The sequence below is a fragment of the Dysidea avara genome, chromosome 14 (assembly GCF_963678975.1).
Source record: "Dysidea avara chromosome 14, odDysAvar1.4, whole genome shotgun sequence".
In the NCBI taxonomy this organism is placed as follows: domain Eukaryota; kingdom Metazoa; phylum Porifera; class Demospongiae; order Dictyoceratida; family Dysideidae; genus Dysidea; species Dysidea avara.
In genome coordinates, this window is record NC_089285.1 from 4,531,961 (window position 1) to 4,593,129 (window position 61,169).

General features: G+C 38.5%; 1 pseudogene; it reads right to left on the reverse strand.

Moving 5' to 3' along the window:
* Positions 1-7,488: 7,488 nt before the first annotated feature.
* Positions 7,489-60,629, reverse strand: LOC136243967 (notchless protein homolog 1-like; annotated as a pseudogene).
* Between the last annotated feature and the right edge of the window lie 540 nt (positions 60,630-61,169).

Sequence of the window (61,169 nt, forward strand, 5' to 3'; positions counted from 1 at the left end):
CAGCCTCAGCTAATAGTAGTACCCCCTGTAAGCGAAGTAGCTTCTCTTTCTAGTCTCGTGCGCCCGACCATAGATATTACACATAATATGGTCTGCGCACGAGACTACGAGTTCAGTGGACGAAATAATTAGAATAAAGATGACTTCACGTGTACAATTTATAAGACTGCTACATTCATGTAGACCATTCATGAGGACGAAGAAACCTGCAGATAAACCATACAGAGAAGAACTAGCTAAAATTACTCCACTATCACAATGGGGTAAGGCGCCACTACAGGAGGGATGCTCCGAGTGGCACTATAACAGGAACCCGCGTAGCTTTGGAGTAGTTGAAAAGCCTAAGGGGTTTCACCGACAGCGAAAACGAGTTGGAAGAATAGATTACTATCACAAGTGAGTAATTATCAAATCTTGTACGATCAATACAGGATTAAAGAGATTTGTATGAATGGAACAAATAACTGATCTCTTGCAGATTTTTAACGTAAAAATTGGCATCTTCAAAATAATTTGCTAACTGCTGTTACTTGGTGGACTGACGCTCACTTGAACAGTGGCAGTAAATTCTATTGCCTTCTTGGGGTGGAAATCGATTGAAATATCTTCTGATCACAAGATTACGAGCTCTAACTCCCGGAAATTATGACCTTTTATCACAATACTGTACTTCAACCTCTGTGAGCAAACTTTTACCAAAAAGTATTGGTAGTTTGATTGGTGAAGCATGATTTCCGCCATTGCATCGTTTAGACAAGATTTTGGGATCCAAAAACGGATTTTCGTCCACAAAGACCAAACGAATGATAGCCAAAACTTCCTCACATCACAGTATTCACCCATCAGCAAAGAAGTCAAGTGCCAATTTCTGAGGTTGTTAACTATCTGGGTGAGTACCGCTGTTAGAAACTGCAAAAATATACTAATAGGTATATATCCAAATAACTTAAAGGCTCGCGTGATTTCCATCCTTACAGTGATTTAACATTTGATCCTGTATTTGATGTCTTGTCTAGTAGTTGTAGCAGCCATAACTCGACATGAATTTGGTACTAGTAGCCATACTCAATCATGTGAGTTTGAAGAAACACCTATTAGTTTATTTCTACAGTTTCTAACACCGAAACTCTGGGTGCTAGTGATATGTTGTGGATCTTGAAGTTGTTTACACCAAGAATTATGGTTTTAAGCTGTTGAGAGAGCAAGTGATGAGAAAAAGATGCCATTTTGGGTGATTTTTGCCTGATACCAGGCTCACCCAGATAGTTAACAATCTCAGAAATTAGTCATACTTGGTATGTGACTTCTTTGCTGATGGATGACTACTGTGGGGTGAAGAAGTTTTGGCTATTGTTCATTTGGTCTTTGTGGACAAAAACCCGTTTTTGGATCCCAAAATCTTGTCTAATGATGCAGCAACGGCAATAATGCTTCACCAATTAAACCACCAATACTTTTTGGTAAAGGTTTGCTCACAGAGCAAGGTCAAAGACTGAAGTGCAGTATTGTAATAAAAGATCATCATTTCAGGGAGTTAGAGCTCGTAATCTTGTGATTTGCAGATATTTCCAATCCAAGAAAGCAACTGCTACTGCAGCTGTATTTTTAGTCCAACATGTAACAGCAGTTAGCGACTTATTTTGAAAATGCCAATTTTTTTTTACACTGCATGGTAACCCTAAATACACCAACAGATGAGTAGTAGTTTGTTTTAATGCTTTTAACCCTTAAACGCGCATGAAACTTTTAAGGAATTGAGCTGTGAAGGCACATGTAACTTTTAAGGAATACATGTTTAGACAAAGCAAACTTATATGGTGAGGCAAGATAGCCTTTCCTAACTCTATTAGCCTAAAATGAGATATCAATAGAAAGCTTATTCATTGGCCTACTTGGGGAAGGCTAAATAACCACTGTAACAACAAAGGCTTACTTGTTATAAAGCGAAGAAGAATAACGTCTCACTTTATCGCAACAGAACATTCTTTGTCTTGCCTGTCATATTGATTGTGGGTTTAATCACGTGAGCTGTATATGGCCTGATTCGCCATTGATGGCGATTCGACTAATACTTGTTTGCAGCGATTTGGACAAACTGGCAAGGAGATATGGATCATTTTCTAAAGGTATGTAGCACATTTTTGTAGTTCTTTGTTAAGAATTATTTTTACAGCGAGTTTTAGTTCCTATACTTTGGTCGTAGGGTAAACCCCTAGGTATCATTTTAATCCTTATTACATCACGAGTAGAATGGCACAAATTACAAAGCCATATGATGAACGCTTCGAAAGTTACAGTGCTTTGTTTACAGCCATGCGTAAAAGCCTATATATAGGCTCATGCGTTTTCCAGGGGCATGCGTAATCTGCCTATATATAGGCTTATGCGCATTTAAGGGTTAAAAAGTGCCTGGAAAATACCTTACCCAGCTTGTTAATCTGTTTACTGCACAACATACAGTATCTCTAGTGTTAACTACAGTAATCACTAACACTGGCTGTGTGAACTCCTTCAAGTCCTCTGAGTCATTAGTTAGTCCAATAATATCCTTTAGTAACCATACCATTACTTCTGACATGGCCTTCTCATCAACTGCTTTAGCACCAATATTGGCACATATTTAATATTCAATTTCCATCCTGCATCATATGAAATAACTTTAATAGCAGTTTTTGTGAATGAATGAATCTTTAGTTTTATGAGAAAGCATTTCTATTGTGTTTATAAACTGCCTTCATTGTAAGCCGATATTGTTAAGGTTATGGTATAGTCACGGGCAATCATTCAAAATTTTGAATGCCTATCGATACTTTTTGAGAAGCCCATAAAAAGCGTGAAAAGTTTTAAATGAAGGTGAAGCTCTTCATATTTAATGTTTTTATGTAGCTACAGTGTAGTTTGAGGCAGGTGGAACACTACAATTTGTTGTAGTAACACAAGTAAGCCAGCCCGTACATCGCTCAGCTCCAGCTGTCACTACCATGTTCAGCTCCAGCTGTCACTACCATGTTTTTCCGCTGCCAAATACAGCAAAAGCTGTAGGCTCTATTGGCTTTTCTGGGGCATAGTGATACTGTATATTAAATTTATTAGATCCTGTGGAAGCGTTTTTGGTGTGTTTCTCCCCAGTGACTCAGATACAAGCCTTCAAAGAGCTTGTTTCACTCGAAAAAACTACTAAAAGTTCAATAAAACGTCTATACTACCAGTAACCTAAAAAATCGCTTCCACAGGACCTAGATATTTTAGTTGTTTAGCCACTTGTGTTGAAATTATAAGGATTCGGTAATCTGTTAGTCTGGTTTTTGGTGCGATAATCTTGTTCTGTAGTAAAAACAAACAAGCACAATTAATTGTATTGCTAACACAACACAGTTGTTGAAATTATTTATCCCTGCTTGGTTTAAAGCAGGTTTTGTAATTTGTTCCGTCTATGCATTTTAAACTATTCCGTAACCTTGAGGAGACTTTTAGAAACATTTCAGCTACTGTACACCATTGAGACTTATCGCTAGTGTACTCTTTATGTGGGTGACTTTCATGCCAATGGTCATTCACCCACTAACCTACATGAAATGCAAAAATCACCTGTATAAAATGTTCATAGAGCTGATTCCTATAAAAGAAAAAATGGTGTTTTTGGGTTGTTTTTTTTTATTATTAAAATGAGAGACAACACTTTAGCCACCCAGATGGTTAGTGATGATGATAAGTAGACTAGGAAAAATAACTTGCATTTGTATGGCTTACAAGTATATATATAGACAAGTACACAAAAAAATTGGAATTTTCAACTAGAGTAGGGACCATAACACATCGATAAAAAGTACTGAAACAAGTTGAAATAGTCCATGATATTAAATCACAGTAAATGTTATATCCCTACTGTGCATTTCCATTGTGGTATCTTGAGCACAGTAGGGATATAACACTTCTTTTTGTTTTATTGTGATTTAATATGCACTACTTCAGCTTGTTTCAGTACTTTTTATCAATGTGCTATGGTCCCTACTCTAGTTGAAATTTTTTTGCGTACTTGTTTGTTAACTTTTTTCGTAAAATAAAATTATTATGACTGGTAAACCCATGTATACCACATCAAAAGAAAGAAATGGTGCCGCGTCCCAGCTATCAATTATTGTCTGAAAAGTGAAGTATCCATTATGCTTCATTGTCAACTATGTTCAACCCGTTACACAGCATTATGAATCAACTTCAATCAAGAACTTTTTGAAAAGCATCTCTGCAATCAAAGTAGCCCCTATGAAAAATATGGACAATTTCAGAAGCCATCATGTGCTACTGTCAAATTGACACTTTTTGTTGTCAACAAAGATAAATGGTACACAAAGGAGGACACTGGTACAGTAAGTCCAGCATTGTACGTACTGCGGTATGCCAAAAGGTACTTCTCAGGCCAAAGCGACGTCGAACAGTGAAAAATCTAGCCCGTAGCCTTAGCCGTTATTGAGTTACGCTTGCCTGAAGGCATCAGTCAGTCACTAGAAAATTCCATTTAATAATTTCTTTTAAAATTCCGTAGCAACTTGTTGAAAGTGTTTCAGGTCGATCTGAAGGCTTGCTAACCAACACTGCTTCATCATCATCAGGAAAAAGTGAGGCTGGTTTTTGGGTGATGTTTTTCATGAGCCACGCCCACACCTTTGTGGTCCCTACTAAACTGTATGATTACAGATGCTTACAACAGCAGTTGTAACTTACAAACACAATGATATACAGAGTTGCAACTTGTACCATCATGTTTATCATGAATGGGGGAATCCTATGATATCCATGAAGAAAGATTGATCATGTACGATCACTCTGACATGATGCAAACAATGCCCATAACTCATGTATCACATCAGTCTACTGCAACAAAACAAAGTTTCAAACACCCTTGAGTAGGCAAATAAGATATCAAAGCTTTTACTGTTAGACTCTTTCTTCACAAAGAAAAAAGCATTTTAAAACTTTAATACACAAGTATTCTACTTGTTGCACCATTATGCCAGGTTTTTGCAGATCCAGTCACAAATGATTCTGAATGAAACTTGAAATTTTTAAGCAGTATTACAAATGAACCAAATCCCAAAATTTTCTTATTTTACTAAAATGTTTTTGGGGAATCAGCTCAACACACGAGCATACTTAATCCAATATCTGAATGTGTTACTGTATAATACTCTCAATAGCAGCTTGACATATTATATTGAAATACGTCAAGCGATTAACCAATAGAATTAGTATTACACTTGTTTGTCAAGGTCCCTTGACAAAAATCTATAATACTAATTTGATTGGCTAAATTAGTGTGGTGTGTTTATATTAGAAGTGAATGTCTGATTTGACAACTATTGTTACCATAGTGATAGATGCCCCAAAGGTATGACACAATATAGTTACTTAGCAACGGTTGCTAGGTAACCATTGCTAAGGTAAAAGTCGTTTTGAGACCATAGCAACGGTTGCTAAGTGTGATTGATTTTTTGCAGTGGTTATTTTTTGAATTTCTGTAACAGTTGCTATGGTTGTCGGATTAATTTGTAATAGGACGGATGGCTGTGGTATTCGGGATTAATAATTTTCGCATTGTAAACAGGAAGGAAATAGTGCTCGGCTTTGCCTCGCACTATTTTACTCCTTCCTGTTTACAATGCTCGCACTATTAATCCCGAATACCACAGCCATCCATCCTATTACATATACATATAGTCAGCTAGTAATCTTATTGTTTTATAAATCCCTACATTCAGTTGAGAGCCATATTCTACTTTTTTTAAATTAGGACATTTGCTCAGTGGGTCACATATTATAATGTGTATGGCAACACGTCATCAAAACTGACAAACCACAGCCCATGAAGTGATGCCAATAAACATCGTAGCTAAAAGAACATTAAACAATTCATTGTACAGTTCCAGTGGAAGTTGTGGTAGTTCATATTTTAGCTACATATCTGTAAAATTCAAGACCACCTGTATGTGACATAATTCCTTCATATGTTGTCTGCTGCTAATACATATTTCATTTATTTCAAATTATCCACAGACTACAGCTGGAGATCACCAACTATCACATCACAGGTTCAGTCACTCATAATAATGGTACTACAGTGGTGGAGGCATCAACCAGAGAGTTCTGTATAGCAAGACACTTGTACAAGACAACTGATGTGTCAGCCAGTCACAATATTGGTAGGGTACTAGCTCATTGATGTTTTGAGACTGGAGTGTATCGAGTGTTGTGGGAAGAAGACTGGACCATCAAGAATAATCCTAAGGTACTGTACATGTGTGTGTTGGTGTACACACTAGGGCTGGAATGAAGGTCAAACTTTAACCTCCCATGCCAAGCTTCTTTCTAGAAAGCTACCAAAGATTATGTCATGTTAGTAATTAATGATCATAGTCGGTGTACACCCATATGGTGTCACGTAGGGCTGCACCGATTCTAGTATCATCGGGCCGATACTGCTGTTTTCATGAAGTATCGGAATTGGCCGTTATATTGTTGCAGATACCGATTCTTATCACGTGCGGGAACAAAATAACTTTCGTTTGTACATGTACTTGCTTGTTTTACTACCACAGTGGAATCCTAAAAGCATCAAGTGTAGCACTAACAACTACCAGAAAAATTACTGATCTATGCTGAAACCTACGTGTGAATATGCTTTACTGAGAAAAAGATCGATATACTCTAATAGAACAGTCAATAACTCTAATAGAGCAATCAGGTAGAAGTGACTGTTTCAGTATTAGAATATTATGAGTGCCATTATATTATCTACTTCTCCAGAAGAATACTAGAATATCCACTGGTTTGCATTTCAGTGACTTCCTTCTTTGCAAATTTTGATTGGCTACTTCATTATAAATATGAACCATACTGAAAATGTGTACAAGAATACCATGAAATGCACTATATAATAAATCTGTGCACTATGAAGTAGCTACTTTAAGGTACTTGGTATCGGTACTTGTACTTGCAGATACTTCCCAGCTGGGTACTTGGTATTTGAAGTATCGGTAAAAAGTGGAATCGGTGCAGCCCTAGTGTCACGCTTTGTTGTAGCTATAGTACAGTTTCTAGTAGATTGCAAATGTGCCACAAATTTGTCAATAATAGTTGTATGCCCATGGCTTTTGGACTGATTAGTCATACCAGTATCCATGGTTACTAAGCTTTGGAGGCACCTTTGAAGGTGCCTCCTAGTACATACGGGTAAGGGGGAGTGTCTAATACGATATTAAATTATCAGTTGTGTTCTATCTCACTAGGTAGTGTCATTCATCAGTGGTGTGAGAAGTGAGGGACTACTATTGAATGAACCAAAATTTAGTGAAAAAGAAATGCTGTAAATACATCAAGATTTTATAATACATGTCATCAAAAGTATTTATATGAAATTACAAACACTTTATTTACTAGTACAGTAAAACCTCACTTAGCAGTGACCTCTCAAATAAGACCATCCTTCAATGATTATATTAAAGATGGTCTCTGTTAATGAGGTTTCACTGTACTTCGTACTCAATTAATAGTTAAAATATTCATTATCATCTTCTCCATCTACACAAGAAGACAACATGGTCACACAATATCCACACATGATAATTGCTCACATTTTAATATGTCTATCTCGTCCACCACTAGCCACTTGTTCCCCATTAGTACTCCAGTCAACACTAAACACTTCATCAACATGACCTGGTAGATCCATCAGTAACTTCCTGTTCTTAATATCCCACACCTGTAGGGAAGGATGGGTAATGAGTGGGTGGGGCTGATGATGCAGGTCACCTTTAGTGTACTATCTGAACTACCACTACACAATAACCTGCTGTCTGCTGACCAGGAGATCTGTATGGTAGGGAAATGAAGAGTAGCTAAGAGTTAAGTGAAATATATGCACACATGTTTAGTACAATGTTTATGCTAGGTAATCATCACTCGCAGCTGTTCTAGACTGAAGGGACTTTTATTGTGCTAGTACCTGTATATGACACTTGTAAACCTTGTAAGTTGACATCTTCAAATATGCACACATACAGTGGAACCTCTCTTAACTAACTCCCCAAATTAAGGACACAATAGAAAAACCTCCATAATAAGTCTGGTTAATACATTTTTTACCTTTGAAAGAGGAAAACCTCTATATTACAGCAAAAAGTGGCCCGAGTCCCAAATTGTCCGTAATAAAGAGGATCACAATTAGGGCTGAGCAATAGTATCGATAGTGCGATATATCGCGATAGTGATATGATAGTTATGATAAGCTCAGGTCTGCATTAAAATGGTATTAACAACCCTTCTATACTGTTTTACAGTTAGTATTACCAGCTTTTTTATAAAAGGAGTGGCCTGTAAAAGCTATACCAAAAGTCCATATTCATCAGCCACCCACGCAGTTAATTAACAAATGTGACCAGATCTGTGAAAACAGGACATAATCACATATTTTTCGAATTGCTCTTTATTAAATATTTATAATCTACTTAGCCAAATGTACCCACTGGCAAAGTTTCAGCTCCACATGCCAATAACTTTGGGAGTTACAGCCCTACAAAGTAGCAACAACAGAAAAATCGATTTGTACAGCAAGTATAGGGAAAATAAATTACAGGCGCTTACAAAAACGGTTGTAACTTATCAACGGATTGAGGTACGGAGCTACAATTTTCACCATCGTGTTCGCCATGAACAGGGGAATCAATTACTGGGTACGTTTATCCTTTACTCACTCTTCTTCACTGCATACAAAGACAAAATTCGTGAAGAAAAATCGATCGCGTATGATTGCTTCAACGTGATGTAAACAAACACTCATAACTTCCGTACCCTTGGGTCTACTGCAACGAAACAAAGATTTTCCAACTCCTCTTGAGCAGGCAAATAAAATGATATCCAGGATTTTATTGTTGGTCCCTTCCCTCAATAAAAAACAGGCGTTCAAAAAAATTTACGGAATTTTTTTCAATAAAACGTAAGTATTTCACCCAATGTATTCAATGCTTTATACTGTAAATTTAGGCTTGTGTGATTATGTCCTGTTTTCACAGATCCGGTCACAAATGTCCTGTGCATGCAAAATAACTTTCTATATGACTGCAAATCATAGCTATACAACTAAGACTTTGTTAAGAGCAAAGTGTTTCATAAACTATCGGGATAGTATTCACTATCGCGATATTTAATGAGGAACTATTGTGATAGTAAAATTTACTATTGCTCGATCAGCACTAACCACCATACTAGTCCAGCTCACCTGATATACAGCACTGACATGACCCCTCAAACTGGTGATGTACCTGTATGGTGTATATACTAGTAACATTACTAGTGTAACTATCTCCTCACTGACTTGCCCGTCCTGCCATCCCATAACTTCACTGACTTGTCAAATGAAGCACTAGCAATGAGACAAGCATCAGGAGAGAAACTGACTTCATTAATAAGTTGTTGATGACCTAAACAATATCATAATAGTATCTGATGTTAGTGAGCACTCAGAGGCCATCATGTGATGATATACTGCTACATGTGAAATGCCAAACATGGCAACTAGTGTATGGCACACTTTTGTGTTGGGAGAAGGCTTGTGATGGATACAGCACGGAACTGCAATGCACACTTTAAAACACCCGACATCATTACTGAGGTCATGTGTGATGAATTTTCTTACTAGTTGCACTGACATGTGACCACACATACTTTTATGGCCAACTGTGACCCTCCAAATGGGAAATTTTAGGTTAGTGTATATAATAAGGTCAACTACATGTTCTCCAGTAAGTGCTGTTTAAATAATATTGTATTTCACTGTACTGTACCTAACTGTCATTCTAGCCAATGATTTCTTGCCGATGGATGGTTGCCTTAGGAACAGTGTAAAGTCATCAGATCCTGACACAAGTAGCTCTTCACTGATCACTTCCTAATATGGTAATAACCAATGTACCATCAGTACCTATTACTGGTGCTCACCTTCAACTTGTCATACCTTGTTAATGACAACTGGTGGAGGTCACCTGTGTAGTGTAGAGATGTAAATTATGTAATGCTAAATAAGATCATTACATATCAATCAAGGGAGTCTTCTGCATTCATTGACACATACAGTAGTACTGTTAACATCATGACAAACCAAAATGGCTTCAAGACATTTTACCGATAAGCACAGATATGTATGAGGTCTATAATAGGTCATACAACAGAGAACTACCACACAATACCTTCTGGTTTAGATAGTCTGTCATTAGCTGGTTCATATGGTCCAGTCCTTAACACATAGTCAGTGTTGAGACATAGTGTGTTCACCTGACAGGAGCTCATATGATCCAGTTACTACTACATGTACACCACTAACCCAGTGACCACATCCTGATAGTGACCATGTCCTGATAGTGACCATGTCCTGATAGTGACCATGTCCTGATAGTGTCCTACATAATATTCCCTACGGAAGGGGAAATATGTCAACTCTGTAATGTGGGTATGGATAATTAATACATGCACACACACTCTACACATGCATACACTACACACACATGCGAGTGCGCAAACACACATACGCACAAACATACACACACAAATACACACACTCACATCACGGTCTCTCCACACTTTCACAGTCCTATCTTGTGATGAGGTATATATCAGTCCCTCTCCTCCCCATTGTACACAAGTCACTGACTGACTGACTGTGACCAGTTAATATCATCACTGAATGAGCTAGCCTTGTACTATCCTATAGTGTGGAGTACATACACTACTATCCTATAGTGTGGAGTACATACACTACTATCCTATAGTGTGGAGTACATGCACTACTATCCTATAGTGTGGAGTACATACACTACTATCCTATAGTGTGGAGTACATACACTACTATCATATAGTGTGGAGTACATACACTACTATCCTATAGTGTGGAGTACATACACTACTATCCTATAGTGTGGAGTACATACACTACTATCCTATAGTGTGGAGTGCATACACTACTATCCTATAGTGTGGAGTGCATACACTACTATCCTATAGTGTGGAGTACATACTCTACTATCCTATAGTGTGGAGTACATACACTACTATCCTATAGTGTGGAGTACATACACTACTATCCTATAGTGTGGAGTACATACACTACTATCCTATAGTGTGGAGTACATACACTACTATCCTATAGTGTGGAGTACATACACTACTATCCTATAGTGTGGAGTACATACACTACTATCCTATAGTGTGGAGTACATACACTACCATCCTATAGTGTGGAGTACATACACTACCATCCTATAGTGTGGAGTACATACACTACCATCCTATAGTGTGGAGTACATACACTACCATCCTATAGTGTGGAGTACATACACTACTAATAATACATACAGTATACTATTCATTGTGTACTATACAATCTTGAGTTATTGTGTTCTGACACTGACCTTAGATGAGTTGGCCAACAAACGACAGTCAGGATCCCTACCAGGAATTATGTACCATAAAATATTATGTAATTATCAATGCACAATATAGTGTATACACAATAAACAGGTTGTTATGTTTGCTGTACACAAAGTGCAAATGTTACAGTAGTTGTTAGACCTATTATATTATAGTAGTTTTTCACAAGTAACTAATTCACTATACTTTCCGTTGGCATCAACAGAACGGTAGAACAGAACAGAGCATCGACAGATCCATTGAAGACACAACGTCTGCATATGAGCTTACTTACTTACTTACTGATGCATTGGTCTTCATGACAACCATGTTATCCACTGTCTGTGGCCACTTTGGGATTCCCTAATTGCTTGCCAGTTACTGGGTCCCATATACACACCTGTAGATATAAACTGATAACAATTGTATCATGGTGTGTAGAAGAGGGTCATATTTTTCACATAAGGATTGGATATGTCTCACACTGTGTATGTAGTAGAGTATGTAATACTGTGTATAACTGTGTAGTAGTAAGAGTATTATTAAGGGTGGTAGAGGGAAATGAGGTGGACAACTTCACACATTTCACTTACCTTGCTAGCTTTACATCCTGATGCAATCTTCTTACCATCTGGTGACCAGGCAACACTGAGGATCCAATAGAAGCGAGCTGTGTGTGTGTGTGTAGGATGAGAGAGGGAGATAACCAACTCTTTGGTATGTACATTATATGTATAAATAACAACTAAGGTAGCGCCAAATTATGCTAGCTGTGCAGTGACTATTCTGAGCATTACGGGAATAATTGTGAACCACAGAAAATTTGACAAGGACAGAGGAGTATTGACAAGATAGAACGTTGCATCTAAAAGCTACATGATACACACAAATGCTAGGATCTGTGGAAATATATACTCAATGCCACTGCATGTTTGCAATTGATAGTGACCTCCAACAGGCAATACCTTCCAATGTCAAATACAGACCTTGATATACTCATTGACTATCCATCTTTTAATTGACTTTGTCCTACTGGAACACAGCACCATCTTCAGAAACAGACACACCAGTGTGACTGAACATGTGATTGACACAGTGCCTGTTAAAGTGCATGTCAAACTCATTCTATTTCATCAAATGTGTGCATATCCAACTACAGGTAATAGTAGCTGTACCTAGTAATAGCACTTGGTGTACTCCTGGTATCTTTGTGCCAAAGGTAAATGGTGAAGTGTGCATTATGCTGATTTCATCAGCTGAACAAGACCACAAAGAAAGACTGTATACAGTGCCAAGAGTGGATAGACTTTTAGAAGCAGAAGTTTCATATAGAGAGTACAGGATTCTGCCCACACTGGTCGGCAGTGGTTAAGTACCTCTAAAAACCAACCAGTACCTTCTTAAATCTGACCAGTACAATTCTTACATATATCACTGATACACATACAATATATGGTACCACCCAAGCGCAATGTCGCACACACAACCTTGCTTGAGATTTTTAAAATTGCTAATTAAGGGGTGTGGTAACTGTTTCGCTCGCAAGACAACATGGTAGCTATTTCGTTCATGAGATTGTGAGTGAAACAGTTGCCACATCTCTTAATCAGTGATTTTTAAAATCTCAAGCAAAGTTGCATATTCATTTGAAAAGAAGGGTACTCAAACATGAGCAAACGTGTTAAATGTGGTTGGCTTTTTCACTGAAAAAGCATTATCAAAAGGGTATCTTGTGGGAGAAATATTTACAATTGCCATAATAGCTCTTTAGTGTACCATTAAAATACCTGCCAATTCTCTGTCCAAACTACCTAATGCTTTAGCAGCATTTTACCGTATATGTACAAATTTTCGAGGGACGTAATTTTCGCGGATCAACTGATTTCAGGATTTTCACGGTTTATTTTTGAGAATCACTCGTTTTTCACTGAAGTTACCTCTATAAAGCACAGAGCTAATCATGAATGCCCCTGACAATTGTTAATTTTCGAGGATGAAAATTTCGCAGAAAGCCAAGCAACCGCGAAATCACAAAAATTATGTTCTTCAAAAATTTGTACATGTACGGTAGAAGTATCACAAACAGTACAAGCTCAAAGAGCAAATCTCCTGTGTTTCGGGTAGTAAATATACTTTTAGAACCTCCAAAGTTCCCCAGTTTGTCGCAAAGAGTGTTCAAGTCATTTCAACCAATACAGACAATGATGATTGTAGCTGACTATACTAGTCCACCTTTTGTCACAAAGTCAAGTCTTCCACTACTCAACAATAGTCAGTTATTGATTGTGGAACAAGAGGAACACTCACAGCTCCTACTGTTCATGTAACTACATACCAAACATGTCACTACTGAACTGTCCTCCTTATGAGATCCTGTTTAACTGTCAGTGGCTACCTAACCATTACTGATCTATCAGTCTGACTACAGTGAGGAGCTGAGGAGAAACCTCTTTCAGTAAAATGAGATAACAGCAACATTCATAAAGGAGTATAACCAGTTAGCCCCTGGACAACAAGTCCTTCTGGCAATGAAGCTTGGATCATTATAGTAATAAAAGGATTACCAACTAGAATATTGGTGGGTGCATTCATTTGATGTGGACTTAGCATTCGGCAGTGCCTACACAGAATACCATGGTGGAACAAGACTGTAGAACTCTCCTGTTTAACTCAGACATAGTCAACTCATTCTACATTAGACATCATCTCCTCCACAACTAGACCACATCATGTGACTACTGGACAAGTTGTCAAGACAGTTCAGAGACTTAGCAGGACACTGAGGACTCATAAGAGGCACATGATAACTGAACTGTTTGCATTAGTGTTAGGCAGTATACCAAAAATACCATATGTCATGGTATTTTCATCAAACAGTCTGAAAGGTATTGACTTTCAAATATACCAGAAATATTGGAATGAGTGTAATGTGCTATAAGGAAAGCCAGACATCAGATGTTGGCATTTAATTAAGTAATGTGTTAATGGTTTGGATGTGACCACAAGACCAGCCTAACAGTAAACTGTGAGGTTTCAGGTTACAACCTAGTGCCAGCCTACTTGTATCAACCAGGGGTGGCGGAGAAGGGGGGAGGGGGGTTGTAGCCCCTGTCAAAAAGATTATGGAGAGGCTTAGCCATCCTGAGCCTAGCTCAATAGCATCAATAATTCGAGATACTCTAATAGAGCAGTCACAGTATTCTTCAGAGGAGCAGTGTAGCAAGCTATGTACATAGTTATAAATAAAGAGATGTAGTTGATGGAGGGAAGCTATTGTCAGCAGGTAGTTACCTTTTTTCTTTTGGTCTTCGACTTTCAGCTAGGCCATGACATCACCAAGCTAGACCCCAGCCCCCCTTAAATAAAGGTGTCCCATCCATCCCTGGTATCGACTGTATAGATGTTAGTAAAATGCATTTATAACCTGTTAGCCACGAGTAACTTTTACTTGCCCAACTTTGGATAGTAACTACAGATTAACACTTAACTGTTGTTATTACAAATAAAGCAATACCAGGTTGATTAAAAGTGTGTTATTAGTTGACTGCCAGGATACAGTGAAATACCAGATACCGGGGTATTTTCTCAATGCTGAATACTGTGATCAAAAATGCCATACCACCCAACACTAGTTTTTTAGTATATACTATTGTACATAACAATTATAAATTTAAAAATAAAGTAGGAATCCAAGCGATAAAAAGTAGTGAAACAAGAGATGAACGATGGTAGCTATTACAGCGTAGCTTAGTGGGAAATCCCTACTTTGGCATGGTATAGCCATTATTTTGTGTTCAATGCCAAAGTAGAAATTTCCCACCAAGCTATGCTGTAATAGCTACCATCGTTCATCTCTTGTTTCACTACTTTTTATCGTTTGGATTCCTACTTTATTTTTAAATTTATAATTTTTAATATACTAGTTTGTTTAGTTTTTTTGTTAAGGCATACAGCTAGCTATAAACATGTGACTGTTCTATTAGGGTGACTGCTGTGTTAGAGTATTTCGAGTCATCCTGCAAAGATGTGCATTTGCCCAAATAGGGGCGTGGTTTCTGTCGATTATAGAGTATCTCGAGTCAGCCTTCCAAATTGAAGGTGTGTGGTCACTGAAATACAGCTTGTGCAAAAGGGGTGTGTCATCGTGGTTTCAATCAATAGATCGACAATGCGTAGAATGAAGAATGGATGTGATCCTGTGACCTATCGTGAAAGCTATCTAGTACCGGTACCTCCGTACAGTAGCCTTTGTCATATAGATTATAGCTATAAGTAAGGAATATATAATCTATTCCTCCGTGCAGTAGCATAGTCTAAGCGCCTTAAATAATCTTGTGGCGTCTATTATGCTGCATAAAGAAAGTGTTGATATGGAAAATCAATGCCTCGATATGGTTTCATTGGATGAAGAAAACAAGCAGCCTGATTGAAGATAAAAGAAAAGACAAGGCGCAGAGGGCACATACTCGTCGGAACCCCAAAAGGCACATCCCACTGGTGAGTTTGTTATTGGGGCGTAAAATGGTGGCCTTGCACTGCTTCGTTTGGCCTCTAAGCTTGCAACTGTGGTCAGTCAGTCAGGCAGTCAGGCAGTCAGTCTAAAATTCCAAGTTTTGGCGATTTTTAAAATTCTGCATCTGGCCACCTGTAAGCGTTTTGTTGTATTTAATGCTGTTTATGTATTATATAGACTAGTACTATTCCGTAAAGGTGATTTTCGTCTCGTAAGATAACTCTAGGATGGTTTTTTAAAGGCGGAATTTGGGTGGCACTCAAAAATTTCACCTGGATTCGTACCGTTTGATTAATGATTTGTATTATACAGCTATGGAGACTATTATATGATTGTATCCTTGTTATACACAGTGTCTACCATGTGATCTGTATCTTCAACACATGTACACAGTACACACTATACTATACACACCTTTACAAACATGATGAGGAGTCTCAGTATTGGTATCCCATAATCTAACAGTACAGTCACCTGATCCACTAGCTAGACCCCTGTACAACATATGATAAGTTATATGAACACGCACACACACACACACACACACACACACACACACACACACACACACACACACACACACACACACACACACACACACACACACACACACACACACACACACACACACACACACACACACACACACACACACACACTATACTTACAGTACACACATAGATACACTTGTACGTCCTTTGCAGTAATTGGTTTTAAAAGTGTAATACTCAGGATGGAGCTGGACTGTAATTACAATCACTAACTGAGAAAACCATACATAACCATGGAACAGGTAACTACTACACAATACTTTGATATAAACAACTTGATAGCTTTAACTCCCGTAGTAGTCAGTGTAATGGTGTAATAATCAGATAATGTATACAAGTACACAAATTTTTTTTGGAATTTTCAACTAGAGTAGGAAGAATAGCACAACAATAAAAAGTACTGAAACAATCTGCAGTTAGTGCACGATATTAAATCACAGTAAAACAATAAGAAACGTAATATCCTTACTATGCATTTCCATTATGGTATCTTGAGCACAGTAGGGATATAACACTTCTTATTGTTCTACTGTGATTTAATATCATGCACTACTCCAACTTGTTTCAGTACTTTTTATCGATATGCTATGGTCCCTACTCTAGTTGAAAATTCTGAATTTTTTTTGTGTACTTGTTTGTTAACATTTTTTGTAAATAATTTTATTATGACTGGTAAACCCACGCATATCGCATCTTAAATGGCACAGCGCACTGTAGCTATTTATATATCAGTTATCGTCTGTAAAGTGAAGTATCCATTACACTTCGTTGTCAGCTATGTTCAACCCGTTACACAGCATTTTGAATAAAGAATTGTTTGAAAAGCACCTCTACAATCTATGCATACCGAAAGAAAGAAAGAATGGTGCCGCGCACCCTGTTATATCAATTATCATCTGAAAAGTGAAGTATCCATTACGCTTCGTTGTCAGCTATGTTCAACCGGTTACACAGCAGTACAAATCCAGAACTGTTTGAAAAGCACCTCTGCTATCAAAATAGCTACTATGACAAATACGGACTATTGCCGTTACAAAGGGAAGCCATCACGTGCTATCGCCAAATTGACACTTTTCGCTGTCAGCAAAGATGAATGGAACACAAAGGATGTTGGTAAGTCTATGAAGAATGCATTGTATGTACTGCGGTATGCCAAAAGGCACCTGTTGGGCCAAAGCAACGTCGAACAGTGAAAAAATCAAGCCAGTAACCTTAGCCGTTGTTGAGTTACACTTGTCTAAAGGAATCAGTCAGTCAATTACTCAGTCAGTAGAAAATTCGGTTAAATAAACATTATTTTAAATTCCGTAGCAACTTGTTGAAAGTGTTTCGGGTTGATCTGAAAGCTTGTTTCGGCTTAGTTTTACCTAACCAATACTGCCTCATCATTGGCAGGGAAATTGAGGCTGGTTTTTTGGATAATGTTATTTCATGGGCCACGCCTACTCCTTTGTGGTCCCTACTATACAGTACTATCGTACTGTATGATATGTATGTAATTCTGTTATCAAGATAACTTTTAACAGTGACCTGGAAAAAGCTACACGTATTGCACGATATGATACAGAAGTACACACACATCTATTTTACACATAAACTTCCAACATTTCATACATACACAATGTCCTACACACACTCACCTTCCATCAGGACTAAATGATACTGCTATGACAGCCTCACTGTGACCTGTGTGTAACAACAGGAACATAGTAATCACTATCAATATGAAGTGCTCTTTAGTATACGAGTTCATAGTATGAACTTTTAGCTGTAGTAATAGTCTAACTGGAACACCTCTGAAACTCCTCACAAAACGTGGAGATGTTTACACCTAAACACATGACATGATAGTCCCAGTCCAGCATAAACACCCTTCATTCAGATTACGGTATACTGTGTAGGCCACTCCAAATAAATTCTGTTTCCCTTCCACCGCCTACATCTCTTTACTGCTAGGGTTCCACCAATACAGAAAAATACCTACCGATCTGATACAGATACCGATACCAATAATTGCCATACACTTTACACACTTCTCAAGTTAGCTATATGTGACTGCTCTATTAGAATATTTTATTGTGCAGTGACTGTTCTATTAGAGTATTTCGATCTTTTTTATGCAAACATCGTAAGTAGCAGTTGCTCAATGTTTAACAAAGCAATTCCTGCACCTTTTATGCTAGAATAATGCTCAACACTATTTCCAGCCGGTTGTACCTCACGTTTTGCTAGTACATTATTTATGATGATAGTTATGATGATGATGATTGGTACGAGTGGCCATTTATTGGTATCGGAGTACCTAAATAACCGATACTGATCGATATCAAAAGCTCAATATCGGCTCCGATACGATACCGATCCGATTATCGGTGGAACACTATTTACTGCCACCACTAACATGTTCCATTATTCTGTATTCTTCTATTATTTTCTGGTTATTCTTGTATGCTGTACAGACTCAGTAAAAACCATCTTGTATGGGTGTCAGCTCACATGACAGTGTGCTATCAAGTCAACACAAATTCACACTTTGTGCCATTCCTGCAACTTGTATGATCAAGGTACAAGCTAAAGTATGCTATCATGCAGTTTGCTATAGTTGTGCCAGGCAAATAAAAGCTGCTAATCTCATAATGAAATAGACTGCTTACCTGCATGCAAATATATTTGGAGTGGCCTTAGCTGTTTCTTGAAATACACCAGTACATAAAGTGAGCTACACATTCTATGGAATGAACAAGCATATACTATTGCACACACTACAAATGGACATACACACAGACAGACATACCTGGCATACTACTGGTACACCTCGTACCTGCTTGAACCTTAAACCTGGCCTGTGGTTGGTATTGTATCTCAACCAGCTTCTCTGTTTGGACATCTTCTAACCGTTCCAGTGTCTCTCTCCTTCAGGCTCTTGTCTACTGATGATCACCAACAAAAAAATTTATAGGAGATCTTATCCTGTGAAATAACAAATTGAACTACAATAACAGCAACCAAGTTTGCTGAGTCTGGCAAATACAGACACACAGCACATGGGCAATTCCATGAAAATGTCAACCAAGACCTTAAAAGTGTATTTGGAGTAAATCCTACTGTGTCATTTTCAAGCTAGATACATGATGTTCCCTATTATACTGTTTATAGCCAAATATGGTCAACAGACAACAACATATGGTTCCTTCTTTAATAAGCATCATGACATCTAGTGACCTCACACTTTACTGGAACTTTGTGCTATTTCACAACATATGCCTCCTACAGTCAGGAATAACCAAATATTTTATTACCATTACATTATGTTTAGATCAGTTGTACAATACATGTAGTTGAAGGGGCCATCCATAATTATCAGCATTTTCACAAGCATACAGAGAGTACTCTTTTTACTTACCCCGTCCCTCCTACCAAAAAGCGTACTATAAAAATGTTGATGTGATAGCTATTATATTTTTATGGATACATCTACCTGCTAATCCTCTGACTTGTCAAAATGTAGGCACTGAAGAATGTTGATTATTTATATCCCTACTGTGCTCAAGATGCCATAATGGAAATGCACAGTAGGGATATAACACTTCTCATTGTTTTACTGTGATTTAATATCATGCACTACTCCAGCTTGTTTCAGTACTTGTTATCGATGTGCTATGGTCCCTACTCTAGATGAAAATTCTAAATTTTTTTGTGTACTTGTTTGTTAACTTTTTTTGTAAATAATTTGTTAGATAATTTTGTGAGTTATTTGTTCGTAGGAACTTTTAATGTTGTTTTATGCTCACGTGAGATAATAAGTCAGTGATTGATCATACACGTGTAAGAAAGTTGTTAAATTCTAGAAACGAAAACGAACATCTGGCGCCCAACGTGGGGCTCGAAGGCACGAATCGAAGACAACTACCTTGATATTAGTCCGGAGACGACGACATACCGAACTGGCACACCGTCCGACGAAGCAGAAGATTGAAACAATGAGGAGAGAAACTGAGAGAAAAACAACAAACCCACTTTCATTCACTGAACAGCCTTCACAGCCGATTCTGATCTCAATTCTAACCGCAAATGAAAACGTCTGGTACCGTGGCAACATTCTTAACGGTACCCGTGAAGGCAAGCGCACGATTCGATTGAAAGTATTGTTGTTGTTGTTTTTTGTAGAATTCGAAGAAGACTCGAGAATTGTGTGACATGTCAGAGGACGAAGCATCTGCACGTGCGCTCGAGAGAACACGTGCGCTCGAGAGGTGGTCATCGCGGTGTCGTAACGAAACTTATCCGTGAAGCAGAAGAGATAATAACAGCCGCAACAGGGCCTTTAGACGCTCCAGGAAGAAACAGAGTTAATGCTATCAAGCAACAGTTGGAAGGAAAGCTCAAAACTTTAGAAGAATTGAACAAGGAAATTTTAGCTAGCTGTGATCCTACAGTCATTGTTACTGAGATTGAGGAATCAGATGCCATTGTAACCAAGGTGATTAGTTGTAAGCTTAAAATAGATGAACTCATAGCCGTAACTAGTAGTGCAAGTTTCACTTCATCTGAGACAACTGTTGCTTCACCCGTTAACCCATTGACCCATTCAAAACCTCGATTGCCGAAGCTCACTTTGCCCAAGTTCAATGGAGATGTTACTAAATGGACTACCTTTTGGGACTCCTTTAAGTCAGCCATTGATCCTCAACTTGCTCCTATTGACAAGTTTAATTATTTGAATAGTCTTTTAGAAGGTAACGCATTACGATGTGTAAAGGGCTTGCAATTGAGTGAAGATAATTATAACACGGCCTTAGACTTGCTTAAACAGAGATTTGGGAAGAAGCAACAAATCATTTGTGCCCACATGGAGGAACTTGTCAAATTGTCTGACTGTAATAATGATCGACCACATAGCTTGTGTTCATTGTATGACCATATAACAGTACACATCAGAGGTCTTGAGGCACTTGAAGTCAATTCTGATCAATATGGCAGTTTGTTGATCCCAATCATTATGTCTAAGCTACCAAGTGAAGTTAGGCTTAAGGTAGCTCGGGAAAACCAAGAAGATGTATGGCAAATCAAGGACTTGATGAAGGTTTTACAAACGGAGGTAGATGCCAGAGAGGCTAGCGAGACCACTAAGCTCAAGTCAGCATCACAGACTGCTGCCAAAAATCATTCACAAAACAGACACAATCATACTGCAGGTGCCTTTGTGTCTCAAAATCGTCCAATCAAATGTGTGTACTGTAATGCACTACATTACTCAGCTTCCTGTGATAAAGTCCGTGATGTGAAGGAGCGTAAGGACCATCTTATCAAGACAGGACGTTGCTTTAACTGTCTCAAGGCAAATCACAAGACTAGGGAATGTTTGAGTACCAAGACATGTAGGTTGTGTCATCAAAAACACCATCAGTCGATTTGTAACTCTTTGTCACAACAAGTAGAGCCCTTTGTCCCTTCTTCCTTACCACCTGTCTCCCTACCAACCGATGGTAGTGTTGCAACCTCTAATAATACCAGTAGTAATAAGAACGCTAAAACTGTTTTGCTACAGACCGCCAGAGCTGTTGCTTACAATCATGACACTGGATCTTCTTCCAGAGTTCGAATTCTTTTTGATAGTGGGAGCCAGCGGTCTTATGTTACAGAACAACTCTGTTCCAGGCTGAAATTGAGGCCAGTTAGTACTGAAAGACTACAAGTTAATACATTCGGTGGTGAACACTTTAAGGCTAAAAGTTGCAAGCTGTACAGAATTGATTTGTCTAAACCTGGAGTTCATGAATGCCACTCGATAACTGCCATAGGTTATCCTACCATTTGTTCCACCTTGCCTTCAGTAACAGCTGTGGGAGAGTATACACACTTATCAGATTTGAAGCTAGCAGATTTCTCTGGAGGACCAGATACCGCAGCAATAGATTTGTTGATTGGCTCCGATTTCTACTGGCAGTTTGTAACTGGAGAGGTACGTCGTGGAAGTGCTGGTCCCGTGGCCATACATAGCACACTTGGATGGCTTTTGTCTGGCTCGATCAACCCCACTCAAGTAACCGCAGCAATAGATTTGTTGATTGGCTCCGATTTCTACTGGCAGTTTGTAACTGGAGAGGTACGTCGTGGAAGTGCTGGTCCCGTGGCCATACATAGCACACTTGGATGGCTTTTGTCTGGCTCGATCAACCCCACTCAAGTATCCGGTGAACACTTTAAGGCTAAAAGTTGCAAGCTGTACAGAATTGATTTGTCTAAACCTGGAGTTCATGAATGCCACTCGATAACTGCCATAGGTTATCCTACCATTTGTTCCACCTTGCCTTCAGTAACAGCTGTGGGAGAGTATACACACTTATCAGATTTGGAGCTAGCAGATTTCTCTGGAGGACCAGATACCGCAGCAATAGATTTGTTGATTGGCTCCGATTTCTACTGGCAGTTTGTAACTGGAGAGGTACGTCGTGGAAGTGCTGGTCCCGTGGCCATACATAGCACACTTGGATGGCTTTTGTCTGGCTCGATCAACCCCACTCAAGTATCCGGTGATACCTGTACACATTTGATCTTGGCTACATCCAACGTAACTAGTATTCCTGAAGTTCAGGATCCAGTCCAAGACATGCTACGAAAGTTTTGGGACACTGAGTCAATCGGAATAGTGGACACAGAGCAAGAAATGACAAATGAATTTTCGAATCACATACAGTTTCATGAGAATTACTATGAAGTTTCGCTACCGTGGAAGGAAGGACATTGTGACCTCCCTAATCATTTTTCCTTGAGCCTTAATCGATTAAGACACCTTCAACACAAGCTACTAAGAAATCCGGACCTTCTCACAGAGTATAATCGTATCATAGAAGAACAACTCCAGAAGGGCATAATTGAGCAAGTCAATGCACCAATTCCAGGTCAGTTTGAGAAGTACACACTTAACAAGAGAGGTGAGTCGGTACATTACTTACCTCATCATGCTGTTATCCACCGGGAGAGAGCCACTACTAAAATTCGAATTGTTTATGACGGTTCAGCCAAACTCAACGAGTCTGAGCCTTCTCTTAACGAGTGTCTTCAAACTGGTCCCAACTTAATTCCAAAATTATTTGATGTTCTTCTTCGATTTAGAGCCCATCCTATAGCCATTACTGCTGACATTGAGAAGGCCTTCCTTATGATAGGCGTAGCACCTAAGGATCGTGATGTACTTAGATTTCTGTGGTTTCAGGATCCCTATAAGCTGGATAGTCCCATACGTCAATTTCATTTCACTCGAGTAGTGTTTGGCTTAAGACCATCCCCTGCATTGTTAGGTGCAGTTATTCTTCATCACCTTGACAAGTACAGTAGCATAGAACCTCAGTTAATTGAAGGGATAAAGAAAGGGCTATATGTGGATGATCTTATTACTGGTTCTGATAGTGTGGCTTCGGCCTTTCAGATCTATACCAGAGCTAAACAAATTATGAGTGAAGGTGGACTTAACTTACGAAAATGGACAACAAATTCACCAGACCTTCTAAAACGAATAAGACAAGCTGAAGAGGCCCATGCTGGTAACAATGGTAGTACCCTGACATCAGTATCTGAAGAAGAGCAAACTTATGCTCAGTCCCACACAGGGTTAATGAACCCCACTGAATCTCAGCCACACAACAAGCTCTTGGGTGTCTTGTGGGATAGTAAATCAGATGAGCTTCTAGTCGACCTGTCAGAGTTGGTACGCTATGCCCATAGTCTTCCAATGACCAAACGATCAGTTCTTAGGGTGAGTGCCAAGATATTTGACCCTTTAGGGTTACTCAGTCCATTTGTTGTTAAGCTGAAACTGTTGTTTAGAAATTTGTGTTCTGAGAATGTCAATTGGGATGATCCAGTAGAAGGGGAGATTCTTAATAAGTGGAAGTCATTGATTCAGGAGTTCGAGTCTCTTGGTCAGACAAGGTGTTATTTTGACAGTTCCCGTGTACCAATCTTGTTTGAATTGCATGGGTTTAGTGACGCGTCGTCTCAAGCATATGGCGCTGTAGTTTATTTCAGAACAGTTTATGATGATGGGAGCGTATCATCAACTTTGGTCTCTTCTAAGACACGTGTTGCTCCAGTGAAGCACCAAACAATCCCCCGACTAGAATTGCTTGGAGCACTAATGCTTACTAAATTGGTCTTGACTGTGAAGAAGTCACTTGATTCCTTACTTAGTTTAAACTGTTACTATTGGACCGACTCCACAGTGGTGCTATTTTGGATCAGAAACCACAAACCTTGGAAGCAATATGTCAGTCACCGGGTGAATGAGATTAGACGTCATTCACTTTCAGAAGAATGGAATCATTGCCCTGGGTCTGTCAATCCGGCAGATATGCCATCACGAGGATTAAAAGGTTCTGAACTTTGTGATAGCCAGCATTGGTGGATTGGGCCTGAATTTTTGTGCAAGCCACAGTCCGAGTGGCCAAATACCACAAGTCTTAGCAGTGTTGAAGAAGCTAACCTGAAATTAATCAAGGAGGTGCCTGTCATTTCACATTCCTTGGTCGTTTTGAGTACACAGTTTAGGCTACATGATGTGATTGACTGTGAAAGATTTAGTAGTCTGCTTAAGTTGCTAAACACTACTGCTTATGTATTTCGGTTTACAAGACTGTTACGTAATCAAATCCGCAGCAATGCTTCTTCAAGAGTTAGTGGTTGTTTGAGTCCTACTGCTGAGGAGATAACAGAGTCAGAATCTTATTGGATAAAATCTATACAAGGAGACTCTTTTTCAGCAGAAATCAAGCATCTTGCTACTGACCGCCCAAGTGAATGTGTTCCTCTTGTTAAACAATTTGCACTCTTTCTCGATGGTGGAATATTGAGGTGTAGAGGAAGATTGAATAATTCAACATTGCCTTTAAATGCCAAGAATCCAATTCTACTGCCCCACAATCATCCGTTTGTTACCTTGTTGATTCAGCAATACCATGAGAGGTCAAGGCACAGTGGGGTGAATGATACCTTGACTCTGCTGAGGGAGAACTATTGGATTCTGAAGGGTAAGCGAATTGTGAAACAAGTTATTAGCAGATGTGTAACATGCTTAAAATGCGAAGGACTACCTTATCATGTCACTACAACTCCTGACTTACCAGCAGAGAGGGTGTCTGACGACCCTCCTTTTACCCACATTGGTATTGACTTTGCGGGTCCGCTCTACATCAAAGATAAGTCCTCCAATCAAACCAAGGTGTATGTATGTTTATTTACTTGTTGCTCAACGAGAGCGGTCCACCTTGAACTTACAGAGCTACTTTCGGCTGAATCGTTTTTATTAGCTTTCAGACGCTTCGTTGGAAGAAGGGGATTACCATCAACCATATGGTCTGATAATGTCAAAACTTTCAAGACTGCTGCTAAGGAGATTCAGAAGTTGATTCGCTCCCCTGAAGTGATAAAGCACCTTGCATCCAGCCATATAACCTGGAAATTTATAGTTGAAAGAGCACCGTGGTGGGGAGGTTTTTGGGAACGGATGATCCGTTTAGTCAAACGTAGTTTGAAGAAGTGTATTGGTCGAGCCTCCCTCACCCATGACGAACTAAGTACTCTCTTGGTTGAAGTTGAATCAGTTGTCAACTCAAGACCCCTCACATATGTCTTTGATGATTCAGAGGGCATCAACTACTCACTGTCACCATCTCATTTGATATATGGGAGGAAGGTTGCCAACATTCCAAATATTGGTCACTTTGAGATTGTCAGTACTTCGGAAAGCTTGTCAAGACGTGCTAAACGCCATCAAACACTTCTTAGACACTTCACCAATCAATGGAGACGCCAATACTTGTTAAGTTTGCGAGAAGCTCATTCAACTGCTTCAAGATCATCAGCAGTGAAGTCAGTGGAAGTTGGTGATGTAGTCATACTACGTGATGAATTAACTAAGCGGGCGTTTTGGAGATTAGGCATTGTGACTGAACTTTTAACAGGAGTAGATGACACAACCAGGGCAGCAATTGTCAAGACAGTTAATTCTGACAGGACTCAATTTCTTCGTCGCAGTATCAAACATCTCATTCCAGTTGAGCTGAATACTAATCTTGATGCAGTCAATGATAGTTCGGTATCAACTACTGATGAGGAGCAACACGGTTCTACATCCAGTTCTACACAATCTCGAAGACGAGCAGCTGCTAGCAGGGGAGAGAAACAAAGAAGACTTAACACTAGCAATTAGTTACCTTGTACACCTGTTATCATGTAGAGTTTTTTTAATTGTAATTTTGAGTTGGCTCACTTCCGTGCACCAACCGCCGGGAGTGTTAGATAATTTTGTGAGTTATTTATTCGTAGGAACTTTTAATGTTGTTTTATGCTCACGTGAGATAATAAGTCAGTGATTGATCATACACGTGTAAGAAAGTTGTTAAATTCTAGAAACGAAAACGAACATAATTATTATGATTGGTGAACCCACGCATACTGCATTTCAAATGGCGCTGTGCACACCAATTATCATCTGAAAAGTGACATATCCATTACGCTTTATTGTCAGCTATGTTCAACTTGTTACATAGCATTTCGGATACTTTCACTAACATGGCGGGAAGGAAGGAAGTAGAATACATAAAAGATGCTTCATGCAGCCGAATCTCCCATTATGCATGGTGATGTGAAAATGTGAGATGAAATGATTATGGTAATGAAACTTTAACTTTAAGCTTGTCCTGTCAGACGCAACATTAAAAATCTTAGAGCTAATTTGGTTTCTCCCAAGAAATACCACAAATAACAGATGGACGATCTGTGATCACTGCTGCTTTGGTTTCTCATTCATCAGGATATGCAGCACCTAAAACTGACATGGCATATGTTTCTGTAAAAGCAGACATGCACATTTATGGATAGGTAAGTGTGAGCATGTGAGTGAGAATCTAACAACACACTTCACTTGCTATTTTGTCCACTTGTAGGTAGCTCTTGCAACATACATGGGTAAAGAGGCATATGACAAACACCAAAGTTGGTATGAATACCGTATCATTTATTTGCAGTGTACTCACTATGCGTGCGTGTGTGTGTGTGTGTGTGTGTGTGTGTGTGTGTGTGTGTGTGTGTGTGTGTGTGTGTGTGTGTGTGTGTGTGTGTGTGTGTGTGTGTGTGTGTGTGTGTGTGTGTGTGTGTGTGTGTGTATAACATCGGCTCATCTGCTGTCTGTGTTACAGATCAGGTGTATGGCCCGTAATAAGTACAGCAAATGTCCGTATGCAGAATGTTGGCAATAATCACACCCAAACATGAGTTTTACTGCTCATGGCAAATTGCATCTAACATTGTAGCTTCAATAGAACAACTACCAGATGGTATGATATCAACAGAAGATAAGGTCAGATTGTTCCACAGCACGTTCTTCATGATAATAACAGATGGATGGGACATGAAAGATATTGCGGAATGCTTGTGGCCAGGGCCGTGCCCATCAGGTTATGAATATCATACATGTATTGAAGGTACGATATGCAATGATACATCCCGATACTCTGATGTATGAAAAATTACCGTACTTGCTAAAACATGTAAATGATGTATGTCTGATACTCATGGGTTATTATTGGATATAACACATTTAGGTAAAGAGGAGAATTGGAGACAAGTTACGATCAGTTTTGGCAGTTTCATTATGCACATGAAGTCAGAAAATTTGAAGGTAAAGGATATTATTTAACGTGTATATGTATGTCCTGGAATTCCATTGACAAATGATGTATTTTTTGAAAGAGAAGATGAGGCACACGAAATTTTTAGAAATACCGTAGAGTTTACAATCAATAAGAACAGAACTGTTATCGGTATCAACTTTTGGAACTAAGAGAGCCCAAAGTTTAGAAACTTATGTTGTTGATTTCAACCTTATGACCAAACAGGGATCATCGATATTATTACATGCTAATGTACTTAAACAGATTACGAGTCCTATTCAGCATGGATCTTTGTCACAAGCTGATATTAAGTTTCTCCAGGCTATAGTTCCAGAACAGCTGGCGACAGCATTCCCTTACAGTTGAGCTTAGCAAATGTAGACAATTTTATTGGGATCAGATTATTTTTGGAATGTTATGGATCGTGAGAGAATTGTCCTACCTTCAGGATTGTTGTTGTTATCATCTATATTAGGATATATACTTACTGGTAAATACCCAGATCCTACTGATGAAGAAACCAAAGACCTTGATGTTACCTATTGTTTGGTTATGTCCTATAATGACCTTTGGAATTTAGATACTATTGGAATCCGTGATTCATTGTATGTTAAGGATGATGATAGCGCTTTAGAGAATTTTAACAGCACTGTTTCTTATCGTGATGGCCAATATTTTATAACTTGGCCATGGAAGTCTGATGATGTTAATTTGAAGGAGAATTTTGATGTTGCATATAATAGAATGAAATCTTTGTCACGGTGACAACTCACTGTTACAACAATATTGTGACATAATTAAAGGTCAATGTGAGGCAGGTGTTATTGAGTTGATTGAGGAACAGAAAACCACTGTTAATAACAGGAAACACTACTTGTCCCATCATCCTGTTGTAGCTCCGCTAAAAACAACAACAAAGGTCAGGATTGTATATGACGCATCTGTTAAAGGGAAAAAGGGTGTGAAGGGTCTTAATGAATGTTTACATCGAGGACCAATTACTCTGCCTAACATGTGTGGTATTTTGTTAAGATTTCGTTGTTATTTTATTGCTATTCTTGCAGATATAGAGAAGGCCTTTTACAGATTGGAGTTCAGGAACATGAAAGAGATGTTACTAGATTTTTATGGTTTACGGATCCCACTACACCAAACAAAGTTGAAGGGAATTTGTCTGTGTACAAGTTTCGCTGTGTACCCTTTGGCATGATATGTAGTCCTTTTCTTTAAGAGGGGACATTGAAGTTTCATCTTAAGAAGGAGGGTTCACATACTGTTAAGATTAAAAAATAGCTGATAACATTTATGCTGATAATGTCTGTGTAGGAACTAATTCAATTGAGGAAGCTTTGAGTATTTATGAAGAAGCTAAAAATATATTTGAAAGGGCCTCTATGAATTTGCGTGAGTGGACCTCAAATAGTGAAATATTTCTGAGTTGTTTGCCAGAAAGAGAAAGGACAAAGGGAAACATCTTAAAAGTATTTGGATTAATTTGGAACAGGGAAGATGATGATTTACAAATTCCTAGCTTTACAATGAGTAGTGTCAAGGAAGTTAAAGTAAGTGTTTGTAAGCGACAAGTGCCGAGTGATGTTTCTAGATTATATGACTCTTTGGGTCTAGTCAGTCCTGTTGTTTTGCTTGGGAAGATGTTTTTGCAGAAGCTGTGGGCTCCAAACAAGTTTAATTGGGATGAAGACTTACCACTGTCACTCTCACAAGAGTGGGAAGGATTAACTAGTAACTGGCAGAATTTGTCTAGTTTACAGATACCGAGATATGTTGGATGGCCTAAGAATGATGCTAGTTATCAGTTAGTGGTATTTTGAGGTGCTTCGGTTAAAGCATATGCAGCAGCTGTGTATTTGAGAATTGTTAGTGATGAATCGATAAAGGTGAATTTAATTTTTTCCAAGCTTAGACTTGCTCCATTGGATGCAAATCATTACAGAAATGCTCGTAGACAGGTTACTATACCTAGACTAGAACTTCTAGCAGTTTTGATAGGAATGCGAGCACTGAATTTTGTTATGAATGAGTTGAAGTTGCCAATATGTAACAGAAGAGTTTTTACTGATTCTGAATGTGTGTTACACTGGATACGGTCAACTAAACAACTGCCTGTATTTGTCCAAAATAGATTGAATGAGATTCGAAGAGAAGATCTTACATTTAGTTACATCCCATCTGATCAGAATCTCGCTGATTATGCTACTAGGGGATTAAGTGTTTCCGAGATCACCGATTGTAGTCGTTGGTGGTATGGGCCACATTGGCTGCAATATGACGAGACTAAGTGGCCTGTATGGAACATACCAGACCTTTCACCAGATAAGTTAAAGGAATTTCTTGCTGATCCCCAGAATGTTGGATCTCAAGTGTTATATGAAACTGCCAATCTAGTATCTGAAGGACAAAAGGATTCAACTCTATCTCCATTGGGGATTGATGAGACAAAGTATTCCTCATTGTGGAGGTTACTCTGTATCACTGTCATCCGTTTGAAATTTATTAAGAAACGTGTGTTGAATAAGTGCTCTCAGGAGAAGGGATTACAGAAATGTGCAATTTTGAAGAAAATCTTTAAAGATATGATGGACCAATCAGTATTTTATACCGAAATTCAAGCTGTTTTGCTATTGTGGGCCTATACAGTACAACGTAGGAAATTTTCTGATGTATTTTTTGCCATTCGAAAGGGAGAAATGAATTGTTTACAGAAGCAACTTGGCTTGGAATTAGACGATTTGGGTATTTTGAGGTGCTGTGGACGTTTACAAAATGCTAACTTATCTGAACAGGCAAAGTACCCTAAACTCTTACCAAGACGTGAACATTTCACACAGTTGTTGATTCAATATGTGCATGAACGATTGATTCATTGTGGTGTGTCTCATACACTAGCATCTTTACGACATGAATATTGGATTTTGAAAGGAAGGATGGAGGTTAAGACAGTTCTTTCTCGTCGTTTGGTGTCGACGACAAGAAGGGCCATCATTCAGCCTTCCTAGAATTCCACCATGGCCTAAAGAAAGAGTAGCTCAATCAAAACCTTTCCAATATATTGGGCTTGATTATCTGGGTCTTCTACTTGTGAAGGAAGGTAGTGAAGTAGTTAAAGTTTGGGTCTGTCTTTTTACATGCTTGACCATACGTGCTATCCATCTCGAGTGGGTAATGAATTTGACTCCTGACAAATTTCTTTCATGTTTGAGACGGTTTGTGGCGAGAAGGGGAAAACCACAGTTAATTATTTGTGATAATGCGCCACAGTTCAAGGTAGTCAAGACTGCAATAGATAGACAGTGGCATCAGGTGATGTTGGATGAGGAAGTGAGACATTACATCTCAGAGTGTGGAGTCAGATGGCAATTCACTACAGCCTTGGTTCCATGGAAAGGCGGGTATTATGAGAGATTAATGGGACTGGTGAAATTGAGAAATCAAGTAAGGATATCACAAGACCTCAAGATGCTGGGCATAGAGGGGACAACTTTATTAAAACTAATCCTGTTAGAAAGCCAGCAATTGTCGCTAGAAAGAAAATCAACGATCTCATGAAGAATAATGCTGTGACTGTGTTGTTTAGTTATATTTAATTATTTATATTTTTGTGGCTGGAGTGTCATTAATATGAGCTATTATATTATGATGTAATTGGTGTGTACTAATTATAATGTTGTTGTATAAATTCATGCTCAATATTCATTAAAATCAGTCACCCAGAAACGAGATAGAAGTAGTGTATTCGTGCTCTTTAACGATACCTCGTCGTGAACAAGTTGCAATAATGTCATTTTGAAGCTAGATACATGATGTTCCCTATTATATTGTTTATAGCCAAATACGATCAACAGACAACAACATACGGTTCCTTATTTAATAAGCATCATGACATCTAATGACATCACACTTTACTGGAAGCTTTGTGCTATTTTACAACATATGCCTCCTACAGTCAGGAATAACAAATATTTTATTACCATTACAATATGTTTAGATCAGTTGTACAATACATGTAGTTAAGGGGTCATCCATAATTATCAGCATTTTCACAAGTATACAGAGAGTACTCTTTTTACTTACCCCGTCCCTCCTACCAAAAAGCGTACTATACAAATGTTGATGTGATAGCTATTATATTTTTATGGATATCTGCTAATCCTCAAAATGTAGGCACTGAAGAATGTTGATTATTTACAAGTACACAGAAAAATTTGGAATTTTCAACTAGAGTAGGGACCATAGCACATCAATAAAAAGTGCTGAAACAAGCTGGAGTAGTGCACAATATTAAATCACAGTAAAACAATAAGAAGTGTTATATCCCTACTGTGCTCAAGATACCAGAATGGAAATGCACAGTAGGGATATAACACTTCTTATTGTTTTACTGTGATTTAATATCATGGACTACTCCAACTTGTTTCAGTACTTTTTATCGATGCGCTATGGTCCCTACTCTAGTTGAAAATTCCAAATTTTACTGTGTACTTGTTTGTTATCTTTTTTTCGTAAACTCACGCATACTACATTTAAAATGGCGCTGCGCACACCGATTATCATCTGAAAAGTGACGTATCCATAGCACTTCATTGTCAGCTATGTTCAACTCGTTACACAGCATTTCGGATACCTTCACTAACATGGCGGGAAGGAAGGAAGTAGAATACGTAAAGGATGCTTCATGCAGCCGAACCTCCCATTATGCATGGTGATGTGAAAATGTGAGATGAAATAATTATGTTAATGAAACTTTAAGCTTGTCCTGTCAGACGCAACATAAAAATCTTCAAGCTAATTTGGTTTCTCCCAAGAAATACCACAAATAACAGATGGACGATCTGTGATCACTGTTGCTTTGGTTTCTCATTCATCAGGATATGCAGCACCTGAAACTGATATGGCATATGTTTCTGTAAAAGCAGACATGCACAGTAAGTGTGAGCACATGAGTGAGAAACTAACAACACACTTCACTTGCTATTTTGTCCACTTGTAGGTATCTCTTGCAACATACATGGGTAAACAGGCATATGACAAACACCAAAGTTGGTAAGAATACCACATCATTTATTTGCAGTGTACTCACTCTGTGTGTGTGTGTGTGTGTGTGTGTGTGTGTGTGTGTGTGTGTGTGTGTGTGTGTGTGTGTGTGTGTGTGTGTGTGTGTGTGTGTGTGTGTGTGTGTGTGTGTGTGTGTGTGTGTGTGTGTGTGTATAACTTCGGCTCGTCCGCTGTCTGTGTAGGTGTATGGTTTGTAATAAGTACAGCAAATGTCCGTATGCAGAATGTTGGCAATAATCACACCCAAACATGAGTTTTACTGCTCATGGCAAATTGCATCTAACATCTAGCTTCAATAGAACAACTACCAGATGGTATGATATCAACAGAAGATAAGGTCAGATTGTTCCACAGCACGTTCTTCGTGATACTAACGGATGGATGGGACAGGACATCGACATGAAAGATATTGCAGAATGCTTGTGGCCAGGGTCGTGCCATCAGGTTATGAATATCATACATGTATTGAAGGTACGATATGCAATGATACATCCCGATACTCTGATGCGTGAATAATTACCGTACCTGCTAAAACATGTAAATGATGTATGTCTGATACTCATGGATATAACAAATTTAGGTAAAGAGGAGCATTGGAGACAAGTTACGATCAGTTTTGGCAGTTTCATTATGCACATGAAGTCAGAAAATTTGAAGGTAAAGGATATTATTTAACGTGTATATGTATGTCCTGGAATTCCATTGACAAATGATGTATTTTTTGAAAGAGAAGACGAGGCACACTTAATCAACGAAACTTAGAAATATGTGTGCTCATGACAATATGGTATATTTAAATTGTAGCGTATTGCAAGTCATGCCAGTAGTGGTGGACCAGCAAAGCTGAAACTAGAGCAATTTACAGAGGCACTCAGTGATCCCAGTTCTGGTCCAACACATCCAACCTTAATAGGCTCACAGAAACAGTCGGTGGTAAATGCTGAACATTTGTTCAGTCCTAAGCTTGCAACATTCATGAAAAACAAAGGATATGATTTTGAAAGGTATATCAGGATTATGTGGACTTCGCCAGCAATGAAAGAGGATTGTCCATCTTGCAAGTATAAATATCAATTTCTCCAGATGATACTGACAGATCTGATGGTATAATAAAGATATGATTTTAGTCTACTAGTGGTGAACAGGCATCAAATACTTTTATTAGTCAGTTTAGACCTATACTCTGTTTTATTTGTGGTAAATTTCAGTAGGCTTTTCGAAGGAGACCCTGATAGCACTTGTTAGGCTGAGAATGGCAAAGATGGGAGTGTACTATCAGTAGGAAACCATTGGAACACTCAAGGGCAAGCAGTACAGACGATGATGGATACTTCTTCAGCATGACACGTGATAGCATTGGCAAAAATTTTCTGTCAAGGAAGTAAAATTCGGAATGAGGAAAATTGTTTGTGAATTTTCAAAGCGAATTGATCCTGCACTACCATTTTATTACCACACCTTCACATACCCGGTATAATGACGGCCCTCACCCTGAATTTGACAAACCACCCAAGAAGGCAAAGGACATACGTGTTCCTAGAAGAGAACAACCTGCTGCATTCGCTCCATGGCATGTTACTATGCCAGTTAGCAGCCTATCAGTTAGGTCCAAATTTCCTAATGTGCCTTTGGAATTACCTCCCCCACCTAGTGACCTGTATTTTTATTAGTGCTGTGAACTTGCAGAGTTTACTAAAACTGGTTATTGGAAGGTGAATAATTGGATATTGGTTATTGACATAATGGTGCTCAACAAGCCATGTTAAGTGACCATCAACATCCTGCCTTACAATAACAGTTATTACAACTGCATATTTACACATGCTTTGAGGTTATGTTATGATGTTAACAGGGGTAATTTATGGTTTACCAAGTGGATGGGAAAAACTAGTTTAAAGGATTTTTAGCCAATAATTGGCTTGCCCTAGACAATAACAGTTAATAACCGGTTTTTCCATACTGGTTGGCAACACTAATTTTTATTCAAACATTCTGATGCACAGAGAAATGATTGAATTGAATAGTGTATAATTATAGCATTATAAAAATCACTAGACATAAAATCACATCAAAAATTTAACGTGGCGTGTACTTCAGCTGGCCACTCTTCATGCTTTGTAATGTTAAGTATCCAGGTCCTGATTTTGACGACACCAAATATTTGGCCCAAGCAAAATTCACATTGGTGATCAGACGTCTATTCACAGTATCATGAAATGAGTCCAGCACTTCATGAACTACATATCCTATTCAGCCAGTCTTCATCGATCCAACATTTAACAGCCATAGCTTTACTGTCAAATGGGTTTGTTGATGACTCACTGGAACCACATCTCAACCATCAACAAAGGAAAGTGAGACTGTAAAGAATTTAAACGATACTTTAAAATAAAATTTTAAGTGGTCATATCTTAAATGGAGATCATTAGAATGGGCTAAATTTTGGTGTGATAAAGTTTAGTAGAGTCCATGTCTATACGAAAATCCAAGAGGGTCAAGATTTGGTATAGAATGACCTCTTGTAAGAAAGAGTGAAAACTCCGCACCTGAAAATAATTGGGTATTATGGCCATGTTTCTCTGAGTAACAAAGCACCACAAAGGCCATATGACTGTGTGATCTTTCAATAACCTGGATTTGTATGTCAGTTTACACACGTACAGAGTCTACAGGATCAGTAATGTACTACTGATTTCTAGGACAATTGCCGAGCTGGCTAGCATATCATAGTTTCACTATGGAAGGTATGTCATACCATGCAATGATGAGTTACATCTGTTACTGGCAGGGTTATAGAGAATATGATTAGTGGAGCAAAGCAAGTGACAGATGTAGAGATGTTGTTATGGTCCAATGATGCAGAGGTTAATTGCCACAATAAGAAACTTGGAGTCACTTTTACAATAAATTATTGTCAAGTGACAACCTCATTGATAGGATCAGGTAGGAAAAAATATTATGATCTTCATCACCCAAACTACATGAAATGTTAACCATCATATTATAAAAACTGAAGACCATGGGAGTTAAGTACACAGATAAGCATGTTTTAAAACCAGTGGGCGTGGTCCCGGTTTACTGACAAGTTCATTTTCTAAAAAAAACTGAGTATCCCATGTGTGGCTTCGTTTAATATTAGTACCCATGTAAGCAAAACATTGTTACTAAAATTACTTGTGTGTGGGATAAAAAATCCTGTACATTAAAGTTGAGATATTGAAACTACTTTATATAATATGGGTAAAGCCACAAAAAACACTCTGAGTGCTTTTACTACTTGGCTTACCATGAAGAAATATCATAACAAGTAAAACCTTCCTTCATGTGATCCAACAATTTGGCTATTACTCATGAGTTTTAGGATGGTAATGGTCATTGTTGAGCCAGTAGTTAATACAGAATGATAGTGTACAGCAGCCTGGCTTAGATGAAAATGTGAAGTGACTCTATAAGACAAATATTTGTGGAGTACTTTTGCTGGCGACAATGGCATATCTCAAAAGGAGCATGACATGTTGGGCTGAGTGAGTATTAGTATGGCATTTGCTGTTGCAAGACCAGCATGTTTTGAGCATCGGAGTTAGTTATAAAAACAGTAAATTATAGATAAAAACACAAAATTAAAAGACGGGCAGAAATTATTATAATAAAGATTCCTGAAAATAGAGATGCACTGATATAAATAATGGTACATTGTGATACTGATTGTTGCTAAAGATTCTGAACAGGTTTCCTCTGTGACAGAAGCAAAACTTGTTGATTATGTGCACTACCAATTATATATGTTTTATTTGCAGAACAACAACCATAATGTCAGTACCACTTAAGGTTACGGGATAGTGAGCGACTGTCAAGGCTTGGTGTTGTTGTGTTGTGTATCAGCTGGTAACAGGCTTAAATTGTTGGGAGAATAATAGCGTGCTGACTGGACAGTTACAAGGTACAAGAAAACACACGTAACAGTACAAGATAACATAGATACAACACACTTAGCAACTGGCGCACCTGTAAGCGCATGCGTAGTTTTGCTGACTAATGGCGATATTTTCCTGAACCAAAAATCAGGACTGTCAAACTAGTTGTTAACATTTTGTATAAACAGACTACTAGTCTGGCTTCTTGTCTAGGTCCTGACGGAGCCATTTGTTAGAAATAATGTTTCTAGTGCTTGTGATATCAATTTAAAATTAATTTTGTGACCACAGTGTCTTGCTTTAGGCCATATTGTAGTCATATTTCAGCAACTATACACATTATTCACAAATCCTCTTGTCAGTCCCTCACAAGTGATGTTCTTCAAACCTTAGAATTGTTAGTAAGTTCTCATGGTTCTTCATTGGTCTGATTTTTGGTTCACAGTTTTCACTGTTTGGCATGGGGACAACTCATGTTTCCATAACAACATTTGAATTCCATGTCGATTTATGAGAAGTTAAGAATGCATAAATATTTGATAACAATGCATTAAGAAAAATCAAACCCCTAATCATGAAAAATGATCGATAGTGTACATGTGGGGTTTACAGTATCCCGTAACCTTAAGATAAATATCTTATACCCCTCTCTATACTTTAACTTTCTGGTCCACAAAATATTACACTATACAGACCTTCCACATTCCGTGGGTGACACCCACATTCCACGGGTGAAACCCACATTCCATGGGTGACACCCACATTTAGAGTCATTCACCTGCTCACACGCATAAAATAAATGATCACCTGCACAAAAACAATTTATTGTTACACTCAAAATGTAGTCTCAGACTGCCTTTTTCTTATGTGCAGCTTTTCCGCCCACGCACAAATGAAAAAGGCGATCTTGCTAACAAAACAGCATGAAATTCCCTGCAGTGATAGGAATCAACAAGTTGAGGACTCCAACCTATTTATGGTATTGTAACATCATCAGAGATTAACAAAATATTGAAAAGTGAAGACATTACAGATCGAAAAGTGAGGAAGTTTTATTTATCTGTACGACAGTTTTACACATCAGCTGTTTTGTATATTATAAAGTGCTTTCCTTTGAACGAAAATCTTGTCAAAGATAGTCAGTTTGTTGATTTTGAGGTCAAGGAACAAAGTGACCTTGTAATGGTTTGTACTTTCATAAAAGGGTACCCTAAAATTTTAAAGTTTACAAATACTGAATTGGATGATTTAAATAAAGAATATCTTGACTATCAAGCTTTGCCCAGAGATGCAATACCACAGCCTGTTCGGGATGGTGCAATATGTTACGAGGTAGGTAAGGGCAACAAAAAGAAAACATACTATAGAATGGATACAATATGGAGTTCCTTATGTGAGATGAAAATTCCAGGAATGGATATTTTGAGATTCCACAAACTTGGAAAAGTTGCTAAAGTTGTTTTAACTATTCCACATTCAAATGCTAGAGAAGAATGTGTCTTTTCTGTTATACATAAATCAAGCGTGATGACAGAGGAAAGCTACAACTACAAAGAACTCTTTCATCATTGGTGTACGTGAAATTAAATCAAAGGAAAAGCCATACTATGAGTTTAATCCTCCACCACAATTACTCAAGTTAGCCAAGAAAGTAATTTCCCATTACAACAAGGAAGTGTGTGGACATTCATCAAAACACTAGCTATTTGGATTTTGTCATAAGCTATTCGGGTCTAAAGAATTTATAATAATATTTTCAATTGTGGGTTTTGAATTATGATCACGTGTGGGTTTGAATTTTATGGCACTCGACATCGCCTGGTGTTGTGAGTATTAAAAGCACCTCTGTAATCCATACATACTGTAATCCATACATACTGTAATCCATACATACTGTAATCCATACATACTGTAATCCATACATACTGACCGAAATAAATGGTGCTGCGCACCCCAGTTATATCAATTATTGTCTGAAAAGTGAAGTATTCATTACGCTTCGTTGTCAGCTATGTACACAGCAGTACGAATCAAGAGCTGTTCAAAAAGCACCTCTGCAATCAAAATAGCCACTACGAAAAATACGGATGATTTCTGTTATGAAGGGAAGCCATCACATGCTATTGCCAAATTAACACTTTTCGCTGTAAGATGAATGGGACACAAAGGAGGACACTGGTAAGTCCATGAAGAATGCAGTGTACGTACATGGCTTCAGTTGACTTGTGAAAATGTTCCACAAGTTTACAAACACACCCCAGTACATGGGAAACAAATCCGAGCTGTAGTCCCCTAGTAATACTCAGCTGGAGGGTATGGCCAGTACATCCGAAGTGAGTAAACTCCAAGCTATCCACAGCACTTGTAACATATCAGTGGTGATTTCAATAACTTTGGTGTCCAGTTTCCATTCAGTTATAAGGCGGCGGTATAGCACTAACCCATGCATATAATAAAAGTTTGCAGGCCCTCATTACATAGCTGTGTGAAACGTTACAACTTTCCTAAGAGTTATGCTTAGTACTAATCTTGACTACAGTCATCACAGTGATTTTCAAGCCGCTATGTACATGATGGCAGGGCAGTGATAGGCCATCGCCGCTTACTTCTAATTGATGTTTACAATGCGCTACGCATCCCACACCAACAAGACTTCACACACCAACAAGACTTCACACACCAACAAGACTTCACACACCAGATTAGTAAAAGCGTAGTAACAATTCTATGGATTCTTTTCCCTACAGGCCTGACAGATACAGCTGAACCCCTCTTCCTCAGGAAGGAAAAGCCGCCATCACCCACCACGATAAAGATAACAAAATGGTGAATCCATAGATTTGTAATGTTAGTATTTATCTGTATTGCTATAGAATTTCGCTGTATTTCATCCAACAGGTCGATAGAAACATCAATTTGAAGAATTACTTGTTTATCAAAACCACGAAAGCACGTGGAGCAACTTGTGCGCGAATGAATCAGCATTATATGGCAGACTACAGTAACCACTACATTTCATTCTACGTGATATTATTGTGAGCAAGAAGGTGTGTAATGTGATACATGAAGCTGCAGCATGAAGAGACGTGTGAGACTTATTTCTCAACAGTGCTCAATGTTGTTCAGTAAATTCTCAAACAATACGCTCTTCTTTCCTAGCTTCTTTCTCAACTCAGGCAATAACTAAAAGATGGCAAATGCTCATGAGGCAGTGCAGACACTAAAGCTGTAGTTGTTCTCACATCCATGACAATGTACATGGCAGAATTACACCACAACGTAAACTTCTATTAATGGTCTTCAGATCAGCTGGAATACAACCTCCTTGTGCTCTAAAAGAGGTAGAGCTTGTCAGTAGTGTGTGTATATAAAGTATATCATTGAGTATTAATCAATTTGACTGTCCTGCTACTATGTGCTGAACTAAAATTCAAGAACTAGAAACTTGATTGTGGGGCTGGATGGGTTTATTACCAGCCAATCTGGTGATGTTCTTTGCCAGTTATTTCTGTAAAGGTCAACAGATTGTTAGTAACCTGTAAAGGTGCTTTAACTATAATGGTTGTTATACAACACTCAGCCTAAGACCATCTTATACTGGCTTCCCTAACTTTGTGGTCCAAATTAATACTCACACAATTTTGCAAGTGTTTATAAACTATGTATAATAATTTAGATATACAGTCATCTGTAATGGTAACCATAATTCCACCTCACTCGAAGCAGTGTACACTTTCCATACAAAGGGTTGATCACGGCTGTACTTTATGGCAGATATGCTTGGCACTAGTAGTGTATCATATGTTGGATATACAAAGTTATGGGAGTATTCATCAGTAATGCATAGGAACTTAGCCTCTTCATAGAGTTGGATGTAACCTTGTGTACTTGAAGTAGTACAACTCATTCTTCTCAGCTTGGTCAGTAGTTACGGTGTGTTCGTTGGCAGTCTCTACAACATTTATCTGCTTTCTTTACAGGTGTTCACTGCATTCAACTTGGGTGGTGATGCCTGGCTACACAGGCAGACTACTACTAACTCCTCATGTGTACACTTGTCCCAAGATGCTTAGGTGGTAGTATTGCTCATCTCTCAGCAGTCAGTCAGTGTGATATCAAAATTCTTGTTTCATTTTGTATGTATCACATCAATAATTTATGAATATATGAACAATGTTGTGACTTGTAACACACAAATGGTGAAGTAAACGTGTAACAACTTTTCATTTTTCATGTGTACCCTCAGGGATTGTGTCATGCAGTTATGATGAAACCAGCCCCATATGACATGACCTAATGAGATAAAGTAATTAGTTAAGTAAATCTTTGGTAAGGTTTCTAACTACTTTATCTAAGGTTTCCAGTGCTATACTGCCACCATAACAGCTGATAGTTTAGTAGCTATGTTATCAGCAGTGTGGGAATCTGTAATCTCACAATTTGCAAGACAAAAACTCTTCATCTTCCATTCATCACTATGCGAGCAGTCACAGCCATATAGGAACGGCAATGGCACCCAGTCCACATATCTGTGGTCAATGAACAGCAGCTAGCATTACTCAACAAACCTGCAACGGACACCTTAACAGTTTTTTACTTGGCAGGTAACAATACGTGAGTAAAGTGGGCATGAAAAGAAGCCTTGTTGTACCTTGGATCCAGTGTCTGTAGCAGTTGAAGAAACAGAACACTGTCAACTGTAGCCAATGGTTCCATGTTTTTGCACTCATATTCCATCATCGACTCCTCACAATGCTTAAAATGCTGGCTACCTCAAGCGTAGAGACTTTTTGTGAAATACAGTGTTCCTTTTTCTTAGACTTGGATGTTGACGGAGACAGAGCTGACTTACTAATAAGCGCGAACTCTTCATCGTAACTGTACTTAAGATGTAAGTTAGATTCATTGTATTTTCCAAGTAGGGTAAAGTCTGTGAGAAAACCTAGCAGATCACTTCCCTCCTGTTCGCTATTTTCCCATTTTCATCACTTCTGAAACCAAAATAATGCCAAATTTTGCTAATTCTAGTAGGGAGCAGTACTAAGTTGGAAGCCATTTTACAAAACGTGGTTATAACACATACACATGTGTTATCACTACATAAGCTTTTTGTTAATCTCAATCATGATATACATGATATAATCAATTAATTGATATTATCACACATCAATAGAGAGTAATGAGGTAGTGGCCTATACAGACACGAAGAAAATATTTGATGATTTCACTAGTGAATCAGATGACAAGAAACTCCAAATGAAAGCTTTAATCTAGATTCCAAATATCCCCTTTAACAAAAGATTTGTAAAGTTTTTGGTAACCGATACACTACCACATGATGGTGTCACATTATTCGGAAAATCCCAACCAGACATCACTATTAACGAGGATACATGAAAGGTGACCAAGTCATGGGTGCTTCCATTAATCTTTGCCGATTTTGAATGTACAGTAGTAAACAATCACCAGCGTGACCACAGGTTACTAACTGTTTAGTAACCCCACCACAGGTTTCTATTGGATTTAGTAACCTCAGACATCAAAGGAAATATTACGTAAAAATTTCTAAGTGATGATATACTGTTATTTGTGATATAATATTATTGCCATGCATGACTGTACAACCAAACATGACACCTAGTGTGTAGCTGGAAGGCACACTTTGTGTTGGGAGAAGGTTTGTGATGGATGCAGCATGGAACTACAATGCACACATTAAAACACTCAACATCATTACTAAGGTCACTTTCTTACTAGATGCACTGACATGTGACCACACATGCTTTTATGGCCAACTGTGACCCTCCAAATGGGAAATTTTAGGTTAGTGTATATAATAAGGTCAACTACATGTTCTCCAGTAAGTGCTGTTTAAATAATATTGTATTTCACTGTACTGTACCTACCTGTCATTCTAGCCAATGGTTTCTTGCCAGTGGATGATTGCCATAGGAGCAGTGTAAAGTCATCACATCCCGACACAAGTAGTTCTTCACTGATCACTTTCTAATATGGTAATAACCAATGTACCATCAGTACTTGAAGACATTTCACCAATAAACACAGATATGCATGAGAGATCATACAACATTTCTAGCCAGAGAACTACTACACAATAATATTTTTAAAAATTGTAAATTTAAAAATGAAGTAGGGATCTATGCAACAAAAAGTAGTAAAACAATAGATGAATGATGGTATTACAGCATACTGTAGCTCAGTGGGGAAAGCCCCTACTTTGGCATTGAGTAAAATATAGCCAATGTGCCAAAGTAGGGACTTTCCCACTGAGCTATGCTGTAATACCATCATTCATCTCTTGTTTCACTACTATAGATCTCTACTTCATTTTCAATTTAAAAAAAAAAAACTAGTTTGTTTAGTTTTTGTTGTAGTACAGCTAGCTACAATGTAACTACTGTTCTATTAGAATATCATACATGACTGTTGTATTAGAGTATATCGAGTCAGCCAAGAGGTGTGCAGCTAGCTAAACCAATAAGGGGTGAGGTCATTTTGTTTACTGTTAAGTAAACAACTAGATTGTTAAGAGATGTGGTCTCCGTACTCTATCACTAGTAGTCCACATAGATCTTTAATTGATGGGCGAGTCATAAACCTATCACGAACAGGATCCTAATCGCAGACTTGCACATACAGTGCATCTAGTCTTATAGTAGCGCCAGAACTGAAGCGCTTCTGAAGTCAAGCTCTGAAATTATCTCGGAAATAATTCTGTGGTGTCTATATATGTTGCTGAAAGAAAGTGTTGATACGGAAAATTAACGCCTCGATATGGTTACGTTGGATGAAGAAGACAAGCAGCTTGATTAAAGGTAAAAGAAAAGACAAGGTGCAGAGGGCCTACAATCATCGGAACCCCAAAAGGTACATCCCACTGGTGAGTTTGTTATTGTGGCATAAAATAGTAGCTGTGTGTTGCTTCATTTGGCCTCTAGTTTTGCAACTGTGGTCAGTGAGTCTAAAAGTTTTAGCGATTTTTAAAAATTCTGTATCCGGCCAGCTGTGAGTGTTTTGTTATGTTTAATGCTGTATTGTTTATTATATGGACTAGTACTACTCCGTAAAGGTGATTTTCGTCGCATGAAATGTCTCTAGAATGATTTTTAAAGGCAGAATTTTGGGTGGCACGCAAAATTTTCACCACGATCCCTACTTAAACAGTACTATCGTACCATTTGATACCTTCTGGTTTAGACAGTCTGTCATTAGCTGGTTCATATGGTCCAGTCCTTAACACATAGTCAGTGTCGAGACATAGTGTGTTCACCTGACAGGAGCTCACATGATCCAACACCACTAACCCAGTGACCATGTCCTGATAGTGTCCTACATAATATTCCTATGGAAGGGGAAATATGTCAAATCTGTAATGTGGGTATGGATAATTAATACATGCAGACACACACACACACACACACACACACACACACACACACACACACACACACACACACACACACACACACACACCACACGCATGCACTAGTACAATACACACACAAAACACACTACACACGCGCACAGACATACATACACAAACACACGCAAATACTACACACCACACACGTACACGCACACTACACACACACTCTCTCTACACTTTCACGGTCCTATCTTGTGATGAGGTATATATCAGTCCCTCTCCTCCCCATCGTACACAAGTCACTGACTGACTGTGACCAGTTAATATCATCACTGAATGAGCCAGCCTTGTATCCCATATGTGAACTGTACTATCCTATAGTGTGGAGTACATACACTACTATCCTATAGTGTGGAGTACATACACTACCATCCTATAGTGTGGAGTACATATACTACTATCCTATAGTGTGGAGTACATACACTACTATCCTATAGTGTGGAGTACATATACTACTATCATATAGTGTGGAGTACATACACTACGTGTGGAGTACATACACTACCATCCTATAGTGTGGAGTACATACACTACCATCCTACAGTGTGGAGTACATACACTACTATCCTATAGTGTGGAGTACATACACTACTATCCTATAGTGTGGAGTACATACACTACCATCCTATAGTGTGGAGTACATACACTACCATCCTATAGTGTGGAGTACATACACTACCATCCTATAGTGTGGAGTACATATACTACTATCATATAGTGTGGAGTACATACACTACTATCCTATAGTGTGGAGTACATACACTACCATCCTATAGTGTGGAGTACATATACTACTATCATATAGTGTGGAGTACATACACTACTATCCTATAGTGTGGAGTACATACACTACCATCCTATAGTGTGGAGTACATACACTACTAATAATACATACAGTATATTATTCATTTCGTACTATACAATCGTGTTCTGACACTGACCTTAGATGAGCTGGCCAACAGACGACAGTCAGGATCCCTACCAGGAATTATGTACCATAAAATATTATGTACTTATCAATGAAAAATAGTGTATACAAACACAGGCTGTTATGATCGCAGTACACAAAGTGTTATAACTACCAACACAATTAATGATAAATGTATGCAAGGACCAAAAGTTGAAAGCAAGCATAAAGCTTGTACAGCTTCTGCAAAAAAATGTTACAGTGGTGGTTAGGCCTATGCAGCTTCCAAAAGTAGCTAATTGACTATACCTTCCGTTGGCATCACAATAAAAGCTAATGGAGGTAAAAGCTAAGTCCACACCAATCATTTCCAACAGTATGACTTCACATTTACAATTCAGTCTCACAACTATATGCAGAACATCTACACATGGTCTGCATATGAGCTTACTTGCTTACTGATGCATTGGTCTCCATGACAACCATGTTATCCACTGTCTGTGGCCAGTTAGGGAAGTTCCTAATTGTTTACCAGTTACTGATTCCCATATACACACCTGTAGATAGTATGATAAACTGATAACATGGTGTCTAGAAGAGAAATTTTCCCATAAGGATTAGATATGTCTCACACTGTGTAGTAGGGTATTAACATACTGCGTATAAATGTGTAGTAAAGTGGAACCTCTCTTAATGGTCACCTGAGTTGGGTGGTCACCTCAGCAAAATGACCACGTGACTCTATGGTCCCAACCGATTCCTAAACAGTTTGTACAGAAATAGTTTGCATTAAGTGGTCACCCATATGACACGTATAACAACACTTTGTTATACAAAAAGCCTCTCACAATGTGGCCATGCAGCAACAGTCATAATGGTGAGTAAACTAGTTACACTACTTTATACTTCTATAACATTTATACTCACAATTGTGTTCTGTATAGATAAGCTTATAGCCACTCCATGGCTTTAATTGTCTCTTCCGTGATTCTAAGTAAAGCTCACCTCACAGTATGTTAATTACCTCGGAATTTACAATTATTGTGTAGTTTCCAGGTAAATGTCTTTTCAGTCTAAAATAAAGGTTAAACCACAGCCTTTCCTTCACTGCATGGCTTTCTAGCAAGGCAGCCTAGTGATAATGTCTCCATACAGTGGCTTCTCGCTCTTGTTAGTCATCCTTCTGCTACTTTGTTTATGTCTGTTATGTAAGTAATGGATTGAAGAGTAGGCATGTGTGAGGATAGCTATAATCCCAGGAACCTTTGTATAAAGGTCAACCTTGGTTTGTGGCCTATGGCTGCTTTATAGAGATATGATATTGAGTTAGGCAGCCACCTCTCTATAAAGGCCAAATATCTCTGGCCTGAAGGTGACCGCTTTAGACAGGTTCCACTGTAGTAGTAGTAAGAGTATTATTAAGGGTGGTAGAGGGAAATGAGGTGGAACAACTCCATACATTTCACTCACCTTGCCAGCTTTACATCCTGATGCAATCTTCTTCCCATCTGGTGACCAGGCAATACTGAGGATCCAATGGGAGTGAGCTACATGTATGTAGAGCAAGAGAGAAAGATAACAATACGAACACCTAAAAATGATACCGTTGATGTGACCATTGTAGGAATTAATTGTGAACCACAGTGCTTATATTTTTAGTGAAACAAGTAAAAGTTGGAAGGTTGTCTATACCTGTTGATATACTAGTGGACATTAAAGCCCTAAACTTCAGTCTATACCCATGACTTAATTAGGGATTAAATGTCCACTGCAGGTATAGGCAACCTTCACCACTTTTAGCTATTCCTTTGTTTCACTACTTTTTTGCTTTGATGAGTTTGATCCCTATAAAATTCCTACTACTTGTTTGTTTGTTTATTTTTTCATAACATAATGAGCCCACGCATACCACATTAAAAGAAAGAATGGCACCATGCACACCAGAATAAAGTAATTTTACATCAGAACAGGTACCCCAACAAACAATTATGTAACGGAAAGAGAGGTGACCACCACGCTCTGTTTTCACCTATGCTCCACCCATTACACAGCACTACAAACAAAGAACAGTATGAGAAGCGTCTCTGCAATCGATCCAGTTACCATGGAAAATATGGGCAATAAGCATAATAGCCAACACAGCCACATCACACTATCATAAATCAATACCTGCATTGTCAGCGAAAAGAACTAGGACACAAAGGAGGACAAAGGCAAGTCCATGATTCATGTATTGTATGTACTACAGTTGACATGGCAAAAAGACACATCTCGGGATGAAGCAATGCCGAACAATAAAGAAATCAAGCCCATAGTCTTATCCATTGTCAAGTTATGCTTGGCTAGAGGCATCAGTTAGTTAGTTAGTTAGTCAGTTGGCATAAAATTATGTTGAATAGAAGCTTTTTTAAAATTCCGTAGAAAAGGGTTTGGGGCTAGTCTGATTACATTTTTGGGCTTAGCTGTGACTAACCAATGTTGCCAAGCTGTCATGACAGGAAATTGAGGCTGGTTTTAGGGTGATATTTTTGGCTGGAAAGAAAATCCCAGGTCTGTATGATTACAATGCCACAAAACTGCTTTATAGTCATGTGTTTAAAATAAAATAATGAGCTCATTTATGTTGTTTACGTTTGAATGTCATGGACTTCAATATGAATTCAACAATTACCCATGTTTTTTTGTGATATAGGAAAGGTCATTCAACAACAGTTGCAGTGATATGGATGAGTTTAATGTATTGCTCTCATCTTATGATTTAGATGGAGCTGCCAAAAGGTGTGTACTTGTTGAATATTTTCATTTAACTCATTTAAATTTCAATGAGTTTCAAAGTCGCATAATTGATGCTGTCTTAGAAAAAACAGATTAGTTGGTTATTCAACCCACTGGCAGTGGTAAAAGCCTGTGTTATCAATTTCAAGCTGTTTATACAAAGCAATCGACACTTTTAATTACGCCAACCATTATTCTGATGCAAGATCAGACACACGAGTTGGAAAACTTGGGTTGTTTACTTGGGATCAGCTCAAGTAGATCCCAATGCTGAAAAAAAGGTATTCAGTGCTGATTTGAGTGCAGCAGTGGTTTTTGTGAACCTAGAATGGTTGATTAGTGACAAAGACAACCATGTAAAGGTTCAGGCACTAAATGCAAACAATCAATTGGGTCCAGTAGCCATACACGAAGCACATCTCGTCTATGATTGGCAAGACTTCAGACAAACATACAGAAAATTGAAGACTTACATGCATTTTTTCCCAATGTTCCTCTGGTGGCTCTCTCTGCCACTGTTGTTCTTCAAGTAGAGGCAAAATTGAGGTCTTTTATGCACGATCCTTTAATTGAGAGAAGCTCAGTGAATCATGCGAACATTTATTTGGCTGCTAGAGTGTGAAATTCTACAAGGTAAGATGGCTCAAAACAATCTGTTTCATTAGACTCCAGAGATTTCAACAATTTTGTAGATCTCATAACAGATTTGATTAAGGGGCAATGTAGCATTATTTGCCTGTCACGTAGGACCTATTGTTTTAGCTTTGAGGGAGAGGGATGTGCTGGCTATTGGATATTATGGCAAAATGAAAGAATCAGAGAAGAGAGAAGCCTACATCAAATGGAAAGGTGGAGATGTCCAGGTGATTGTTGCCACACATGCATTTGGGCTTGGTATAAATAAGAGTAATGTAAGGTTTGTCACATGGAATGGTTTGCCTCCATGCATGGGCACGGGAGTTTGGAAGAGCAGGAAGGGATGGTAAACAGTCTTATGTGTACATTTTCTATAATGATAATGACATACAGCATGTTGGGTACTGGGCTAGAGACATGGCAAGGCAGCATCGTCCTAGTGACATTGATGATGCTGCACAATAAGAAAATTGCTTCTTCAGTTATTTGGAGAAGAACTGTCTGACATTACTTACCCCAAGTAAGGTTGTGATATCTGTGATCAAACCATAGGTTTGCTCACAGACAGAAAACCAGAATTAGCCTTACTTATACAAGCTATTGATGAATTGAAAAGTTTAGGTGAGGTGAAAATTACTGCATGGCTGAGGGGTGGAAATGTTGCTTGGATGCAAAATATTGTCAAGGCAAATCCTTCAGCATATGGGAAGAGTCCTCATGGACTATCTAAGGAATGGTGGAGGTACTTTATTCATCAGTGTGCTGCAGCAGGATATATTCTATGTGCAATTAAATTAGCTATTTTTGGATCTGCAGCTACAACCATTCAAGGAGTATACGCAAAATTAGAACCAACATCTAAAGGAAGAAATGCATTGACCAGTCAAGAAGCAGTATTGCTTCCACAGTTGAACGTGCCTACTGAAAAATTGCAGACATCTGTATCTAAGACAGCAGAGCACAAGAACAGGAAAAGGAAAGCATATTCTTCCAATTCTCAAGCCCCTACCATGTTCCAGTGAAAATTGGGTGCCTTTGCAAACCAAGAAAAAGTACCAATATCCAGGATGGCATGATGAAAACACTGCTGGAAACGTACTGTACTTTGCTGAAAACATTGAATCTTTGCCCCATTATAGTGGTCCACATTTTTTGTGGTCAGACATTCAGCTAAGTAAGAGCAGTACAACTAAAAATAACTTTACGATGCAGATTAATTTGAAATCAGAACATCTGCACTATTGGCTCTCGTGGTGCAATGGGGTCAGAAGATGTGGTCAATGCAACCATGTTTTGCCACGATCATTTATACTGGACTACTGGACTGGAATACTGGAATGGACTACTGGACTGACATTTTTTTTGGTTTTACACATTTTTAAGGTGGGGTTACTGTACATTTGGGTGGCTTGTAACAACATTTCAACACTGAGTGGTGAATATGATACTAAAAAGTAGCTCTGATAAGTCAAATGGGTTCAATTAAATGTATTCTATCCACTGCTTGACAGTATCCGCTCTACTGTATAGCAGATACTGACATGTAGGTATACCCAGAAATGTTTCTCTCGCTCATAGAGGCACACGTGATTATTGTGATACAACTTTCTATAACATATGCATATTGCGAATTGGTGACTAGTCACTGGAGTCCATGATATGTAATTGTGCAATAGGGACACATTAAATTAACCTACGTACTTTTATAACTGGTATGTACTGTGTGCCGTACTGTATGCCATTGTGCTATGACAATGCAATTTTCTACTCCTATTAACAGCTAAATGACATTGTAATACAATTAAGGGGGCAAGCAACTATGTCCTATGGCTTACATCAATAAAATTATGTGTTTTATGTGAAGCTGTAAAAGCAACACAGATACTGTTCTCCACCTGATGAGTAACACATGTTGTAGTTGAGACATTGAACTTATGTTTAGTGCAAATCTGACTGAAATCCTCTGAAGTATGTACAAATTATCGCATGGTTACAAAACACTGTAATTTTAACACTAAAATTGATTCTCCTCCTACAGCTAATTGTGAAAGTCCCCAAAAATTCTTGCTGTGGCTTGTAATAGCATTATCTTTAAAAGTATGGAAATAGATTTTTAGGAATGACTACTATGGCTTCAAAAGAGAAGATTACTAAAACTGTGAGACTAGATTCATAATTTGTAGAATTCCCATTCTTTAGGTCTAAAATACTAAACTGAGTCTTACAGTCAGTACTTCTAACTGGAGATGGTGATTTTTAATTACCATAAACACATCTGATACAAAAGGGAGTGGAAAGCAAGCATAGATCAATGAAAACCAAGATTTTGCGTGTGAAGCCATAGGAATTAGTAGCGTGCCCCATTTACAGAATACAGACATTTCATTCCAGTAATGAAATATTATATAGTTATACAACGGCCACGAGTGCTCTGCCTGATATAAACGCATGAGCCTGAGGGCCGTTAGGCCCGAAGGCAAGTGCGTTTATACAGGCAGAGCACGAGTGCACATTGTATAACTGTTATGTACCACTCACCTAATAGGTGGGGAGAGTCTCACAAGACAGCTGTAACGCTTATAAAGACCAGGTTTCTAACATCGATTGTGGGTAACCAAGCCGGACGTTGCGATGACGTTCCCCCTGCAGTACTGCAGCCACCTGAGATATTGAAAGCTAGTACGCTATGGGTTATATCACTAACCTGCATTCGCTGTTCGACTCTCATTATGTAGTGCTCAGCATGCCAGCGTGATCACTCAATCGCCATATAGACTAAGCGCCAGACTAATCGCCATAGTGATTCCCTCGAGCGAAAAAAAGTAGCTAAATAGATGTTTTAAGTAAACAAAACCCAACTACTAAATGATACTAGTCTAATTCTTACTATTCACACTGGCTAAACTCGAATCTGGTGGCATGACAAAACTGGTTACCACAATCGAATGTAAAGGTTAGTATTACTTAGAATATATTTGTTTTATTGAGTCATTCTCGAAGTGGACTACAGTTTAATATGGGCTAAGATGGCACCAGACTAGTAAGGTGTATAAGTACGTTTATATATATGTAGACTAGAGTTGTGGCCACCCGTGTTGGCTTCTTCGATCGCCATTGGCTGCTTGTAAACATTATACGTATTGGTGACGTTATGGCCCACAATCGACCTTTACATGTCAGGCTATAAAAGAATTCGAGTGATCTGTGAAGTGTCCTTCCACCTATTAGGTGAGGTGTCGTAGTGGTCTTCGCCACCGGCACTTGTGCTATGCTGCACAAAACCGCAGCCAGTGCAATATCTGTATATTGCACTACGGTCGGTGCATTATAACTTATAATGCACTCGTTGTGGTCTACAAAACTGCAACCAGTGCGTTATAAGTTATAACGCACTCGCTGCAGTCTGCAGCAGTGCAATATACAAATTATGGCACTGGCGGTGCCTTTGAACTGCCCACGCAGAGTGGTACATAACCAGTTATGTGATGGGATCTAGTTTGTGTGTTCACACACACCATTATGTTACTGTATAGCAGATATACTGACATGTGTGTATGCCCAAAAATGTTTCTTTCACTGTTAGACACACGAGATCATTGTGATACAACTATCTATATCAGTAGATACTGTCAAGCAGTGATTAGAATCGATTTAATTGAATCCATTTGACTTATCACAGCTACACTGTACTTTTTAGTATCATATTCACCACTCAAGGATGAAATGTTGTCACCAGTCACCCAAATGCACAGTAATCCCACCCTTAAAAGTGTGTAAAACTTTAAAATATGTCAGTCCAGTAGTCCAGTCCAGTGATTAGACACTACCCAGCCACTAGGTAGTCCATAAGTGGGCAGTTGAACATGACAGATTAATGGTCTAAAGTAATCACTATTGTAATTGCTTGTGGTGACACATTTACATTACCTACAGATGTCTCAGATGTGGGACTTGGGGCTGTCCTGTCAACAACCTATAGTGATGTTGTTGAGTATGCACAAAGCTACAAAACAGTGTCTGGCAATGATATGGGCCACCATGAAGATTAGGTATTACCTGACTATTTGTACATTACAAATACTTGGGTCATCAAAGTCTAGCAGGGCTTGATCACAATGTCTGCCCTTAGAACTTCATGTGTATAACTTCCAAATATTGTTCATCTTACTGGTAGACCAAACCAATAAACCGATTCCCTGTCCAAATGGCCTAATGCTTTATCGACGTATTAGAGGTATAACATGCTTTTGGTAGTGAATACAACCTTCCCCACCTTGTTTCGGGAGTTAGTAAAACGCGGAATACGGAATAACGGAATTGCGGAATAACGAAATAAGCAAAACTTACCATTTGCAAATTGTACAAATAGTTACATGCTCTATAGCAATCGTACTTTATTTACACCTTGCAACAGCTCTGCATGGCACGCCACGGCGATGGATAGCTAAACAGCAGCTAGGCGAGCATTAAATGGGACAAGCGAGCACACAACCAATCACCGTAGAACGATCTACCTTCGCTAAACTTACTTATCTATACTCCTTAGTTGATATAGCTACAAAGCGCCAAGACCTAGTTCTATTCTTAGGTTAAACTAGCTGCCCTTCATGCGCATACGACAGAATTTATTAGAGTCACACTAGAGTTCAGTAGGGAAGTCCAGTGGTTGTGTGTCTTTAAATGGATTTCAAAACTCTTCAAGTTTGAATCAAGAGTGTAGCTAAGTAAAGTTAGCGAAGGTAGATTGTGCTAGGGTGATTGGTTGTGTGTTCGTCCCATTTAATGCTCGCCGGCTGCTGTTCTATCCATCGCCGTGGTGCGCCATGCAGAGCTGTTACAAGGTAAATAAAGCATAATTACTATAGAGCATATAATATTTCTACAATCTGCAAAAGATTAATTTCGCTTATTTCGTTATTCCGCAATTCCATATTCTGCGTTTTACTAATTCCCCCTTGTTGCACAGAGTGGTTAAGTCAATACAAACAATGACGATTGTAGCTGACTATACTAGTCCATCTTTTGTGGTCACAAAGTCAAGTCTTCCACTACTCAACAATAGTCAGTTATTGATTGTGGAACAGGAAGAACACTCACAGCTCCTACTGCTCACGTAACTACATACCAAACATGTCACTACTGAACTGTCTTCCTTATGAGATCCTGTTTAACTGTCAGCGGCTACCTAACCAGTACTGATCTATCAGTCTGACTACAATGAGGAGCTGAGGAGAAACTCCTTCTAGTAAAATGAGATAGTACATGCCACGTGTCAGATCAGCAGGAACACTCATAATTATAAAAGAGAAAGAGTATACTCAGCTAGCCCCTGGACAACAAGTCCTTCTAGCAATGAAGAAGCTAGATGCACAATAGACAGGACCTTGGATGGTTATAGAAATGACTATCAACTGCACTACTGAGTATAGACAGTATTAGACACTGCCAAATACTCAGTCCACATCAAAAGAATGCACCCCTTGATACACAGAATACCACAATGGAACAAGACTGTAGAACTCTCCTGTTTACTTATGAGTGAGCTCAGACACAGTCAACTCATTCTACATTAGACATCATCTCCTCCACAACTAGACCACATCCTGTGACTACTGGACAAGTTGCCAAGACAGTTCATAGACTTGGCAGGACACTGAGGACTCGTAAGAGACATGTGATAACTGAACTGTTTGTATATACTATTGCACATTAATGATTTGTATTATACAGCTATGGAGACTATTATATGATTGTATCCTTGTTATACACAGTGTCTACCATGTGATCTGTATCTTCAACACATGTACACAGTACACACTATACTATACACACCTTTACAAACATGATGAGGAGTCTCGGTACTGCTATCCCATAATCTAACAGTACAGTCACCTGATCCACTAGCTAGACCCCTGTACAACATAATGATAAGATATATGAACGAACACACACACACACACACACAAACAAGCACACTTGTACTTTGCAGCAATTGGTTCAAAAGAACCCAATTGTAATACTGAGGATGGAGCTGGACTGTAATTACAATCAATACACACATCTACACAAACTTCCGACATTTCATAAGGTCCTTATACACACACTCACCTTCCATCAGGACTAAATGATACTGCTATGACAGCCTCACTGTGACCTGTGTGTAACAACAGGAACATAGTAATCACTATCAATATGAAGTGCTCTTTATCATACAAGTTCATAGTATGAACTTTTAGCTGTAGTAATGGTCTAACAGGAACACCTCTGAGACTCCCCACAAAATGTGGACATGTTTACAACTAAACACATCACATGATAATCCCAGTCCAGCATAAACACACTTCACTGATTATAATAAGTAACCTGTACATCTACATACACACAGACAGACATACCTGGTATACTAGTGGTACATCTCGTCACTGTGTTTGAACCTTAAACCTGGCCTGTGGCTGGTACTGTATTTCTCATCTTTTAACTGTTCCAGTGTCTCCTTCAGGCTCTTGTCTATTCGATGATCACCAACAAAAAATTTATAGGAGATCTTATCCTGTGAAATAACAAATTGAACTACAATAACAGCAACCAAGTTTGCTGAGCCTGGCAAATACAGACACACAGCACATGGGCAATTCCATGAAAATGTCAATCAAGACCTTAAAATTTAAAAGTGCATTTGGAATAAATCCTACTGTGCCATTTTAAAGCTACAGTGGAACCTCTTTTAATGGACCCACCCTGTAAAGGACACTGTACATTTAACCTCCTTATAAAGGACAGTTACTGAAGTCCCTATAGACCTTTACCAATACAATTTTACCTCTGAAAGAGGACAACCTCCTTATAACAGTAAAATTTCACCAAAATTGGTTGGTCCCAAAGTGTCCATTAAATAGAGGTTCCACTGTAGATACATGATGTTCCCTATTATACTGTTTATAGCCAAATATGGTCAACAGACAACAACATATGGTTCCTTCTTTAATAAGCAATGACATCACACTTTACTGGCAATCCACTAGACTGAGTCTTTTTGTGACACCTCATGAAAGGTGTATGGTTGATGGGATTAGAGTGACAGGGAAGAAGACAATGTGAAGAAATGTTTGATCTGACCAATCACGTTACTAACAGTGACGTACTAGCCACTAGGACTGTATAAACTTCGTCAAGTTCTCCGAAATCGACTGCAACCAGATTTTCTATATAGACAAAGGTGGTGATGGCTTCACTGTATACAGTACATAGAGTTTGTTGTATTTCAAGCCTTTGGGGCAGGCTTAAGTATTTCCAACAAAATAGAAACAGGCTTTCAACTTTGCTAGTATTCCATTCGAAGATGTCAAGCATCAAGTCAGAAGGGAAATTCACAATCGTACTGTCAGTTGAGTTCCCTTGAGAGATAACCAGACAATAATATTAAAGTAAACAGATGCACAGGAAAAAATTGAGCTTGGTAATGGCTAAAGCCAGAAATCTGGATGGTAGAATGGCTTAGAGGAGGAGAGAATGCTCTGCACGACAATAACCCATTAAACAAGTACATAAAAATTTGGAGCTTTCAACTAGAGTAGGGAATAAAGCACTTTGATAAAAAGTACTGAAACAAGCTGGAGTAGTGCACAATATTAAATCACAGTAAAACAATAAGAAGTGTTATATCCCTACTGTGCATTTCCATTATGTTATCTTGGGCACAGTAGGGACTTCTTATATTTTTACTGTGATTTAATATTGTGCACTACTCCAGCTTGTTTCAGTACTTTTAACCAGGTGCACACCCACAGGCCGGCCATCTGTGAGCGCGTGACTGGTTTACTGAAATTGTATTTGTAAAAGTGTGTGTGTGTGTGTGTGTGTGTGTGTGTGTGTGTGTGTGTGTGTGTGTGTGTGTGGGTGCGTGTGTGTGGGTGTGTGTGTACCTATATATCTACCTATCTATGTTTGTCCGCATGCACCCACGTGAGCAAAATCGTTAAATAGTAAAAGCAGGAAGTAAAGTGAAATGAAGTCTGCATTAACTTACACACAGGTAAACTTTGCTCTGAAGTGGTTTCTTTTCAGCAGTCTGAAATACAGGTGTGGTGACTCTCCTCAGACTTTGTGAATCACGGGTTTTACAGGCATTTAACAATTGAGAAACAACAGTGCAGGCCTCGTAGACTACCAGGAATAGCCTATCCCTTCGAGTTGGAAAGGGGGCTTATCCCCAACGCACGTGAACAAAAATGAAGAGCAGCTTTGAGGTTTTGTCGAAAGAATTTGTGGGGAAAACACTATAGTCAAACTATAAAACAGTTTAGAAGATACGTCTGTGCATATGTTGCTAAAAAGTGGTTTGTTTAACAAGCGCTTCCTTAGCAGTGCATAGCAATGCAATTGAAGAATTACAAAAATTTCATGAATTATGAAATCCGAGAATTAATATTTAATAGTATATACATTCTCTTATGTGTGTTGTTATGTTTGTTTATCACTGTGAGTTATTTACCTTTAGAATTAATTATGTGTTGTTGCACAACATAATAAAATAGTAATACATATTTGGTTAATTTCAGATGAGTTAGCTAGCTGCATGGCACCTGGTAGTTGAAAATTCCTTTTTTTTTGTGTACTTGTAGCTATGCAAGATTGAATTAAATATGATGACAGTGTGGGAACCCATAAATGTAGACACATTCATTAGAGATGTACCGATTCAACTTTTCTGAGCTTTACCAATACCAATCTGATCTAGGAAATTTATTACCGATCTATCGATATTGTACTGATCTGATATCAGTTATCTAATATGACTGATCTTGTACAGGTAGTTCTTATAGCATTTTATAATTTCAGACTAAGCTAATTGGTCAATTGTTAGCTGAATGATCACAGCATTGTTACTGGAGTCAATACCAATGATGGTGTAGCCTCAATTACACCCACCCAGAATAAAAGCAGTGACAGCACCCACAAATATTTTAATGCATGCTCCTACCAAGACTTTTAAGCTGTCGTAGCAGAGATTGTAATTGTTTAGTCTATTTGATATGGTGTAGTTGTTTTCTACCAAGGACCTCTGGTAAGTTCAAGGGTAAGTTTCAGTATTTAAAACAGCTAACTCGTGCGCATTTATATACCTTTCCCCGCTACGGGTAGCTTCTCGTGGAGTGGGTTATTCAACCCGGCCCCACTTTTGGGTGTCCATGTGAAAATGGTGTTATATTATGGGTTTCGATTTTCCGTTATTGGACTTCTAAGTGTGATCAAGGTCACAGGATTGAACTTGCAAAGTACCCGTGTAGCAGTATTTCCTGTCATAGGCCTAGCGCCCTTCCCGCGTTGCCTGCTGTCTCGAAAGTACACACGTGACATTATAATACCTGTATTTCATGTTCTCGACGTCTGCTAAATCAGCGCACTGTCCACTGAACTGTCTTCATCGCGCCCGAAATCGCACATTGCAGTATCACGTGGATTCTTACATCACGTGATCACAAAGCAGACGCACGCCCATGAGGCACAGAAATCCCTCTGAAATAGCGCGCGCCCCTACGATTCGTCTGGGTAAGAGCATAGAGTATAAGGGATATGGTAAGAGTTATACATACTGTATTATAATATTATGGCAAAACTTCATTTAAAAAGCGTTCAAAACCACATAGTGACCTTCTTTCTTTTTTTTGGTCTTCAACTTGCAGCTAGGCTGAAGTTGCAATTCCAGCTAGCAGGGCCGCCCACAGGGGGGGGCAACTGGGGCATTTTGCCCCGGGCCCCAGTCTGAAAGGGGCCCCAGGAGGCCCCATGAAGGGCCCCCTGAATACCTGTTTAAAAGATCGATATACTCTAATAGAGCAGTCAGATCTAAATACTCTAATAGAGCAGTCACAGTATTCTTCAGAGGAGCAGTGTAGCAAGCTTATAGATAAGGAAATATGGTTGGTGATGGGTAGTTATTGTCATTGCCAGCAGGTTGTGACCTTTTTTTTTTTTTTTTTTTTGGTCTTCACCTTACAACTTGGGTCAAGAGCCCCACTTTAACTCTTTGCCCTGGGCCCCTTAATTTCTCTGGGCGGCCCTGCCAGCTAGGGAACCTGAAACCCCCTCTGAAAATTTCTACCCCTATATATTATATCAGAAATCAAAACGCACAGGTATTAATCATATTACAAAACTGATTAAGTGTAGGGGAGTTAATTACAGTGGGGGGGAGAAGGAGGGAGTTCCATAACTTAACAGTGGAGGGGAAAAAAAGAAAATTTATATGATTCTATTCTAGTTTGTAATTGGGTAAAGTATCCTCTTCTTGAATTGCGTTAATTGGGGATCAGTGAGTTAGAGGGATGTGTGGTTTACATTACTACCCCAGAAATCCTTCCTTGTTTAGTGGCTTTTTTTCAGCGATCCCTGTTTCATGGCTTATTCCCCTTTTAATTTTTTTTATTCATTAATATAGAACCATCCTGCAAGATTATGCCAGAAAAAGTCCTTTTATATTGCAAGAAAAAATCTTGTAGGAGAAAGGTCCTGCAGTATTCTTGCAGAAAAGGTCCTTTTTTATTGCAAGATCTTGCATTTTTGCTCTTGCAAGATGGTTTCTTCTGGAAGTAGATGTAACTGAGTGTCAGGTATGTCAATTAATAAGATTGTGTAAACATAATAACTTTTAGTTGGTCTCAACAATGTAGTATGGTTGGCTAGTTTAGCTTTTGACTGGTAGGAATAATCATTAACCACAAACCTTGTAGCACGTCTCTGTACTGACTCAATGCTAGATATATCCAGAACTTGAGGACTTATATAAAATGGTAGACCCTTTTGGCGATCCAATAATCGGTACACCTCTACCTAGCACTGCATACTGCACAGTCTGCTTCTGGCAATTAGATTTGTGTAGTACATATAATCTAGTATCATTCAGTATTTGATCATAAAATATTATTTTAGGTGGTGTATTAACTAATAGCTACACTATAGAATTATAAATTCCACTATTGTTGTGATCTGTGCATATGGTGCATCATTTCCTAGCCCAGTTATAATCAAAATAATTTCATAACAATGTTAAACACATATAGCTATATGCATACTGTCCTAGGTGCTGAGAAGAAAACAATAAGGATCAAAGAAATAAAAAGTAGTGAAACAACTGAGGTAGCTAAAACAAGGAAGGTTGTCTACACCTGCAGATATATACTAGTTAATATCAACACTAAAGTTCATTTCAGTTAATCATGACTGAATTATGAACACATGTCAACTATATTAGTATAGGTAACCTTTCTTGTTTCAACACTTTTTAGCTATATTCCCTTGTTTCACTACTTTTTAATTCTTTGATCCCTAATTCAATTTAAAATTCATAAGTTTAATTTCTACTAGTTTGTTTACTTTATTAATAACATATTTTTGACAAATAAACCACATAAAAAAGAATAGCACCAGGAATGCTATAAAAGTAATTTTGCATCAGAATGTGAGCCCAACGATCAATTACATAACAGAAAGGAGGTGGCTATTACACTTTGTTTTCAGCTACTGAGGATTTTCTGTTCATTTGAACATTGCGTACTGCGTGCTCCATGGATAATAATGCAGTACGCAATACACAATGTTTGAATGGACAGAAAATCTTCAGTATGCTCCTCCTTGTTACACAGCATTACAAATGAAGAACAGTACGAGAACCGTGTCTGCAATCCAGTCATTATGGAAAATACGGGCGATAAGCTATACAACACAGCTACAAGGAAGCTCCATTGCACTATTGTGAACTGACACCTTCTGTTGTCAGCGAAAGAACTAGGACACAAAGGAGGATATGAAGGCAAGTCCATGATGTGTGTATTGTATGTACTGTGGTTGGCGAAAAGGCACATCTCAGGATGAAGCAAAGTCAAACAGAGAAGAAATCATGCCTGTAGCCTCATCCATTGTCGAGTTGTACTTGGCTGGAGGCATCAGTTAGTTAATAATGAGTCAGTCAGTATAAAAACCTGTTACATAGAATTTTGTTTTAAATTTCATAGAAACTTTTCAGATGGCCTGAAGACATTTTTGAGTTTAGCTGTGCCTAACCAATGCTGCCAAACTGTCATGGACGGAATGGTTTTAGGGTGATATTTTTGGCTTCAAAAGCCCAGTTCTTCATGATCGATCCCTATACAGTAGTACCGTACTGTACGATACAAATTAGGGCTGACACAATCATCGTTTTTTAGTAGTCAAGTACTCTCTAGAGTTAATGA